The following is a 60,473-nucleotide window of genomic DNA, read 5'->3' on the forward strand; positions in this document are numbered from 1 at the left end:
TTTATATTTTCCTGATCGTCATTCGCTCAACTTCCTCCTCCACATTCCTCCCTCTCCATGGACATTTCTTGCTGAGGAAGCGAAACGCCCGTTGGCTACAATAACGCAAATCCATAAACTCTACCAACCAGCCGAACAAGGAAGCGAACCGTCTAACGTCTATCATTATTGGAGGATAAGAGATGAGCTTCTTGAGGGTTCCCGTGGAACTGGTAGGATATTTTGTCGCATGCGAACGTTGTTGCGAGTGTGGTACGGGTTCGGTAGTTGCCGTACGAACGAGAAACCGTATAAAGTGGATATAAGCCCTGCAGGAAGCGAAAAGTAGATGATAAATTTTCAAATTTTTCCCAAACGAGCTCGTTTTTTTTGCAAAGCAAGGGAAGCAATAGTTTGCGCTCGCTTGTTACTAACTTGTTTCTTCTCACGATCTTCTTTTATCGCATTGAAGCAGAGGCGCGCCTATTAGTCTCGATGCGTTAAAGGCCGCCCAGGCTTGCCATCCGGTAATGCGGCCGTGGTTTAACGCCGGAAAGTCACTGAAATTAATGTTCCCGGGGATTGTGTAACGACACCAATATAATCCTTTTAGCGCTTATCCTTTGCGCCTATTAGACGGTGTGAATAGGGGTTGTTTGTTGCATTTTGATCGGTGATGTTACTCCCCACCCTCGCCCGGTTGGGTGATACATTACATGCTCCCCAATGAGATGCTGTATAACGTTTTAGATTTATTGTTTGAGTAACGCTCACACTGCAACGAGCCGTTAACGCTCGGTTTTTGTAACTCATGTTTCGCGTACGGTAACACTGGCAATCTAGCAGATCAAGCGTATTTTTAGCAACAGAAAGAAGGTAACGCCACCACCGATACCGATCGCAGCCATGACCATCATATCGTCCGTTACACTGCGTGCTCCGTAGCCAACCGACAGTGTGCGCTTCCGGTTGATGCCGAGACACTGGTACAGTTTGGAGAGACTCTCCACTATCGACTCACAGTTACAGCGCAACCAATGAACGCTGGTGTAGTAGTTGCGCGACTGTAGTACACTCTTCGAGATGTTGTAGCGCTGCTCAAAGTATCGCAGAGTCTCCAGCATGTCTGGGTAGCGTGTGACGCGCTGAAACAGCAGATAGTCGAAGCTGGACGGTGTTTCCTGGGACAGTGCCACCATCGAACCGACGCTCGCCTGCATCGTGATCGGTAGAAGCTGTGACATGGCGAGCGCGGCACAACCGAACTGCTCCAGCGGCCGATCACCGTACAACATTGAAAGACAGAACTCGTTCGGTGACACGGTCCAGTGCATCAGGTTGATGTGCAGCAGTTCGTGGACGCCGCACGCAAACTTAAACGACCCTTTGAAATTCTTCGTCTGCGGTTCGTTGTTGATCCAGTAGGACAGTGCGATACAGTCGCGGTGCTGGTGCAGCAGCTCGAAGAACGGCGACCGTTCGCGGCTGTAGTTGCTAGCGAGCAGCTCGAACACCGAAGGGTTCTCGAAGTCGATCGATTTGTTTTGCGAACGACGGGCCTGGTGATAGCGCATGTAGCACGGTGTTGTATGTTGCTGTTGCGGATGCACCTGCAGCAGTCCCATCCCTTCCCAGGCCAGTGCGGTACGGTACTGCAGATACTGCAGACAGAGCAGTGGTAGCACAGACTTACACCAGCCACGTAAAGCACACATAGCGAAACGGTGTGCTGGGTTTTGTGGGAAAAACGAAATGCTACTCGACTACTGGTTGTGTCTTCTATTACAGCCAGGCACGGTAGAAATGGTCGATCAATCAACTTCGTGACCGTGCGCTAGTCTTCTTAGCGTACCAGGAATTTTCACAGATTATACTGTTGCGCAAGAAATAAGGATAATGATGCCCGTCGGTCAACCCAATTAACTTCCAATTACTGACCCTAAGATGGTAGGGCCGAGTTTGCAACATCGACAGGTCGGGTCACCAAACCCGCCCCGTTGTGGTAGCAGCAGTCAATCGATTTTCCATTCGCCGATACTACATTCTGACTGAAGACGGCATACCAAGAAGATGTTTCTCACCAAGTGGTCTAGGAATCTTGGGAGTCAAACATTCAAACAACACTAACTTGTGACTTGTAAATCAGTATCCCATCGAAGACAGATTAACAAATCTGTTGTGTTTGATTAGTGCAAACAACAGAAAAATCTCACACACATCCAAAAACCCGTAACCCCACGGTAAAACGGCTGATACGAATAATCGTATCAAGTGTTCGGATTTTACACCAAAGCCCACGTGGAGTGTACGAACGTGGAGAAAAAATGATAACAAACGAACTGGCAATACGACTCATGTTCATTCATTCCGCTAGTATTACCGAACAAAAAACAACTATACTCAAGTATCCAAAACCCGAATAGCCATCACCTGTGTAGGGGAAATGTTCGATCACGGGCAGTCTGTAGCGTGGTAGTAATGTTGCCGTTGCCACATTGCGCAGACGCCCGAAACCAGCAACGAATCGTGTCGTGCAGTGCTTCTCCATTTAGTGCTCGAACGATGCTGGTACGAACTGCTCGAATGATAACGCACTGAAGACACCGACAGTGTTCTCGCTCTCGTCGCACAAGTTCAGCGCTCACTGTTCCATTCCCTTCCGTTATCCTGGCTAGCCTCTTGTTGCCGGTGACCACTCTCAACTCGGGTACAACCTAGAACAGTGACTGTAAGCACCAGCTGCGACGGAACGCGTTGTCAGTCAGTTGGCAAATTGCCGTTAACCGCACCGGACGCGAATTGTGGACTGGAGATTCGGGACGTCCTATCAGAGTGCAAACAGGACGTGTGATGGTGTGCGCGCGAGACTAGTGCGTGTGTCGGGAGGATTTTTTTTTACGTTACATTCGAAACACCACGCAACGATGTGAATGATCGGTAAGATCGTGTGCATGGCCAAGCCAGTAACGCCTTTTCAAATGATCGCTTCGATCGCTTCGTATGGCCCAAATCGCAGAAACGAACAGTTTAGTTGTTACAAAATGATGACAAAATTGTGGGTGTGAATGTGCTTTGCTTCTTCGATCAACTAATGCCGTCGCTTGCGTCCAGAACGTTCAAAAGTCACCAATCAAAACCGTTCGCAAACCGTGACTGTTCGATCGTTCCACAAACGATCGCAATGTGCGGCTTATGTTAGTGAATGTGAATTTCGACACGAAAAGTACAAAACATGAACATTTCATAACTGTCGGTGTGCATTTTTTTTAGCATAGATAGTGATAATCTTTCATGTTAAAATTAAGATCGCGAAAAAAGGAAACCCCTCTGTTACATAATATAAATGAGTTTTAATGTTTAAAACATTGAGAGCATGTGATTGTATATTCGATCGTATCACACATTACGCAGCCGTTTGTGCTATTTTACATCATGAGCTTTTACTCTACGAGCTCTCAGCCTTGATAAGCTGGGAAAAAAGTTCAACGATAGGATAAGGAACGTTCGAGCAGTGGTTCGATCGATTGAATTTATTGTAAATTCACGAAACTCGAATGCTGACAGTGTACTAGTATTAATCAGTGTTAGAAAAAACGCAATATTTGTTCACACCTCTCTTCTCATACTCCACTATTCTGCTTTACGATCTTTGTAATTTAATGTGTTTGAGTGGTTTATGTTTACTCTGTGCATATCTTTTAGAAGATTTTGGATGAAAGTTGCACTTACGATCGGTAGAGTGGTTTTTTTTCTTTTTTCTGTTCAAGTGATTTGCTTTTATTATACAATTGCGCATCTTATAAAATGCAATAAAATTTAAATGTATACAAAATCCACGATTTTTTTTTCTCTTTCAACCGTATATATCTTTTAACCTCTTGCTTTCCTTTCTTTTTCAAGTGTACAAAAGCATTTTGGCCGTTGCTTTTGTTTTTCGTTTTTAAAACCAATTTAACCAAACCTCAACTACAATGGCACTTAATTTCCGTCCGCCAAATAACACCCTTCAACACATAATGGAAATTAATTCCAACAGCCGGATATGCACCGTGTACCACACCATCTTTTTTTTTAATTTCCCGTCGTCATTTTTTGTTTTGCCTTCAATACATCTTACTTGTTCATTCGCGACACAACGCGAGGTGGCGCCATTTTGTGCTTAAAATTAACGAAACTATTAACGCTTTCCTAATGGTCCAACACCTTGGCCTTTAGGAACGGGTTTTGGAAAACGCCAAGAAAGCGAGGGGGGGGAGAGAGAAAAAAGAAAGTAAACGGACGCGAAAATGTAGTGCATTCATTTAATTGATGCAAGCACCACAACCCCTTAGAAAACTGAGCCCACCACATAATTGCTGCGGCATCAACGTCAACGAGTCATGCTGTGAAACATAAAACAAAATATACAACAACAACAACAACAAAAAAGCCAATGCAAGCGAATGCAATGCGTTGTTAAGAAAACAGAGCTAAACGAAGCAGCAGGGAGAAGAAGAAACAGCACAAAAACGAAGGATTGGACGTAAAGTGGGAAACAGGATTTTGTCCTTTTCATGTACGATCCCTTCCGTCCGGATTCGAGATGGATGCTTATGGGCACGGTGGTGAGCGATGATAAAAAAATACTGCACCGCAAATAAACGAATTTTTGAAAGCTACAAAAACACGGTAACGACCCCCTGGGTCCCGGTTCCATCCCACCGACCCAGCCACACAGAAAGGTTGACAATATGGGGCCCTACCGCCAGCCTCATAGCGATCCTATGCTTAATTAAATTTCTCCATTGTTTCGCATATTTTTGCATTAACGAATTACCGAGTTCCGAGACATCGGGTGGTGCCACTTTTGACCACTGCCGGATGAGACGAAAAATGAGGTTGAAAACAACCAAAAAAAAATAACAGGGAGGGAAAACTCCTGCTCCGGAACATGTTGGCAGGCGCGCACATGTATGTGTGCATATGATGGAAACCATTGGCAATCCACGCTGCGCTGTGATCGCATGTGTACCAGTTTGTATTTGATCCTGCACTCATGACAGGAGTCCCGTACCTGGGGCCGTTGGAAAAATTATTTCCAAACATACTTTTTCGCAAACCATAAACGAAGGACGGTTGGCGTCGATGTAGAAAATTGTTTCACCAGCCGCGTATGCAAAAGGCATGCACTTGAAAAGATAAAGCGAAGACTCAACAATGGAAAAAAACCGAGAGAAAAAATACTTCAGAAAACAAATGGAACAAAAAATATTAATATACTCTTTTCCATTCTTACGATGGCGCCCTTGCTGAACAGTGAAAACTTAAAAAGAATTACATCACGACCGTACGACTGTGCATTTTAGTGATGGCTTCTCGTAAGGACCTACGTAAAATAATTACTGCGCCAGTTTTAAAAGACTTGTTGAAAGGAATTGTCCCTCACGGAATACAGAGTAAGTGATCGTCCCAAATCATGCTGTAATTTATAAGGTTACCGCAAGCAACCAATCAAACGATCAGTACTATTTAATTAATACAGGGTCTTAAAGCTCAGTTTTTATTGGCAAAAAAGTTTTTTTCATTTTGATAAACAATCATTTCAACAAATGATAAACACCTTTCTGTGGTTGTTAAAATAGCCTTCACAGTTTCATATTTGGTGTTGAAAACCCTGCAGTAAACATCGTTGCGATCGCATCACGTATGCTCGTCCGCAAAAAAAATTAACAGTAATATACAAAATGAGAGTTAATCATGGGACCGTGTTTGATCGGAACATTGTTCCATTGCAAAGAGGTTTACCTTATTTTTTAATCTAATATTTTACCAGATTTTCTTTAATATCTTCTTTACGACCTGATGAGATTGGGGCGGCCCAGTGGTGCATTTGATAAACGGCGCGGGTCCACACGGCAGGACCGGGTTCAAATCCCATCCGGACCGTCCCACCGTAGCAAGGACTGACTTTCCGGCTACGTGATAAAAATAAGTCTAGTAAGCCAGAAATGGCCGGCGTGACCTGTAAGGTCGTTAAAAACCAAGAAGAGAGAGAGAGAGACCACCTGATGGGATACTTTATTTTTTAAAAAAATTTGTTTTCTTTTATTTCACATGATCTTTCCTTTTATAAATATCCCAAACTAATTAAGCCTTATTATTGCTATACATATTGCTAAACCCATTGCGGTCTAAAACGAATAACAATGATATAAAACAATGATCACTTTATCAGTTCCGTAAAAGTGCCCGATAAGACCGCCGAGTGGAAGATGTTAAACGGGGCGTAACCGCTGCTCAACAAGCGCTAACGAAAGGTGTGTCAATTTAGCCAGAAGCTGCAAATCTGCACACAAACCCCTTTTTTCGAATGCATTTTTGGTCCACCCTCTCATCAAACCCACCATGCACACGTGTGAACCAACAAAGTGCAAGAATATAATCATAAACTGTGTGCTGTCAGTGGGTTGGATGTGTGTTTTATTTATTTCTTTCGGTGTGTCACCTGAAGAAAAGTTTAAGGTTTTTTTTCTCTGTTTTCTTCTCTCTCTCTCTTTATCTTTCTCTACCTCAGAGTTCATAATTTCACACTGTTTCACCTTTTGCATACACTTCTATCATGTATTTTTTTCCAACAAATCAACTTCGTGAGACGGGTTCCATGAGTGGAGGAAAGGTTTTAACAGTTTATTTTATTCACTTCACCGTTTTGCATGTTTTCAGAACACGGAGGGGTATTTTTTTTGTAAACTCTTCAGTTCTGTTTGCTACTTGCTACGCTGGTTTGTGTTTATTCCGTTCACAAGTACTTCTGGTTTTAAATTTCTCACCTTAGTCAAATAAACCAACAACAACTAAAAATCGACCAGAAACCATTTTTCGGCACATCTCGGAAAAGGATTTGAGTAAATATTTGAGCTATTTCACATTGTGGGGAGGAGGGCGGGGAAGGGGAAGCATATTTCCATCCCATACTTTCGATGTTTTGCTACCAGCACGTTTTCCCACCAAACGAGGAAACGAAAGGAAGGAAGAAGAAAAAAACTAACGTGTCGTTCTGATTTAGTTCTGTTGATTTTTGTTACTTGTCGTTCTAAAAATTTTTTCTTTATTTTTTGTGTCTGTCTGAGTTTGTGTGTGTGTGTGTGTTTGTTTCTCGATGTGCTTTTATTCGAGATTTAGTTCTAGTGGTCTGAAACGTGTCTTTTTCATCGTGGTGTTAGTTTTGCTTTTCTTTTCGTTTTGCACTATATTATTATTTGCGAGGTCCTTTGCCGGTTGTTGTTTCCCAAGATCGGTATTAGCATTCGTGGTTTAGCCTTTAGACCCAAAAAGAAACAAAAAAGAAGGAAGGAACATACAGGTTTGGATGCGCTGTAGAAATGTGGAGGCGAATTTATGTCACACCACAGACCGAGCACACGAGTTTGGGGACGAAAGTGCGCTCTCGCCGGAAGTAGAATAAATAATGAACAGAAAATAAGGAGAAAACATTGCACGCGGGAGGTGAAAGGGGAAAAGAAAACAACGGCAATTTTTCCGAGGTTATTTTATCTCATTCTCCATCCCCTACCCCTCGCGCATACAGGAAAGGTGATAATGAACTGTGCTGCAAAGCCCCATTCCCATCAGCTAGCGAAAGCAACGCTGAACGCGATAATTATGATGAAGAGGTTAAACGTTTCATTTTCTGCCTGCTTCGTTCATCATTGCACAAGAATTTGCGCTCTTGTTTAATGTGTTTCTGTGTTGTTGTTTTTCTTTAGTTTTTTTTCGTTTTGGTTTTTGCTTCCTTTTATTTGAACTGCAAGCGCGAAGAATTAAATCAAACCTACCCCCGCGTGTCCACTCTGTGCGGTGTGTTGGTTGAAAGGATAACGGTAACAAAAGCATTGAATAAAATTTCAAGAAAAAAATATCAAGAAAATAAAACACGATGGCCGCACGACGCTACACGACGGTGTGGTGCATTTTGACACACGGATACGGAGCAGAGATGAGTTTGTGTTTTTTTTTTGTCGTTGCAACATTCACTTTTGGTCACTCGTGCCAATGCCGGGACTCGGGAATGCGAGACTGGGTGCGTGACTAATTCCGCCACTGAAAGGGCGAGCAGGGCGTTGGTGGTGGTGAGAATGCAGAAGCAAAACCCTTCTCCACAAAGTGTGTGTGTGTGTGTGTCACCAGGAGTGAATTGTGACATTTGAGATGATTAATTAAGACCGGTAGCTTAACGGTCAACGGTGAGAGCCCGCCAAGCGGTGCACACGCTGCTGTATGAAGCAATCAGAAAAAATATAACACACCACTAGCGGAAGCGTACTGTCCGAAGCGTTCCCGGTTTATTTCGGTCGCCTTTTTTTGCGCTTACACACGGGGATGGATTTATTTTCCTTTTCATCGTTTACTGTGTGTGTGTCTGGCTAGTTGAAGTTGATTGCATTGCTGTGTCAGGTATGGAGAGATATGTGTGTTTTTTTTTAATTTTTTGAGAAAAAATATTTTAACCCTCCCCCCTTCGCTTACAATCCACTTCGGTTATGCAACCAGTAGTGAAAGGTTATGCCAGTAACGAAGGTGCACCGGAAAATGAGTTACAAAAGCTATATAAACTCACTTGAAAAAAAAGAAGAATTTAAAGTAGAAAAATTTGAAGGCGAAACAATGCTAACGGAGCACAGTAAAGCACGCTAGCGTAAAGTGCTTAAGTGTGCACAAATATTTTTGTGATTGCACCTGTAAGTTATGCCGTGTGAAATTATGTATTCACTATTTGAGAAAACAAAATCGCACAATTACAAAAGTTGCAACAACAACAAAGTATTATCGACAACAATTACTTGTACACAGTAAAACAGTATTAGGATGCAATTTTCTTTGTTTTTTCATAGAACATTAGAAGTAACTAAATATAAGGTAAAATTAGGAGACATTTCCCACTAAACTGTAAGAGTGTAAAAGTGTTGTAAAAAGAGATTGCTAAAAATAAGAACTTAATTCAACACAGGAGTTATGCTCTCTTTCGTAAGCATTAAATACATACTGTAAACTACCCCTGCAGGATATGCAACGCGTATGACATTTGTTACTTAATAAGACGCACATAACTCTCGACTATGAAGAACGATCACAGAACGATACCTAATCCTTCGTGTGCCGGAAACTGAAATACTTCATTACACAAGTGAAGAAAACAAAAACAAACAAGCAAAAATTGCTTGTTGGTGACGTTTAGTGTTAAAAAGTGACGAGTGTTCGAATGTTGCACACAAATGTGTGGCCGAGGTGTGATCGTTGGCGACGAATTTTGCAGCAGCCGTGCCCGAAAGCAGTGTGAGCAGCTGTTGATGCGCTGCTAGAGCAGGAAAGTGAAGTGTAAAGTAAAAAAAAAATCGGTAAAATAGTTGAAACGAGACGTCCAGGTGGTAAAGAGTCATGTCAGTCATGCATCCGAGAATCTTCCTGAACGTTTGCTTCCTGCTAGCGCTAGGACACGGTAAGTAAGGGTTACTTTTATCTTCCAGCTATCAGGGCAAAATGTTGAAATGTAAATTCGAACCAGTTACCCCATGGATGGAAGGGTGAAGGTGGATTCATTTTGGAAGGATTTTTGCCTTTTACTTTGGGTTTAAAGCATTACGGTAAACAGTGTTTAACGGATAGTGTGCATCCGATATGAACATACAACCGACCATTGGCAGACATTTCCATTTTGCATCTGAGACTGGTAAAAATTTGTGGGCATGATGCAAGTCAGTTTTTAAAGTGTGCAAAGTTGAGAACGAATCGATTTGCCTAAAAGTGGAGTGGATACCTCAGTGCTCACAGACTCGTACGATGTTTTAAAGCCCCAACTTGAGAGACACCTTGAAGTACTATTCCATATTCGGTCAGGCTATGGGGGTGGAAGCGGTGTGGGGGGGGGGGGAGGTGTTACGGAAAGAAATATCCTTCTACAACCCGGAGGGCTTATTTTCCAATATCCGGCTTTCTTTCTTTCTCTCCCCGCCACCCACGAACCGCCCTCCCTTCTGCTCTGCTTCCCATGAAGGTGCTTCAATATGATTGCTCACCTTTTGCCTGTAAGAACAACACACCTCTGCCAAAGGAACTTTAGACATCACAACCCAAAAAGGGGGGGAGGGAGAACAACAACAAAAAATAGCAAACGATTGCTACGACGATGATGATTATGCTGATGGTTGATGCTAATGAATGAAGGCACCTTCCTTTCGATCGACCACACACAGCCACAGTACCGACCCAAAAAACGCACAGCTCACACATCCGGTGTGTTTTTGTAGGTGTGTTGTGCAACTTCAATACACGCTACGGACATCGTCTCTCACACCGCTCACCGGTGGAATGCTATTGTTGAGCGCGATGCCACCGGTGCCACGGTTTCGGACGGTCCGGGTTCGGGCAGGCTTGGGTATAGATAGAAAAAGGGGAAAAAGCCACCATTCAGCACGAGACCTAGCAATCACATGCGCTACCGAAAAGCCAGATTCATTTCCTGTTCATCGAATTTCGCTCCTCTGGGTAAAGACTCAAACACTCACCCCATCTCACCCGTGCACGAGCCTCTGCGTGCTGCGGATGGATGGTTTGGTGCTGTTCGCACACAGATAAAATGCATCCCCCGCCCCTCCCACCTCCAGCGTGTTAGTCATCACACGATCCGGGGACGAGCATTGGCAGGAAACTAACGATAGGGTGATGCAAGGGGATGAAAAACCCGAACAAATTTCACTGACCACAGAAACATAATTTGCATTGCCGTCCCTCGGTTTTCTGGTATCAAACCTCGACAACACCGCACACGAAATCATTGTACGGGTGTACACTCAACGACTGTATCATAGCGGGTGGGCAATCATATCGGGACCCACTAAAGCCACCAAATCAACGAGACGGGCAAGGGGTTTTTTGGGAGGTTGGAATATGTGTTGTACAACCTCATCATAGGCGGCAAACGGTCCCGGTTGGGTTTCCCCCCTCCCTCTCCTCCCACCCCCTCCGTTCCCCAGTGGTATGTGCGGTGGTTTTTGAACAGAAAATCGACATTGAATTCATACAAACCCCCGCTCCCCGAAGTTCTCGATATCATGACCCGTGTTCCGGTTACAAAAATAAATAAAACACCGTACCCGCCCCCCGGCAGCGTCATCACACCCAGCCGCACGGGTCTAATTAGTATTAATTTTAATAAAAACCTCATAATTCGGGGATATTAAATTATAAGCCCGTTCACACCAACGGAATACAGGCTGGGAGGTGTTTGACCTTTGAAGGGTTGCAACATGTTGAACACAGTTCCCCCAAGAATACTTCTAGTCTACGCTTGACAGGCGGAGCAGGATGAAGATTCTTTCATCACTACTACCGGATTTACGTGTTAGACTTACTATTTCTAATACTGTCCAAGATACGGATCTCTTGTTAGAGGAAATGTACTTTCTTCTTTCGAAATTTATTTCATACAATTAATCGACAAATAACCAATATTAAAATTACAAAAAAAATATTTTTAAATAAAACGATTTTGTAATACAGATTGCATAACTTTAGGCATTACTATTTTAAGATGGTGCATTATATTTTTCTTCAGTTTTTTATTTGTCTTTCGACGTTAAGAGACTTTAAAGTTGTTAGTTATAAAGAATTATACAATTTTAATTGAAAATTTTATACAAATTCTTCAATAACATACTTAGGTACTGTAATTGAATAAATAGTTTCATATTGCATAAAACTTATTTTACTGGCTATATCAACGTGTTAGCAATTCAATTCTTAAGATTTAATTTAAGATTTAAGAGCTTACTAAAACCATCGCAGACCCCATTTATAGCAAAGCAAATAGTGTTTCAGTCATTTTCGACCTAATATACCTATCCCGCTTTGTAGTAAGCTATCAAATGTCATAAAAATAACATTAAAAGAAAAACAAGAAATCATCATAATAAACAAACCGAACCATGACAGTGGAATCGACGCGTTGTGATGTAAACTGTCAATCACCAGTCACCATATACCGGGTGAGTGACAGAATATTATAATCCAACCGTAACGATTCGTATTGCAGTGTTTTCGTTTGCTTAATTGTTGCGATGACACACTACCGAATGCTGGCAAACACACTGCGTGCCCACTACTATGCTGCTGCCACCGGGTACCGCGCTCTTAAAGTTCAGCAACACCCCCCACAAAATAAACCTTTAAACAACTGCAAACATTCCCCAGTTGGAAAAACAGTACGAAAAAGTATGCAAAACTTTCCCAACACTGCACAGACGCACATCAGGTGGTGAGGCGTGAGGAGGATTGAAGGGTAGAAGGATGATAGAGTATATTTTTCTTTTATTTTTTTTTTCACTTCTCGTTTTTGGGAAGGCGAGAACCATATTCCGGTGTGCGGAAAACCGTCTGGCTAGCGTGAACTCGCACTGGCAGACAAAACCAGTACTCCCAGGTGCTGCTCCCAGACCAGGGTGCCAGTGCACTGGCGGTGATTTAATTTCATAAGCTTCCGGATGTCCTCAACCAAAGTTGTACTTTCCTCTCCTACCGTCCCACTAGCGTCACCCTATCCCGTAGGAACTTTACTGTGTACGTGCCTGGACACGTTCTCTGGCGTCGAAAGATGCAACATCAGGTCAGTCGATTGCGTTTCGCTCTTGCGTCCATTTCGGGGATTGTGCCTTCGTGTGTGTTGTATATATACATGTGTGTGTGTTGATGTGTGTGTGTGTGTGTGTTTAGTTAAACATCTTCTAACGTATTCCTCCCGTTTACTCCTGTCACGGCTGCTGCCAGCGATGGCAATCGTGTGGCAAGTGGCGGAACGTGATCTACACGCAGTCAACAGCTCGTTAACCGGCGTGTGGATATTTGACGGATGAAATAGCCCAAACTAATAGGGCCCATCCAAACGCTGGCTGGTGAAGATGGTGGAAAGAGTGCGAATCGTTTCTGTTTTTGTTTTCGTTGTGCCCGGTTCCATCATCCAACCGCATAGCACCGCACCACCAATTTGCCAATGTCCTTGCGTGCCGTGTACGTTTTGCTGGAAAAACGTTGCGTGCCCGGCAGAATAAAAAGGAATAACGTGCACGGCTCTTCCACACTCACTCTCTCTCTGTCATACTAAATTCATTAAATATGGAGATTCCGAACCGGACCGGAACCTCGAGGAAACTTGTGAGTCGCTGTTTCCGGTGTGCTGTGCCCCTTTCCATCATTCCACTGCGCTAACGTCGCGCCGACCTGGGGAGGTCTGGCTTTTGTGTGCTTCTGCTGCCGGATGTTGAGGTCGTTTCGGTCCGATCGCTAACGCTAACGCGATGACAGCCTACTTCCGCCCAAGGGGTAGTGCTGTACGGGGTTCGGATGGACATACACACCTCCTTTTCTAACCTCTTCCCATTCCCTCCTTCCCTCCTGCACACCCACCCTCATCCTATCTATCCTCCGCAACCAGCACCATTCACACTTTAACGTTTCCCTTTTACTCACGCACACATCCGGGTCGTGTGGTGTAGGCACGCACCGACTGGGGTTGGATATTTTATTTATCTTCACACAAACACACAAACACACACACACATTCCCACTTCCCGATTACACCCCAACCATCCATCCGCACGAGTACAGCAACATCCTATCACGTCTGTCTTGTGCAAACTGGCGCTAGAGACGGTCACTCGTTCAAAAACCACCGGATCGGATGCTCGATGACGGACAAAGTTGATTAGAATTCATCCGCAAACGAACCTGATTGACGCGCGTAACACATACACCCAACCGTAGGACATTCGAAATAGATTAAGCCGTGAGCAAACGTTATCGCGGCGGGAGGAGATGATTTTTGATTTGCAACCGATCACCACTCAAACCCGGACGGCACGATACTGATGAGAAATTGGCAAAAACAAAATACCTCAAACACTCGATCGGTTTCGTTCATCCCGTGCACGCGCGTGCACGAAGTTTTTGCTGGTGTCTTATTGCAGTGTTCGAGTGTCCACAGAAGGAAACACATAGTGGATGTGAACGAGAAGCTCTTAATACTTAATGACTAACAATGTGCAATAGCCACAAGGCACAAGAAGTTCCAACTTATGGAGGTGATTTCCGCTTGGTTCGGTTGCAAGAATCAAACGGTTAGAATAAATTTTATCATACTTTCGTGTTTTATCATCCCAGCTCATACACAAATTATAGACGCCTAATTGTTACTTGTTTTAAAAGTTGTTTTGCTTATTTTTTGTTACGCTTTGTTATGAGGCTAAAAAGTAAGCACTCGTTTGTTTTTTAACATATGATTTTTCCTGACGTTCCTTCCTAATTTATAGTTCATCAATTCTAAATTATCGAAACCATTGAGAAATGTATTTACACATTAAATTCATGAAAAATAATGGGTTAGATTAGCTAGCATTAAAAATGTCATTGTTTTAAGAAGATAAGAAGAATTTCTGAGCATTGCTTACTTCTGACCCTGCAAAAACTGCTTATCACTTGCCGAAACAAGCCACCCAAGACAGGAGCGTATGCGAGAACTTTAAGCAATATGAAGCAGGGCATAGCGCGATACGTATAAACATTAACAGACTCGGGAGTGCGTTGAGATAAACATATGAATTGTGAACTAAGCAAAAAGTAATACGTTCAGGCGAACATGCTCGCGCACTGGCGGTAATAATAACAATCAAAGAATCGAACAACGAAAAATCCGAGTCCTCGTAAATCCGTCCAACGTAAAACCGTCTAAACCCAATTAAGCACATTGACTTAATACTAACGTAAAGAAATGAATCCAACTCATTCTAATTCTTTCATCTGGCGTTTACTGTTCAGTCTCGGAATGCATTGTTAGTACAGTGGAGCGCCGATTATTCGGGTACCTTTTATCCGGCTGTCTCATTATCCGTGCAGCTTCTGAAATGACAGTTTTATATCGAATCCAGCCATGTATTTTTTTAATGCTTGAGATCTGAGGTGCGTTTATACTCGTGTGTACTTTCCAAAGAACAGGACGTACACACATGTGTACACTGTGAATAAGAGTAAGGTTGCAAATACACGAAGCGAGGTTTCTGGAAAAAGTGACTATTGTTGATACCGTATTTTCATTGGCTCAGACTTGAGAGAAGGTTCCGGATGTAGCTCTACTTCGGTCTTGAAATTTCGGAAATTGAAGGATTGTATAAACTAAAAATCGGAAGGATCTTCAAAAACTATTATGTTTGTAACATGTGGGCGAGGAAAGCGCAGAGCAGTGGATACTAATAGATTCTAATTATCCTGGATACGAATTCAAAAGCGACACAGGTATTTTTATAGAAACAAGATACAATACGGACGATGAATGTAATTCAGAATCAGAAGATGAGTGACTGAAAACCCCTATAGATTTAAACTCTGCCAAATACGCTGATGAGTTGTTAGAATTCATGGACAGCTAGGAAACCTACTTAAATGTAGGAAAAATAAGATCAAATATTAAAATGTATTATATAAATGCATACCTGTCAACCAAACCTTGTGAACCTTTTATCCGTTGTGTTCGATTATCCGGCCACCATTGAGTCCCAATATGCCCGGATAATCGACGCTCCACTGTATATAGGCAGGAAGAAATTGCTAATACATATATATTCCATTGCAATCTAAACCTGAAATGGGTGAGTTCGAAGCTCAACCAACCGTTTTATGATCTGGTTAAGAAAGATATCCACGAAGGTCCACAGCAAGATACTTGTGTTGGTTAACCCTGAAGAAAAGGCTAATTGTCTTGACTCAAGTTGTTCTGACTAAGGTTGGAAATAGACGAAGCGAGATTTACGCAGATCGAGTAATACGCGGCTAGTTTATACCAGATTTAGCCCAGTTCAGGTGTCAAATTTGCCGCGCCTGCTATCGCGCCCGCGTTTCCGCAGAGTTGTTGAAGTGCAGCAACTCTGCGTTTACTCGGTAGCGAGATCGATGACATAAAGAGTTGTTTACAATTTTGTTGATGATTTTCTGGTTAAGAAGAACCAAAACATAAAGATTTCGCTACAATGACTTAAAACTACAACAAAAAGAGTAGGTTTATAGCTGCAGTAAATAGATTTTCTTAAGCTATTGGCACTGCGTACGCGGTTTGGTCCATACACGAGGCGCGGTTTACTCGCCTGTTTGACCGACGTTATACCAAAATTGACACCTGCGTATTACTCGATCCGCGTAAATCTCGCTTCGTCTATGTCCAACCTAAGCCATCTTTCCGCAGAGCAGTCCGCGTCTATTAAAGTCCGTTCCCCGAAACACGCGACAAGAAGCTAGCGCAAAAGCTTCGAGTTGACTATTCTTCGCGTAGTCTACTCAACGACGGCGGACCCCGTAATTTGACTTTGTTCCTGCAGCAACTAATGGCGGCTCCAGAGCAGAGAAGTTTGCTCTTACGCGAAATCGCATCCTCTGTGAGCGAATTTACGGAAAAACAAGGTGTGCTGTCACCACAAGAACAGTGTGAAGTGCAAGATCGTTGGTGTCCGATCGAAATAAGTGCCTCGACTCGACAAATACGATAACGATGTGCCTCCCACACTTTGCCGACGAAGCAATTGTACAAAACTTCCCAGACATTCCCGAATCCGAACAAGCGTGGAACGACGAAGGTTGGTAACCCGGCCAGGACATCCAGGAAGTTCCCGAGCCCGAGCAGCCAAGTGACGACGACGGTTGGGACGACAATCCCGTACTCGACATTCTGGAACAGGACTCGCAAGAAAAAGAACGAGAATATTTCCAACTGTGACAGTTTGTACCGAATTATATTGATAAGGAGGCGGTAACAAATAACACAATACCACACATCAGAAACAATTGCAGCAACAGCAATAGCAGTAACAGCAATATCACTAACAGTAGTCACATCAATATTACTCCGGAGTAATTACTCCGGAGTTGACTATGGATGTAGCGCCGTAGTCAACTCCGGAGTAATCTAACATTTTAACTCCGGATCGAAGTTTACTTAGTGGCCGCGCGCAGTTAGTTGTACTGATTGAAAATTGAAGATTTACCCATCACTAAAAAGAAGTTGACTTTGCAACAGGTGTTTGCTTCGATGAAAATGGAAATCTTTCACGACTAACCTGTGCTCACACTATGGAGCGAGTAGGACGAATAATAGAAGTAATAGTGCCTGTTTGAAGGTGAACAGCAGTTTTAAATAGTCTCACATCATTTCCATATGTTGTTATGATAAATAAAAAACTAATTAAATTATTAATAAATAGAACTGTATCGTAATAAAATGACCATTTCATTGTTTTCCGCATTTGTTTACAATTTCCTTCCAATCCAGGACTCCTAAGCAAACGGAATGGACACCAGCAGTGCCAGGCACTACTGATTTCATTGTTTACAATCCGTAAATAAGGAATCTCTTTTAATAATAATAAAAAATCAAACCCAATCCATGCTTTTCAATCTTATTTTTGCTATCCAATCCCGAGCAATAGATGCTCAAATAAGATGAACGATAGAACAAACATCTTCTCCATGGTTGGCTAGGAGTTTTCTGCGGGGCAACGCGCATCAAAATCGCCGAAGGACAGTTTGCGAAAATGGTTCACCCATCCGCGGTGTGACATTGACGACTCAATGGTGATGGATTAACTCCATTACTTAGCCAGTAATCGTTTACGGGCGATGATCGATGGCTGGGCTTAGTTTGTGCCGTGCCACGGGTACACCCGTGGCTCCGTACCAATTTTTCATCCTTCCATTCTTGTCCATACAGTCGTACAAACTGTACACAAAAGGTAATTCAATTTGACCTACCCTACCCTGTACGGGATGATCGAGCGAATGGTAAGGGAAGGAGGAGATATGATTGGGGGATTTAGGGGCAAAAGACAAAAGAAAGACGAAATGGTACAAAAGCCGAACAACCAAAAAAAACCAGGGAGAAAAATAAAGAAAGAACAATAATTGCTTTGCATCGTTCCTGGACCCAACGGAGACATTATTAATATTTTCGTACAATTGTGTGTGTGTGTGTGTGTGTGGGTGGGTGGGTGATTGCGTCGATGCTGTTCCACATCCTGTCCAAGAGAATGCTTCCTTTACTTCGACCATAACGTAACTGTTGGGAAGCAGAAGAAGAGACCGGTAGCTTGGGTGGAATCATGAATTCGCTACACGCCCCACCTCCTCACTCTGCCTACTTTACCCTTTTCCATCCAACCGTTGTATTCACCAGCAACAACAAAAGGTGATGACATCATGGTGGTACCGTTGCTCTGAAGGGAGTATCGTTCTTACAGACTATGTTCACCGTAGCAGCGTGTGCGCGCGGGCCCCAATAATGCGGCGAGAAATCTTGCCCTCCATCGATCGGGGGAGGTCGGAGGCAACGTCTTCTAACTTTTCCCGCCCTTTCGCTCGCTTGGCTTCATTGTCGTTTTTGTTTAGTGTTCCGTCTGGCAAAGAGGGGGACTTCGAGTGTTCAATTTTCTCCGTTATTGGCATTCAACATTCCACACTACGAACACATACATACACATTCTTCCCTTGCTCGAGCGGGAAGGAGGACACATGAATAACGTTGGCGAACTCTCGAAACGATATCAATTTATTACTCCACTTTGCGCCTCGCGCCCATGAATACTTTCCAGTGGGATAGGTAAGAAGACCAACATGGTAAAGGATGACAACAGAGGAAAGATTCGCATTACTTCTCTTTATCTCTCCCTCACACACCCACACATTCTATCACTGCTTATCCCTTTTTTCCTTTCCATTTCTCACGCATTTTCGTACCATTTGGGTTCAAAAAAAACGCCCCTTCCTAATATGTTAGCCCCAGCATAAAAGGTGCTGGTGGCATACATGCATCCTTTTATAACTTTGGAGCAACCACCAAGAGTTGCTGTCGAAAATACGAACAACGTTATCTGTGATACACAAAAACAAAGATCAATATCGCTTGTTTACTTCCTAAAAACTCAAATGAACAATGGCCGGTGTGGGAAAAAATTAGTACAGAATTGTAGAATTCCTTATTTGTGGGGTAGATAAGATATCAGGTTGTTGAAAGATACAATTTTCTAGAAAACCTTGTATAAGAACTAGTGATGGGAAAAACGGCTCCGAAGCCGGATTCCAACCAACAGCTTCGATTCCAACCAACAGCTCTCTTCCTAATTAACAATTAAACCTGCCAAAGCGAGAATGCAATTCTGCTCCGGAACCGACTCCGGAGTTGTATGTTCGGAATCGGCTGCGGAGCCATGGGTTCGGATCCGGCTCCGGAGCCGTGGGAGCACTCCGAAGCGCCCATCACTAATAAGAACCTTGAATACGGTGAATTCGAAGCAATAATATAAAGATATAGCAATCAGCACATCACAATTTACGTAAGATTCTTGCTGGTAATGAGGTTGTAATGAGATAGAATATAATTCAAATTGGTATCGGAGTCATTTCCTTCTCCGAACCGTCCAAGGACACCATATCCCGGGTGTTGTCGGCTACTGAAAGTCATATATTGTATAATACACAATAAAATCCTCTTATTCAGTCTGTTCAGTTTTGTGACCCACACTAGTTCCAAGAACTTCTGTACCACAATACCACACAGTACTCTATCATATGCACTAGGTTCGAATTGTTGTGTTTAATTATTTCAACTTTTTTAATGGTTTATGTTTAAATTCAATCTTATACCCCGTAGCACACATGTACGAAAGGTTAAACGAATCTTAATCTTCGTCGTTTGAATACTTCAACTTTCCATCCAGCATAACTATCTTCCCTTCATGGTTTTTCTAACAGCAAGAAGGAGTAAAAACCTAAAATCCACTCAGCCTGTAATTTCTATCCAGTGCTGAAGCAGAAAGCGAACTTTTCGGACCCCATTTACAGCATAAAACATCTGCGGAATGAATGGTAGCCGATGGGATAGTGGGCTTTTGTCTTTCGATACGCTACGACACCTTTTTGCCTGCTAGTGCGGCCTAAATGCATTTCAGTAAGTTATTTCGCCAACTTTCCCATGCAGAAATGATGAATGCTTCGCCTAGCGCAATTTCGATGCATCTCCGCAAAATTGCCCAATTCAAATGATAGTAGAGAGAGAGCGAGGGAAGAAAAGTACGAGTGGTTAGGCCAAATGGCAAACGTTCCTTTCTGGTCATGGTAGTTCAGTAAGGTAACGTTGGGTGTCCGGAAACAATTTTTGGGAACACAAGAATCTATAACTTCATCTTTACATCCACTCAATCCCCCCGAGGCTTGCGTTACCATTGAAGAATCTTACCATTTACTCCGACAACCGAATCTTGCCATCTTCTTTCTTCTCCCACACGCACTCCTACCATACCACGGACGCCATAATTTCGGTGGATGCATAAGTGCCTGCAAAATATAAATACTTCTTCTAACACACATTCTTTCACGTGACGGCATCGAACTGGCTGGGTGGAAATGGATGGTGACACGAGAGAGGGAGGAGGACGAGAGGGCAGGGGCTGAAATTGCTGCATGATAATGTTGTGTTTCATTATCATATTCCATGCAGCGAGCTAATGCGCCCGGGCGCTCACAAGATTGTATGCGCCGCGCGTTGTCGTCGGCGCCGTGATTCATTTTCCTTGGCGACAGCCCAACAAACACACACTGACAACAGGGGTTGATCTTGTGGGGGAGGGATGTTTTTGGGATAGAGAAACGAAAGGGTGTGTGTGTGTGTGTGCATGTGTCACGAAATTCTTGGCTTGGTTGGTGTTGTACACCCCATTTGGATAAAAGGATATATCATCGAGGAAAACTAGCATCGTCTCGTCGGTTCAGGCGCCGCACACCCCCTGATGGGGTTGGTAATTTTTTCGACTGCTATTTATTGGTCGGATTAGTGTGTGCTAGTGATGTGCGGGTCGACCCGAACCTACCGGGTCGGAGCCATCCATAAGCGACCCGAACCCGTTCGGGTCGACCCGTAGATATAAGTAGGTCCAGTAGGTGCAACGATTCCGGTAGGTGCAAGCTAGCATAAGCGACTCCGACCCGTGGGTGCAGCGAGTTCGGGTCGGACTCGGGTCGAAGTAGGTTCAGTAGGTCCAGTAGGTGCAACGATTCCGGTAGGTGCAAGCTGCCATAAGCGACTCCGACCCGTGGGTGCAGCGAGTTCGGGTCGGACTCGGGTCGAAGTAGGTTCAGTAGGTACAGTAGGTGCAAGCTGCCATAAGCGACTCCGACCCGTGGGTGCAGCGAGTTCGGGTCGGAACTACTGAACCTACCTATGTTTACGGGTCGGCCCGAACCCGCTGCACCCACGGGTCGGAATCGATTCCGATTTTGTTGCACCCGACTCCGGGTCGAGCCATGAAATGAATCGTATGTCCCATCACTAGTGTGTGCAAGTGTGTGTAGTAGGAGTGATGGGTTGTCCTCGTTTGCTTCGTTTTTGTTTTCGCTTGACTTCTTCGATGCCATAATTTCTACAAAACCTTGTTACGTATGCGAGCGTAGCAGTTGAGAGCAGGGTGGAAAAACCTTGGGGGAAAACGGTGGTGTCGTGGTCGTGGTAAGATAGGATGAAGAAGCGACTGTGTGCCTCGGTGTTTCTTTATCCTTAATTTCAATCTTCACTCAGGGAAAAAAGCCGTGATGCAACGTTACCATAAGCTATTCCTATCACCGAAAGAGCTTCAATTTTTCGTTTGTTTTTTTCCCCCTTCATCCCTTAGGTTCGGTAACGTCTTTTCAAAAAGGAATAGAACGGCTTCTTTCTTATGTGTTTTCTTTCTTTTTTTTTTGGTCCCAGCTTGGAGTGGCAACATGCTCCAATTCTTACGAGTGGTGATTGTCGTACCGCGTTCGATCGTGTTCTGTGTTTCACCATGAATATTGGCTTAATGATGGTCGCTACTTTTTATGCAACCCACACCCCTTATTATTCGATGGTCGCTCGCTCATCATCATCACCCACATCTCAAGTACACCGCTGATCGTTGTTATCGTTATCGTTAGGTAAAGCTGTTTTTGTATCACCGATGTTTTTTGACCATCGTGATTGACCCTTTTTTATGTGGTTAGGGGTGTATGAAATGTAACGGGAGTAACATTATGCATCATTGTAATACCAAAAAAAAAGCCAAATTCCCTCCAGCAAGCATGTATCGCATTCTGGTTGCATTGTGGCCGTGTATTGATTCGTGAAAGTGCTTCAATGCCGAAAAAGTTGAAGATGGCTGACGGACAGCACCAGTAAGCAGAGCAAAAAGAAAAGATAAATTGCTTATCCAGCGATGGTTGTTTGGTTGAATGCAGTTCGAGCGTTGTCTTTTGCTTGCATCATGCAAACTTCCCCGGTCCACGAAAGAAGCGCTGGTAGAGATATCTGATTTACTGCCCGTTCTTATTTTGCGCGTTGCTACCCCTTATAGTCTACCAGGCAGTGTTGGCACCAGTGAGTCTGCGAATCAATCGCTGTAACACGATGGCAGTTCCGGTGAGAAAAAAAGGATATTTTTCTTAAGCACCAGCGCGTTTCCCTTTACCCGTGGGAGCACACACATACACACATACACACGTATACAATGTATGTTGGCGAAGTACTGGCGCCAGCAAGTTTCGATCCAGAAAATAAAAGAACCCTTCAAGGGACAGCGGCTGGGTGGAGGGAAGGGGGGTAGGCTGCAGGGTGAGGGACTATTTTCCGGCAGAATTTTCCGAAATGTTGTGTGCCAGCACCCGCTGGAAATGCGGGAAAAGAATGGCTGATGTGGAACCAATTGGCCAATTGCCAGCGTCGCGTTGGCACCAGTAGTTTTCATTGCCGAATTCTGGCAGTATCCTGGTCGCAGCCACCACAGATTGCACGAGGCTCCCCCTCCATTAATGGTACACTTGGTTTGTACCCAATTGCTGGTCGATGTTACCAATTTTGGTATGAATGATTTTATTGTCTGTTTTCCCCCTCAAAAAAAAAAAACGTTCCTCGATCCTCCTTCCTGCGAAACCTCGATTCATCCACAAAATAAGGGAAGGAAAATGAAACGTTTGCAAAATTTTAATTATTCATATAAACGTTGATCTCGGGGTAATGATTTTTTTCCCCCGCTAACAGTCACAATTGGTAACAACAACAACAAAAAATGCGCGAAATTTTAAACACTCTTTTCATTCCCAGTGGCAAATAATTTCCATCGTAATGAAAAACCACTTGAGAAAGTGATTGGTTGGTTTTTAGTTGATTTACTCAATTGGCACCTTCCAGCAAGGAAAAGAAATTGTGAACAAAATGAAAGTACTTTCTGATTTGAAGGCATTTCGTTCACACCGTACGTTATTTTTATTCTTGTTTTTTTCTCCCTCTCTCCTCCGTACTGCCGAACGCCATTGGCGGTCATTGGATGCTGCTGGCGGGCGCACTACAAATCTGTTTCCACAGTTTTTTTTCCTTCCACCGCTCCCGTTGCGTTGTGCGCGTTGTTTGCTGTTTTGATGCCAATTTATGACTCAACTATTTTCCAGCACACACTTCAATGATCCATGGTAACCGCTTTTCCTGTGCGGCGCAACGCGTCCTCGAGCACACTTACCCGTAGTCGCCGTTTCTATTTTTCCCATTACCTCTAGCAAGACTTTTTTTCTCGTTTTCTTTTTCCTTTTGCCTTCTTACCAACCGGTTCTCCAAAGCATCCAAAGCCCGATGGCGGGCATCACACAACCATGTCAGAGGCCGGGGGGGACTCTGGTGGTTCATTTTTCACCATTTATTTCGATTCCCGTTTCCAAGGAAGCAACGACATCTTTCCGGTATCTTTCTCTCAAACCGGTTGCACAAAGTTTTTAGCCCAAACCATGCGGCCATGGCAAAACAGAAAAAGAATACAAAATCCATTCCGCCGAGAGGAAAGCGGCACGAATCAATCGGTGGAACATTTCGCATTGATTTGGCGCCGGTGGCAAAGGCAGCCAAGAAGATTCATTCGTTATTTTTTTTTGTTTCTTGCGGAAGCCAAGTGGAACGATGGCGCGCACACAAAGTAGGTGAAATGAAATATCCCTCGGAGCGTTTGACTCATTTCGAACGACTTCGATCCGATTTTCCACATTCGCTAGTGAAACAAAAGCGAAGCAAAAAAAAAATACAAAATGTAGAAGAAGACAAAAACATAAAATAGAATGTCTTCCTCTTAGCATCGCGTGCCCTTCATCACAGTTACACCCACTCCTTCCCACCCCATAATGTCTGCACTCGGTCCAGCAAAAGATCTACCGGGAATGGAGTAAACGCGCACACATCTAATGGTTTCGGGGCAAAGGAAGACAACAACAAAAATTATCCTTCCTCCAGTGGCTGGTGGCACGGCGAAACCAAAACCATCTCATCTCCCTCCCTGTGGGAAGAATCACGAAGAAAGGGGATGTAGAAGGGGGTTGGAAGAATATCTTCCCGGTAATTGGGCACAAACGCAGCAGCATGGAGGGTAGACAGTGGAGCAGAAGCAAAAATCACTTTACCAAAAAACCGAAAATTGTTGAACGCTTCGACTCCGACTGATTGACGCAGCAGCATGGCACACAACCGAGTATGGCCAGGAAAGGGAAGAAAGAAAACAAAAGCGTAAAAGATGAGTGTCCATAGCGATGCGAACGGTATGTGAGAGACGAGAATGCACACCCTTTTATTCCCAGTTCTTAAGACACTATATACCCGGCAGCAGTGCGCAGAGTTTTCTAGCGAATTTTTTCTTTCTTTTGTTTCCGTTTTTGTTTCGACGTTTCATGATACTCTAACTAGACGATTGGAAGGAAAAATAGCTACAACAGTATGGATTGTGCAATGGAAACCAGGCGGTGAAGAGAAAGGAAGAGAGCGGAGATGTGAGGATACGACTTTCTCGAGAGACGGTCGCGAAGCGGAGCGTAATAAAATAATCATGGCGCCAGACATTTTGACGCCGAAATATTTCTTCCTTCCATAAATTTTTCTCAATCGCTGTTTGCGCCCCCCCCCCCCCCCCCACCCTCCCCATCTTTCTTAAGGTTTTAATGTGTGTGTGTGCCGCATGAGTTTGTTGTTGTTTGGTAGAGGGTGCCTTTGGTGGAATGTTTGTTTTGCTTCTCGTGATGCGATCTCCTCTTCCCAATATAAACGAGACGGTTGACAAGAAGAGTAAATAGATAAACCATCTTTGCGAGTGACTCACAAAAGTAGGTTTGCGTGAATGAAGTTTGCTGTGGAGTTTTCTTTTTTTTTGTGTGTTGACAATTTTTCCAACTCCCTTTCCCGTTGCCACATTTCTATCCCACCACCAGCGTCACTAGCGAATTCAATGACATTGGATGGGTCTTCGCACCCGACCGTTTCCCGTCAGTCTGGCGACCGTTCTAGAGCGGATGTGGATTGTCCCATGTTCTGAAGAAAGGGGAAGGGAGGGGAGGTGAATAGTAGAAACAGTTTGCATCAAGCTGGATTGAGAAAGTCTTTTTTTGCAAGATGAAACAAAGTGTCGTTGACGACAACATAAGTCCAAGATAGCGTTGCTAGGTCAGAAAGTGCTGACCGGCTGATTATTATTTATAAATTTATTGATTAAAAATTTAAAAATCATAAAACGGCTCTAGCTGCCTCTCTGAAAGCTACTTTCGTGTGCGCAACACAAAGTAAAATTCTATTTCACTGCATCGCGTCATCGATTGAATGCGATGATGACCGAAAATCTAGCACGCTAACAAAAGAAACATGCGTGACAGTATGGGGAGCGGGAGTAAGTAAGTGGAGGGTGGTTGATTACAAAAGCCGGACCATCGGAATATGAGCTTTGGTGTTTTTTTTTCATCCGAAAAAAAACCAAATTGCTCTACACAAACTCTCTGCACAAACTTCACGTCCTTATCTTTCGTGTCCTTGAGATTACTTGTTCCATTGCTTTGTTGGCTTTGTTTTCAACCGTAAAGTGAGCCACGAACGTACACACGCAAACGATTCACTATCCTTTTTAGCCCATTGTAACATTATCCAATTCCCCCGGGAAAAGTCTTACTTTCTCCCCCCAGCCACGTTCGGTGGTGGTTTAGCAGCGAAAACATTTGACTCTTGTAACCCTGCTTATCATACTGCGGATAGCGCGGGTGCCATTATGCCGGAGCGTTACAAATACCGATAAAAGATTTCAAGAAACGTTAGACAACAAACCCGACATTGAAAGGGAGACTGTTGTGGTGCTTTCGATAGTGACGTATGGAAATACATAATAACATTTTTTTTTATTACTTGGATGCGGTTGTGTGTTTAAAGTATCACAAAATTTAAGCATTTAAAACAATTACATCATCAATTTTTGTGATGAAAAAAAAATTCAAGCATCGTGACGATTTGGAAGAAATAACGTTTAACTCCTTAAGCAGCTCGCTTATCTAACTCAGCTAGCATAATGGTACGAGTGTTTGTAACGCGCTATATAATAGACACCTTATCGCTCAATGATGCTGCAACCACAGCGCGAAATAGGTTGGCTCTTTTCAGTATTCCCGACTGAAGAAGGGTGAAAGATACCCTCCTTACACAGAACATCAACTTAATTGCAATTTCTTTTTCAACTTGACAACAATTCTTGTATTGTACGTGTACTTCGCATTAACGTGTTTGTTTACTCGAAAGACGAATAAAGATGTTACAGGGTAACTCGCAAATTTTTGACACGTTCCCAAGGTTTTTTGAATGCGTCTCAGAAATTTTTGAATTCGTCCCACAATCTTTTGAACGCGTCTTTGATATTTTTGAATTCGTTTCACAATTTTTTGAACGCGTCCCAGAAATTTTTGAATTCGAGCCACAACCTTTGGAAAGCGTCCCAAATTTTTTTGAATTCGTCCCATTGTTGTTTAACAACTTCCCAATTATTTTGGAATTCGACCCATAATTTTGCAAAAACGGAATCAAAAATATCTGGGAAAGTGTCAAAAAATTGCGGAATATCCTGTAATAACGCTCGGAAATAGAACATTCATTTAAAAATTGATTGTATAACTATCAGCATAGAAACTGTAAGATATTTTTCGTTACCAATCGAACAGTGGTTTATCTTACAGAAAACAAAGAATAGGTGAAACAATTTGAAAATAGGAAAGAAGCAAAATACCGTGTGCTTCGAATAGATAATTGTAGCATCATGCACTAGCTGCTTAAAATTCGTCTGGCGAAATCACTAGCAAAATTAACACACGCACTAGAGCTCCTAACCACAGCAAAGTTCTTAGCGAACAATCCGCTAAATGTTTCTGTGCCGAGAAAGTGAACAGTGAGCAGAGATAAAATGAACCACCACGTCCAGCAGATGAACGTGTGAAGGTGTGTATGTTTGACGAGCACAACAAAGAAGGATGCGCTCGTCTGCCATGGCCACATGTGGCTGTATACAGACTGCAGCTTTAGTACGGGCATGACAGCATCGCGTACCAGATATACCAGCTGCTCATTGCAGTAGGCACAAACAACCGTACAACATGATTTGTTTTCCTTTTTTTTATACATATTTTCTTTCTCCCGTTGGCTCGCTTCCAACGCTAGCCTTACAGACGGGACGCGTATGCCCGTAAGGTAAAAGTCTTGATTGAATTAAAATATTTTATTCATGTAATTCAAGGTGATTCGCTATGGTAGGTAAGGATTTTTTTTAGAAAGGATTCTTATTGTGCAAGTTTCATACTTAAAGAGACAAAAAAAAATTACGAGAAAAAAAACATTTCCCAATGTTTTGCTGAATGGTGGAAGCATCGGAATCCTTGAAAGAGGCTTATTGTTTTTATGCAATATTTTTAAAGTTGTGTTTTTTTTCTTTTCGTTCCAGAAATCGAAGCCAGCTGGGAGGAATGGTGGACATATGATGGAATTTCAGGTAAGGATGGTACTTTTCACGACTTTTCAAGAATTTATCCGTAACGGGCACTTAGTTAGACACTACGTAGATCGTTAGGAATAACATTAGAGACGGCGTGATGCTTTTCAAAATTTGAGTTCCTTCCATTTCCAATATCGGGGGGGCCTCTGCTAGTGACGGGCGGATCTACCTTTCTCCGTATATCGAAAAAAAACATCGCCCATGGACCACATATCCGTGTTCCACAGCCCCTCTCCTCCATCCCATCTTCCTGATGGTGGTGGGTTTTAGTTGGTTCCCCTTCCTCCTCCAGAATCTCTTCAAATCATCAACCCAACCAACCAGCTGCCCACATTACATGGTGAAATGCGTCCGAACAACGATGCAATGCCCATCAAAAACCTGCAAATAATAGCCAGCACTTCACGTCACTCGTCTGTCGTCGCTGTTCTGGCGCTCGATGTGTTGTTTGGAATGGGTGTGCCTGTCCTTTTCCTAACAATCAGTCGCAGACCGAACCACGCGGACACACATACCTCCGGCTTATGTGCGGCAACCACAGAGTATGTGTGTGCCCGTGGATGTCGAATGGGTTTACTGCCATTGCGAATTCGCACCAACATCCACAGCCGTGAACTGTGTCACGTCGAACGAAGGACCATCGTAGAGCTGCAACCCCTTGCTTGCAGGTTCCTCCCCTTTATCTATCCCCCTACTCACCCCCCCCCCCCCCCCCCCCCAGAGAGGAACGGGGGGCAAATAAACAGTTCCGTTACCGTCTGTTGCTGACTTGGATGACTGTTCGAGTGTGCTCGGTTCGGGCTGGTTTCGCTTCACACCTCATACCAGCAATACCCTTCCCTATCTCCTTCTCCTTACCTTCACTCATCCACCCAATAATGGGGCATGGTGTCTGATGGATACCGGATTCGGTGACAAACCAGCCGTCAAAACGCAGCAACGCAAGATGTTGATGTGTCCGCCAATAACCGTCGTAAATAACCGAACGACAAAAGACTCCATTTGTCGTCGTTTGGACTGCATCCACCCCCTCGCACTGGTGAAGTAAGTGCGTGGAGTAAGCGCGCCTGGTGTAACGATGGCTGACATCGTCAATTACACATTGCCAAACTCGTGAGCAACAAATTGCTTGCCGATCTATTGAATAGCTTTCTCCTGCCCTCCCGCATATGCTCGCGTACACAACCAATGGTGCGACTTAAGCGTGATGATTGAAGTATCGCTTCTTCTTAACAAACTTCTCTCAATGTGAAGGGCGTTATTGGAGGTTGTGAAGCGCTTATAAATCGTACCATTCCTTCCAGTGATGGTTTGAACATAATGGAATGAAATAATTATATCGATAGTGATTATGAGCAACAGCAATAGTAGAGATGAACTTGCTGACAGTTGAACGAAAAGAAAAATCTTTGTGAACACTTCCATCGGTCATGCATTAGCATGAGCATTTTTTTTTTGTTTTGTATGTATGCTAGTAACTGTTCCTCTTTACATATGATTTTGGAAAAGGTTCTGCACTTAAAACGTGACGCATTGAATGGAATTTAATGGCAAAGACGCAATGCACATTGTTCCTTCTCGTTAAGAAGCGTTCGAACACTGCACGCTTCTAAATTGCTTCCCTCACTGCTAGCATTTATGGGGGATGGGAAGACCTAAAGCTCGCACTAGTTGGAATGGTGGATTGAAACTGCTTGCACAGACACACGAGATACGGTTGCACTTGTAACATCGTTGCATTTCAATTCAAGTGCGCCTTTATAGAGTCGTATGCGCTCGGTAATGGTTCCACAGAAAACAAAAAAAAACTGCCCACGTTCCTCATTCGCCTGGAAGAGTCCTACCCTTTATGTTACAGAACTCTCGCATACCTCTCACCCTCTAACCCTGCAGTAGCACACGTGTCGCTCATTCATTTCGTTCCGGTCCACGCTGCAAGCGGAACGGCAATCTTGATCGCTCCGTTTACTTTAGGAGCTTGGCCGTGGTTTTATTATTTTTTTTTTGTGTGCTGAATGTGCGCGCCCATACCCTATTTGCGCGATGACCCTCGATTTCCTGCACGGTACTCGTTTTTAGCCAGTGAATCGGAAACGGATTTTGCATGTCTAGCACAAATATGTCTTACGCTTACGGGTTTTGTGTACGGCAGGAGGGAGGTCAGAATTTCCAAAATGCATACAAGCGTACCGACAACCGGGCGTCTCCACCAGTACCAGTCAACGAGGTACTAGGGGTCTCCATCAGTACCAGGCAACGAGACACTAGGCGTCTCCATCGGATTGGCCACCGGTGCGCGGGTGGAAATGAATTACAAGGCTAAGCGATGTTTGCTATCTCACTCACACCACTCAGCGACGTGTGTGACCTTTTGCACGAGTACGTGCGAGCTGCTCGGTTTGGGAATCGAGGCCAGTCTTCTCGTGCAATGGACTGACTGCATTAAGCGTGATTCGACCGAGAGCAGAACCGTAAACGAAAGCGATCCAAAATAAAAACAAGAAGAAAAAAATTACACGAAAAATCACACATATATACACTTACTTTCACATAATCCTTTTAGCGCTTCGCTTTATCCAGACGCCTCAACACCGCTTGCTTATCGGTACGGACTCATCTTTTGCCTTACCGTAGGGGGATGGGTGTGTTTTTTTTTGCAAAGCGTTTGTAATAAAGCGTGAGCGATATACCGAAGGGACAAGGCTGCCTTTCAATGCTCATGTCGGGTGTCGGGTGTTTACTTTACTCGGTGGGTTGCGATGAAATTATCGTACCGGTGGCATCTTTATCAACAAACGCTGCTTCGCGAACTGAAGTGGGTTTCGTTCGGGTCGTTTCTCAAACCCTCCTTCACCATCCCAAAACCCTCCCACCTAACATATAGTATGTGTGTGTGTTTATGTCCGTTTTGTTGTGTCTTTCTTTTCTATTCAGGCGCTGCAACTTCGCAACTCGTTGCTTGTTTTCCAATTTTCTTGCACGTTTTCCCCCTTTAACCTACCCATTTGCCTCTCTTCCCGCTCTTCATCCCACCTGTGCTTTCGGTGCATTAAATCTTACCGAGCCCAGAAGCCACGGGCAGGCTACCAGGTGTACTCGTTTGGCTACACATGTTTGTTTTCACTTAGCATAAGTTGTTGTTCTGCTTAAGCGCTTTCTTAAGGGTGGGTCCTGATTTCATCGCCGTTGTCTTAGGTGCTTGTGTGTGAGTGCGCGTGTATGTGCATTGTGTTATATTAGATTATCGAGAGCAAAAAGGTCCACAGAAAAACCCTTCCTTTCAACGAGTTTACTCTACAGCTTGGAGAGCTTGGGGTGGTGTAAAAAGTTTGTCGGCTCTTTTAAGCCAATATTTTGTTCTGCAAGCTTTATGCGGGAGCTGTTGATGATAAGCGAGCGCGATAGTAAAAGTTTATCCTTCGTGTTTTACGGTCCGATACAGTACCCCCTTCATTGATATAATTGATAGAAATCAAATACGGTGCATTCAATTAATTTGAGTAGTATTTATAGTTGTTATCTACATAAATTCGTTTCATCCCATTGCAAAATTACGGAGAAGATGGAACGATGAAAAAAATATTAAATTGTAAAAAACCAGACGACACCATTCTTGAATCACCGGGCGCCTCCATTCTTGAATCACCGGGCACCATCATTCTTGAATCACCGGGCGCCTCCATTATCGCAAAATTATAATTTCTTGTAGCAATTAGCAACAAGAATGAAGCTAACACTGAAAATGAAGCTCCTCAGGGTTAAAAAAAAATCACACTTTTCATGCCATGCGGCTTCCACAACGGGTAAAAAGGGCATTGTCATGCTTTGCAACGGTTTAATATAATCGCATGTAACATTAGCATTGCCACATGCCACCATTACACCTTTTATCATGATGCCACGAGTGTAAGGAATTAATATCACATATGTGAGGTGCTTTCATCGACAAAAAAAAGATTTCATCATCAAACACACCACACACTTCTGGAGCAAGGAGAAAAATGCCTAAGCTTTTACCACAGTAAAATGCGAACCAGAATGAGAAGAAGCATCAACGATATCTTGCCGGATGGTTTCGCCAAAACAATGCTGTTACGGCTGGTTGCCTAGCACACTACTACCGTACCTCGGTACTTTTCAATGCTTCCCCGTCTATGAAATCGCAATTGAATGAATCCTTAAAAATGGAAGCCAAATTCCGAGCCATCGACAGGAATATAATTTTCCTCGCTCGGTGCATAAGATGGGAAACGTCCTCCCTCGGTTACAGTGCGAGCAGAGACAACCTCATTTCGCGTTTCACCATGCTTTTCCCGCACGGATCGGCAAACAAACGGAATTGATAAATTTCCATTCTACTCCCCCGTTCCACGGCTACCAGCTTCGGTTTCATTTCAAAGGGTTTTCGGTGAATACCGGTGAGTTCAGCCAGCTGGCGGTTAAGGAATTTTACAAGCGCAAACCAAATCCTGTTGGCTTTCAAGTGGATGCTCCAACAAACAGTGCAACATCCGTTCCATTTCATCAAAGGGTGTGGGGGAGGTATAAAGGGAGTTTCGTGAGGGAAGACCTTTCACCATCGTAAAGCAATAATTGCCTTTGACCGAGCAAAGAACCAAAATTGGCCACCGGGACAAGAAGCGAGTGTGGGCCAACATTCACATCGCATTCTTTTCCCCATCTCCTTTTGGTTTGTTCGTGCACATTTTTCATACCGTGAGCTAAGAGAGTAGGAATCCAAAAACAAAGATCCGTCCGGTGCCTGGCCGGCACCTGAAATAATGAAAAAATAGAATTTCCAGGACCAAGACGCAAAACGGTTCACCATTAAAGCGAAATGGAGACATTTGGTCTACTTCGTCTGTCTTAAAAATGGAACGTCATTCACAATGTCAAGAATTTTTTCACTTGTGATGAACGCAGCTTCGCTTAGAAACTTTTATATATTATTTAACACAAAACCCCGTTTGATGGTATTCGCCCGATGGATGGAAAAGCTTGTACTAGCATCATTATTTGTAGAAATAATTATTTCAACTACACAATAAACTACCAACCAAAGCCAAAACCATCGGCAGCAGGGATTGAAGCAAAGCTTTTGGTACCGACTTGTGATCGAGCCGAACTGGCTGACGAGCTATCGTTGTGCGAGTAAGACAACACACCAAACGTTTGCTGGTCGAGGCAATTTCAATTCCTTCCGCAACGAGACTAACTAGCAACTGCGAACACGGGCGGCAAGGCGGCGAAGCACACCGAAACACCCGCGCACACTAAAGGAATTTAATTTGGTATTCGAAAACTTTGGTATTATTCTTCGATTCGCACCGGCTTCTCCTTTACTCGGTTGCAGAGGTGGTGTTGAGGTTTTGCCTTGCCTGGTGTGTTGTGTAATATAACTTCTTTTTTTTTCTTATTTCGCTTCTTCTTCTCTTGCATGTTACTTACACCGGTATCTTGAGTGGTTTGGTCCCAGAAGCACTCTACCGGTTGCACTTTAACTTTAACTTTCAGCACGAGGTAAATAAAGTTCGTGCACAACTGCTAAGGATTCCTTCTTCACCATCTAACTACCTTCCCTTTGGAGCTATTAGGATAAGAGGGAAGAGGATTTGTTTGCAATCGATTGACGGTAGACCGTTTTGTGCTTTACTCGGCACGAGGTGATGATCTCGTTAAATGTTTATCGATTGAATTGAAGAGGATAAAGAAAAGTGAATTTTTGCTCAACTTGGCAAATTATTGTAGTCATCCGATCACTTCCGTTAAATTGCAAGCAAATGTGAGCAAACATTTTTATGAGATTTGTATATTTTTGTTTGTAAATAAAAACTTGAAAATGAAGTAAAATAAATGAACTTGAAGGAGCCCTACTACTAATTGATGTATAATTTTTCACACCACAGAAAGACATTTTTTTCGTTTAATTTTCCTAGTCAACAAAGATTTTGTGCTAAAATTAACGTTTGATACCATGTATTTGCTTTTCTCTTATCTTGCCTAATAGAAAGAAGCAATTCATGCTCAAATTTTATCAACACCTGTTGTGGAAGATGAGCTGGGCTGTTTTTTATCCTTCCGACAGCTGGCGACGAACCCGACTCGAGAACGAATATCATATATGTTTTATCCATATTGTTAATGAACCATTTATACACAGTGACTAAAAGAAAAAGCGTTTTTTTTTTTCTTTTCTCACAGGACCCGCCTTCTGGGGACTCATCAACCCGCAGTGGAATATGTGCAACAAAGGACGCCGCCAGTCGCCGATTAACGTGGAACCGGAGAAGCTACTGTTTGATCCATACCTTCGATCACTGCACATTGACAAGCATAAGGTAAGTGTTTCGAAGATGGCGAAACGCGTGTAAAAAGTCCTTTGCTGCTAACTGAACCAAAAAACCCCTTACGGCCACCTGTTTCAAAGGGGGAAATGATGAAGAGGAAAAAAAAGTTGTACTCCGATAAGCCGATATCCCCCACACAAGCACTGATGCAAGGATGATGATGCAGTGACTGGTGACTACGCACAATATGGTGTGTCTCGCTCGTAGGCTTTCATGAGGGTATGGCTTTTGAAAAAGGATATCGTGTTTTTTTCTTCTTCTTGAAGTTAGGGGCATTGGTAAAGGATCTTTACGCCAACCCATGATACCTGACAAAATCCCATTTCCATCGTTTATCGCTTGAGGTTTGTGAGGTAAAGGAGACTTACACCGCAGATAACGCACCGGTAGCTCATTGACGCAACCGTGTACAACACACCCCGACACTTCTTCGTGAATGAGAACGGGAAGAGGTCGAAGACTTCGCAAGCTATATATGCGTGGAGGACATAGATTTACAGTCACATCCTCAGGAGGGCCACCAGCTGTTTCTTATCGTTCTTTTTTTTTTGCTTTAACAAACCAGTTACCTCGTTTAGTGTGAAATTCCTTCCACTCTCTCCCCCCGTTCAACTCACTGTATTGGCAGCTTCTCCCTCCTGCCGAGACTTAAAATCGATTGAGAATATTGAATCACACCCGCGTACATCCGCATCCGGTTCGGTACACCGTCAATTTTAGTCGTTCAACTTCCTCCCACCTTCACATTGTGATAAGATATTCTCGTTGAAGGAGGTGCTGAGAATATGGGCAAGATGAAGCAACAACAACAAAAAACCTACCCAAAACGAGGACTAACCAGCTGAATAACCATCCCTATTTTCTAAAGATTGGAACAAGATTGGAACGCATATTCCCATCGTTTGCGTGTACCGGGTGTTGTGTGTGTATGTGTGAATGCTATTTGTGCTGAAAGTTTTTTTGCCGTGAAACCCCCAGGTCCTCAGCCTTTGTCTACCGTTCCGGTTTCCGTTCCCAGCTCAGACTCCACCCATGCAGACGCGTTAGGGTTGTTAGGGGAGTCGCGTAAATTTGATTATGTATTTTGAGACACTGTTTTTTTCTCCTCTTTTTTGTTGTCTTCACCTTCCATTGAAGCCTTCAAAATTCTGTTCGCAAAACTGGAACGAAGAAACCGTGATGTGTATTTTTTTTGTCTTGCCCCCTCCACATGAAGACGAGTTGGAATAGAGCAAGGTTAGACGGAAACTTTTTTTTTACCCAACGAAATGGGGTTTGAAAACATATAAAGAAAAAAAAAAGAAATTGCACGAATCTACACAGATTCCTTTAGGGGGTTAACTGGCTCAAGTTAAATCTTGTCAGGGACACGTACACAATGGGGAAGAAAACGGGGTGGAAAAATGAAGGTGGCTTCCTTCACTGGTTCCCGTTTTTTTTTGTTGATTTTTTGTTGTTGCCCCTATTCTAACAACCACCCACTTACACACAGCCAAGTGAAGTGGAAAATGTGAGAAAAATCTTGTGAGGAAAAAAAAGCGAAAAAGAGAAAAATGGTACAGTAGTAAACTGCATTAAACCACATCAAAATACACACGCACGCACACACACACATATCACGCAGTACAACAGAAAGAATATATCATTGGTGTAAGCAAACACTGAGCGGAAGAAAAATATGCTGTGGAAATTGCGGGCTAACGAAAAATTGGACAAAATTTCTGGTTCCGCGTTTCGCTGCCAACATTTACAATATCCACAACAGGCAAAGCGTAACGATTTTCTTCTCACATTCCCGCGGCACATCTTCTCCCTTCCACCTACCCCCCTCCCCTCCCCTCCCTTTTCCCCACTCCACCAACGGCCCCCTAACACCACAAAATCAGTTTGCAAGTATAAAAGTCGTCATCATCGTCGGCCTTTTTTTTGAGCGCAAAAAAAAAAGAAAAGAAAAAAACCACCCCTGAAGGCGTCAAAAGACGACGATGACAAAAGCCGGAAGAAAAACAAGACAATCGTTGGTGGTCGGGAGGGAGGAGGAGGAGAGGCGGTAAATGCCGGTGAATGAAAACAGCATTCAATGATAATAAAATTTCAGCAATGAAATGAAATTCATAACAACCTGAAAATGAGCACTCATTCGGATAAAAGCAACCGCCATAAAAAGAGTCTTCCAGCCCTTGCCACCCCCTTCTTTTGCATTGCGGTGGGTGGGAGAGAGTGGTTGCGCTTCCGTTACGGTGCACGATGGTTGGGTTGTTTTTGTACGTGTGCATAAGAAGGTGAGGATTGAAAACTTTTAGCTTGATGAAACCATCTGGTATCGAGACACTTCCTTTTCCCCCTCCCGTTTGAGTAGCTTTCGCAACCAACACCTTTCGTAACAGGCAACACACACAAAGCAAGTCCAAATACCCAGACCTATCTCTGTGTATTTGTGTCTGTCTCTTTATTATTTTATGTTCCACACCTTCACTTCTTGCTGGGAATTGGAAGGTTTCCGTTTATGTTACTTCATTGCTTTCGGCAGCCCTTCCCTGCGTGTAAACCGATTATGGTTTTTTTTTTGTGTTCAGATTTCTCTTCAGGTATTTTATGTTTGTTATTCGTTTAGCCACTAGCCAGCAGACCAACTGCCTTCTTTCATTACAGTACTTTCTCTTCAACTCATTAATCCAGTTGTTTTCACATACATCTCTCTTACGTTCGCTTGCAGATATCGGGCACGCTGCACAACACCGGCCAATCGTTGGTCTTCCGGGTGGAGAAGGACACAAAACAGCATGTAAATATTTCCAGCGGTCCACTCGCCTACCGGTACCAGTTTGAGGAAATTTACTTCCACTACGGTACGGACAACAACCAGGGCTCGGAGCATCACATCCACGGGTACAGTTTCCCCGGTGAGGTAAGCTAACTTTTATTGTAGTTTTGTTGTTACTCCCGAATATTTTGTTTTTCCTACTACTCAATAACTCCTCCAAGGTTCCTTCCTTGCAGAGTGAATGATTTAAAATTTATAATAAATATATTACTCACCACACGACCACACAGCGAATGAATTAAAACAAAAAGTACTTTTAAAGTAATTTCCCATTAAATAAACAACAAGCGCCTAAAGTTATGCAACGCGCACTGCAAAATTACCCTTCTTAATTAACAAACCATCTGTTTGTGTACCGTCTGGGGAGGAAAACGCTTCCCACGTTCCTACCAGAAACTTGACTTCCAACACGGCAACAAGAAGCACGTCTTCACCACGAAGAGGAGCTTTTTTTCTCGTGCTCCCCGGTTTTTCATCTTGCACACTTGCACTGATCGCGCTCGTTCTGCTTCATTATCTGCTAGTGTCAGGTGATTTTACGTGCCCTTGTGTTTGAATGCACCATTTCACCCAGAGGTTCTACGGTGAGACTGTACCGTGGCCTTTCGCGCTAAAGGTGTGCACAACTTTGATGCAATTGCAAGTGCTGTATAGTGTATTCCCGGCTGGGAGAAAACGAATTTCTCGTGTATAATATAAAAAAAGCACAACACAACTTCACAACTGCATATACACAAATAGAATTGGAAGTATCAACTTTAAGCCAGATTTTAGTTTTTCTAACCCCTACACCGCTTCTTGCGCTACCGAGTGTGTGGAGGACATAGGGACCTTCCCTTTCAAACCCTCCCACCTCAAACCCCCCCCTTCGCCACTCAATCTGCGCGCCATAAACTCGTTATGTAAATAAGTTTCACGTTCGCACGTTTCCGGTGGCAAAAGCGACCGACCGACACCATTATGACATTCTTTTCGCACCCCCCCCACCTAAGGGTGGATTTGTACGTCCCGCGTGTTGCATCTAACAAAAACACTCGCTCGTTTTGCTTATCTTGATTTCTGTGTTTTTTTTTTTATCACACACATACACGTGTGATATTCTCGTGTTTGTTCCTTCTTCCGTACGGGGAAGTTAAAATTGTTTCACCTGCCCCAAACCTTTGTATCATCTTCCGGGTACTTTGGAGAACTTTGCACATTTTTCCCCCTTTTTCGGTGCTAGCTGCAAAAAAACGTCTGGGTAGGTATAGGCCTAAAGGGGGTGAAACATCGTAAAAATTCCTTTCCGGAAGTAAACACCGCTTTACTCCAACCGTCGAAACCCCCTCTTCACTGTAGCAGCCTGTTTGATGCCTTCATAAAGGATACGCTTAATACGTGTATTTTTTTTCAACTTGACCCACGGCCCTTTCTTACGACCTAGCATTCCATTGCCGTACTGATTGGGAAAACAAATCTAACGTTTAAAAAAAAACATCTCACAAGAAACCTTGTTAAGTCAGTTGCCGAAAGCGGGAACAGTCCAAAAACGTCTCATTTTTTTAACCGTACACCATAAAGTGGATAATGATTCGGGAGCAAAATGAATGGAAAATGCCAACAAGCAAATACAATTCGGAGGGAGGGAGAACAAAAAAAAAGATCACTCAAAATAGCCGACGGCGGAAGAAATGAATGACCGGAAATGCTTCATGTGTATGCATGTGTGTGTGTGTATATGTAAGGCGACAGGTAAAAAAAACGATTCAATGTTAATAATGTGTAATTTACTGCAAGCTAGTCATCTTGTTCGATAACGCATCAGAAGGTATATGGAACGTTGAGCGTGCTTAGAAAAGGACATGATGGTACGGGATGTAATGTTGGGCAGCATGGAAGTTAATGTCAGCCATTTTTCTAAAAACGCTTGCAGTTTTCACTCGCTGTTGTGTGTGTGTGTGTCCCTTTACGTCCTTCCCTTCCAGTATGCACAGTTTGGGCGTGAGTGCCGCCATTTTGCCATTTTCAACTTCCGTGTGGTACAAAATGGCACAGAGGGTGGTTAGGGGGAAGGGGGTGGGGCTGTTTCTGAATAGTAAGCGATGGGAGTAGAAGAAGAAAAAGCTAGAAAAGAAAAACTGTTTTAACGATTATGACTTCCCGCTTATCGGTGGCTTTTTATCGGTTTGCTAACGTTGATTTCTCCTCTAAACACTCCCAACCCCATCCCCCTCGGTTTTCTTCCATCACCACTTCCCACTATAAGGGTGCGTTTTTTTTTGTCGAGGAGTTGTAGAATATTGAGTTGCCTCATGCTCGTACCATGTATCGACAAGGCGCTATTGTTCGCCATTCTTTCCGTCCGTTGTTTGTGTACATCCTTCCCTTCCACGGGCTTCGACTTCACCACAATATAGCCCGCGGTGCAATCAACTTCCGGGCGCAAACCTGCCGATGCAGCTGTGTTTTCATTTTACATTTTTATTATTTTTCGTTTTTTTTGGCGCACTTGCCCTCCTAAACTCGGATGGACCTTTTGTGGAAAATTCGATTGGTCCTGGTGTATTTTTTTTGTTGCTTTTTCTAATGTTTTCCTTCATGACGAAACGAAAATGGACATACGAATGGTATACATATATACCCGAATGTACGTACATCCGCAGATTCAGCTGTACGGTTTCAACAAGGAGCTGTACCACAACATGTCCGAGGCACAGCACAAGGCCCAGGGCATCGTCGGTATTTCGCTAATGCTGCAGATCGGCGATACGCCTAATCCGGAGCTGCGGATAATTACCAGCGCCTTCAATAAAGTCCTGTACAAAGGTAAGTCCGCCAGAAAAAAAACCCCCGAACGTACCACCATTTTCACTCGAGCTTAATTCACCTTTTTTTTGTTTTTGCTTTACTTTCTTGCCCAACTATAACATTGCATCTTTGTGTCGGTCGGCTACCAATCGGCAACAGGATCTTCCACGCCGATCCGGCATATCTCGTTGCGATCGTTACTACCGAACACGGAACAGTACATGACGTACGAGGGTTCAACCACACATCCTGGGTGCTGGGAAAGTACGGTTTGGATTATCCTCAATAAGCCCATCTACATCACCAAGCAGGAGGTAAGTGTGTGGCCCTGTAAGCTAAGCAGCACCGCACAAGCTATGTTACCACAGCGCTCGTCGCGAATGTACGTGTGTAAGGTAAAATACTGAGCAACTGGTTTTTTCGTCCCTCCTCCCTTGTGTTTTTTTCTTCTTCACCATGGTGCAGCTGTACGCGCTGCGAAAGTTAATGCAAGGTTCGGAACAAACGCCCAAAGCACCGCTCGGCAATAATGCTCGACCGCTGCAAGCGTTACACCACCGAACCGTGCGGACCAACATCGACTTTGCCAACACGGGCGTCAGCAAGGTAAGGAAATGCGGGTAGGGGGGGGGGAGGAAGGGAAGGGTGCGTGGGGAGCTCAAATGAGAAGAAGAGATTAATCTCCACGTCCCTTCCCGCTCATCGGTTGACTGCCTTAAGGTGTCCCTTTACTCACTTTCTACGTGAAGAGTGAAATTCTTCATCCATCGCTATAATGCGCCAAAAAAAAAATCTGTTTCAAATTTTCTTTTCCATTTTTTTCTCTTCTTTTCCTAATCCTCTTTTGTCTCTTTTGCACGCAGACCCAAAGCTGCCCAACGATGTACAAAGATATGTACTACAAGGCGAACCGCTGGACGTCCGAGATATCGGCGCGTGGCCGCGAACGAGGGCTTCCCGACATAGAGAGCGTGTTTCATTCGCTTCCATAGTGGCACCAGGGTCCGTTACGTAGTGCAGTAACACGGACACATCAGCAGTCTGCCACCGAACGCTACCGGCACGGGACCAATGTGGATCCCGGTCTGGTCGGAATGGTTGCAGCAGTACGCGCCGACTGACGTGACTGAGCATCCGAGCAACCGTGCGGAAGTTATCGGCCTTTTTACAAACGGCCAGAAACAAGGGATGCTGAGATTGGGGTTCGGGGAGGGTTTTTTTGTATCGTTCCAACGTACGTATAGTAATGCCTTTCCCAATGCCCTCTTTTTTCTGGTTTTACGTGCTAACTCTCCATTATCTAGGCAGCAAACAAAACATTAGAGGACTTATTAAACCAAGTAAAAACCAATTTGGAACCATTGCCTATATACAAAAGCATATACTTATAAATACACATATGCATAGAAATGCCTACTCCGATAGTGAAAAATAGAAGAAGGAAGAAACAAAAATCTACTAAACGCAACAACAGGTGTATCCTTTAAAACAAAACAAAAAACCGGTCTCACCACCCAGCATAAACACGTCCAAACGATACTGCTGAATTGGTCTGGTATGTGTTAGTGTTTCTTTGCAAGCGCTCATAAGGGTCTGCACCTTCATATTGCTTCGAAAGCAGCCGTGTAACTGTAAACTAATAATTAATTCTTATGATGTGTGCTACGAATGGATGCCAAACATGATCCGTAGCGACATGATGAATGTGAAGAGGGTCGAAAACACATTCACCACACTCGCATAACAAAAGGAAAACCATTTATACTAACCTTCATCCAGTGAGGGCGGGGGAGAAGAAAATAAATTCACCAAACATGTAGAGAGATTCGAAATGATGAATAAGATAAGTAAACTATTACCAGAGAAATATGGAATCATTTTCTTTTTCATGTCTCTCTCTTTTTCTCATTCTTTCTCCCCCGTCTAAAAAGGGGTTCGAAAGAGAAGAAAAAAAAACCACTCCAAACCAATTGACTTTAGAAGTGGGCAGGGAAAAATGTGGGAAAAAAACCGTTTATTTCTTTCACGCCTTTAGCTGCGTCCGTGGTGCGGGGTTCCGAAGAGAGAACAGAAAATTAAAACGCCAAGAGCGCAAGATGCCTCTTTGCAGTGGACAATAATTATGAAATGGAGAGTTAAACAAACAAAAACAAGAGATAAAAGAAAGGCGATAAAAGAGGCGAGGGGGAGGGGGTGGAGGGTGGAGAACAGGGTGAAGATAAAAGGGCCGTAATCCTTGGAGAAGGGGAAGGGGTTGTTATAGGCAGAATGTACAGGTTAAAATGCCTTGCTTTCAAAAGCGATGAGCAATGCTGCTTATTAATTCCATTTTGTTGTGCAGATTGCATAACCAGTGCGACTATTTAACAAAGTATGCTCTAACTAGCCGGTCGAATTGTGCTATATGGATGTTAAAGTGTGTATTGCTAAGAAGGATGTTGCATTGGTGTACTTTTCTAACCGTGTGAAAGTGGAAAGGCACATAAAAACAGGAATACAGAAATAAGGCATACACGAACCGTGGGTCACTAACGCAACAAACAAGAACGAAAAGAAAAGAACCCATAACAAAACCAACACACACTCAACACACACAAAAAAACGCTTAAACGAGACTATGCAATCAGTACTTCCCAATTTCTACATACTCAATTCGGTAACCTGCTCGCCGGCATGCTAACGCGGTGCAATTAAGCCTGCTGTCAACTTAATCCCTTCCTACGCGGTACTTCTACTGACGTACTGTCAAACTGTCAATTTCCGGATGCCGAAAGTTGGCCATGAACAAACAACCGCAGTACTTGTCGTACGGGATATCACGATTTGTTTATATATATATATTAGTGAAGCAGAGCGGTAGCGAAAATGGAACAAACGTATGAAAAAAGCGAGAAGAAAACGGTAGATGAAACGAATAAAAAAAGTATATAGATATACATATATTTAAACGCAAACGCACCTATCCTGCGAAATATAGGGTGAGCAGACATTGACAGCACCCACACACACTACAGAGCGGGTAGTACTTGAATAATGGGGTCTATGATAACTTCAACTATTTTGTTTTTGTTTTCACACTTGAAGATTTATCCACTTTTAGCTTTGTCATACAAATAGGCAAACGAAGTTAGCTTGTGAAGGTGAGTTTAGATTATATTTTTAGCTAAATATTACATTTTCAGCTGCTCGAACAAACGTTTTTTTTTTTTAAGTTTTGACAAATACAATAAATGATATATGCTTGAAGCATCGCAGACCCCACTAATAGCAAATGTTACCTAACTATACAGCCATACCCCAAGTGTGGAGAGCGTCAAAAACTTGTAAGCAGCAGAAGCGACAAACTGTCTACTACTGAACGGAGAAAAAGTAGCAAAACGTATGTATATAAACCTTGTCCACCCCTTGTACTGTTCCAACACTACTATTCTCCCTACTTCACTTCCTTCTCATTGAAAAGCGCATTGAGGGAAACGCTACCTAATAGAGTAAAAACACAAAAAAGAACAACAACCGCTGCGGATGTTGTGTTGTGCAGACACGCGCAAATGCAATCGAGCTAAACGAGCTAAAACAGGCGATAAATATTAATACCATGAAGCAGTATTAAAATACAAAGTCTATGCCGACGCGCCTCTAATGTTGGGTCGTGTGGAACCGTGTTGTTTTCGTTCACCTATGAATGGTATTAATTGTTTTCTGTTCCTTACGTATTGTTCTTTTTTTTTGTACAGTATATCGGTGATAGCGTAAGCGATATGCTAGCCAGAGTTCGGAGTCTAGCTGATGTGTAACAGAATTTGTGCAAATGATACATACCGCAACTGCAATGCAACTATAAACATTTGTTAAACGTAAACGCTATCCCGTAGTATCGACGCAAGCAGTTTAAGAAAAGAAAACAAAGTTTTTTGGAGTGGAAAAGTAAATACGGGAGACCTTCCCCAATACAGGAACATCATCGCGATGAAGTGACGAGAATGATATGATGGAGTATGCATAAAGAAGATCAACGACTGGATGAAGGAAACCGATTCCACCGTGTTAAATAGGCACGGATAGAAAACATATAATACATAATGGATAATGGAAAACAAAACGTGACAAAATCATAGGCAAAGCAGCAAAATATTAAGATAATTTTATCCTAGAGGTTTGCATACTTTATGGCTTCGATGGGTATGATTGATTGAATAACACCGGAACAAAATCGTGAAACAGGAAACGCAACATAAAGTCAATGTAGCCGTCAATGAAACCAGCAAAACAAAAAGGCACTGAAAAGCTGGCAAAACTGTTTCAATATGATTTTTTTTATAATTTACAAAAATGTTTAGCTACAAATGAAAAACATAAAACCACTCCTAAAAAATTGTTGACCCAAAAAAACTAATTAAATGATTTTTTTTATGATTAACATATTTTTTTAAAAAGCTTATGTAAATCATTACTCTCCCCATTTAGGCTGGACAATTATTTCCTAAACTTAACGAAGGAAAACCAATATGTAATAATATTATAAAAACGCTTCAATCAGTCCGAAAAAGAAAATTGTTGTTTCGAGACGAAAATAACAAAACAAACCAAATACAAGATATGACATGGTAACAAAAATGCTTCTGAACTTTGAAATACTTAGCAACCAAATAGGAAACATACGACTGTTTTATGTTCCTTTATTTTTGCATTTGTTTAATGCTTATTTTCCTTTCCTCATTCGCGATAGTTAACGATGCCAAAAAGCATGAATGAAGATCCGTTTTATTTAAGTAATTTACCAACAGCCAGTGTTGCTTTTGTATGATAAATGCGTGTCTGATAGTGCTTCCAGTGGGGCAACACGAAGCGCCCTTTACCCAGGAGCATAATTCGAAAATTAACTTTTAAAACAAACCAAAAATAATCTGTTGGCAATTGCCCAGATTGTTACGTTAATTGTTTTGAGTCGGAGCATTATGCTGTCTCGTTCAATCAGCTTTATACCGAAGGAATGGCAGCGAGTTGATAAAGCAAAGCTAACGAAGAAGAGAGCTGTAACCCTAACTAAGTACCCCATAACAAATGGTAACCGAAAGCAACACATAACTAAAACACACTTACTGGTATTAGCCCCCAAAAGCAAATGTACTAAACGCAACTTAAAAACAAAAACAATTCCAAACAAGCGACACAACGCATCCTACTCCTACACTAAGGCCTATTATAATGGGGCCTGCATCCAAAGCAACCACAAAAAAGTATAACACAAAAGAGATGAAAGAATTCCTTTGGAATCAAAGTCTCTCTATAAGACATCACAACAACAATAACAGAAGATGCGAAAAAGAAAAGGTACCGAGAGAGTGCAGAGAGTGTGCGCTAGTGGAAAAAAAATACATTCGCCAAAGAAACGGTAGGCGAAACATTGTAAATCGAAGGCGTAAACGAAAACAACAAGATGTTACAAAATACAAGCAAACCGTGCGGCCAGGTGCCACCGGAATACTCCAATGTAAAGGTAGTATGTGTTTTCTTTTTTAATAAATTTTGTTAATTATGTTTAAACAAAATAGAAAGAAATGGAAAAAAAAACTGGAGCGCACCATCAAAAGCCTTGTTTCTAGACATTGGATTAAAAGACTTCAATGCTACGATAAGAGATGAACGGACTAAAAATATTTTTCATTCGCGTTTTGAGGTGGGGGGAATTACAAAGCAAATAATTTGCATTCCCAATAATTTTGTGACAGTGTGTTGTGTTACATCTTCCCAATGACAAGTACTTGAGTTGTGTACATGTGAGGCACAACATAGAAGAAAATTTTACTCTTGTTAATTGACAGGAAATGACAAAAGATTTGAGTGAAACGACAGCAACGAAGCTTTTAAAATAGTGCCACAAATAAGGTAATAATAAACATATAACAAGGTAATAGTGTAAACATATTGCTAAAATCATAATAAAAGTTCGTGGAATTTAGACCACGAAGCTCGCTGAGCTTCGTAACCCAAATTCTGAACTAATAATTAATTTAGAAACTAAAGATAAGTAGAACATAAACCAATCTGGATGAGAATACCAGTATGGAGTCGATACTACTTTCTTAAAATTTGACAATGATGATGACGACGATGATGCGGAAGAAGGTGATCCTCTCAAAGAAATAAAAGGTAATTCAACAAGGATATTCCATCGGAAATGTTTACATATACCCAACACGATTCTTTATATGAGTTGATGATCCTCCTCCCGCATCATCATCATCACTATTATTGACAACTTTGTGAATCAATTCTATACCTTAGTTCAATGCATAAAATATCCAGCAAGCCTTAACGATGGAATCGTTAACCCTGTCTAACGATATTAAACCCAGTAATGAATCTTATTGTTGCTTAATCTAAATCTAAAACACAATTCACATTGGTGTGGGAGACATTTCTTTCTCCCAACCGTGAAAGGGTACCTTATCCCGGGTGAACTTGGTTGATTTTAAATTTTATTTTGATTTTATAACAAAATTATTTCTAATTATCTTTCGCACATTTAAATTCACAATTCTACATATTGTTCAATAAATGTATTGCTCTTAGTCGACAGACTAAGTTTCAGACCATCATAATCATAACCTGCAAGTAAGCGTCTGCTAAGGAAGGAAAAACGGTTAAAATTATGCCGAATAAATCATTCGACACCGACACAACGATCCTGTTTCGTTGCTTTGTATGCTATATTGCATTCCAGGCACTGCTGCAGCTTCTCGGTGGATGGTAACTAGAAGCACTGAAGCAACTGCATCAACCCTAAGCAGACTCCTTAAGTTAATCATGAACTTTAATATCGGTTGCAAACTTTACCACTTCCTAGTTGTGGCAAGCTGTCCATGCACTGCTCCAGGAAGGGTTCCATTCACCCAACCCGGCCAGCAGGTACGTAAGGCTGGGTAGAAAGTTTTGCCATCTCATCACTTTAACCTCGTGTGCTTTAGAACGATGGCAAGCTCATGTTCACACAAACACATACACAAAAAAAGCGTTAGAACGGGTAGGTTCATTACAGAAAAGCAATTGAAATTGACGGTAAATAAGACAACTTCCTAACAAACTGTTATTGCCCGGTCGGTAGATTGCCCGGAGGCAGGAAGCAAATGGAAGGAAACCAGCTTGCAGGTGCAACCAGTGCAGTCCTGCAAAGGTTAGCCTTTAATGTGCCGGATTTCTTCTCTCCAGGACGATTGTTCTATCCAAACGGTAGGTGGGGACATAAAAGAAAGCAAAAAGCACTACAACAAGATGCTCTCATTTTGGTCGGACTAGCTCAACCGGTACATTTCCCACACATACGAGCGATTGTAAGGTCGCCTTATTTCACCAAACCAAAAAAAAAGGACCCAAAACCGCTCCATACAAAAAACACATAGCAACGGAGTTTCATCAGCCCGTACCAAAAAAGGTCGTGCTTGCAAAGTAAAGGACGAAAAATCGCCTCACAGCGGAAGCGCGCCAACTTAACAGAAAGCATGGTGTGCGAATCAAATTTGTTGACTCCGCCAACAAACCCACATAAGCATGAACCCTTAGCATGGGAAAAGGTAGACACGGTGAAAACACCACACAGAGAAAAGTGAATCGAAGTACGCAAGAAACAGTAAAAAAACGAAACAAAAGCAGTGGTGCTTTCTTCATTTTCAGCTGCCATGGATAGTGTGGCCAAAAAGGTAAGAGAAGCAAGAAGCAAAAATACTAACCAAAAAAAAAAAATCTTCTTATCCGAAAGTCCTTTCCTTCTACGCTAGTGTATTACTCATCCCTGATTTCGTGAGAAAAAAGGAAACTATAAAACACGAAGCTTTTGAAGCTAAATATTGAGGTTAAGGTTCACGGCACAGCTTCACCCAGGTGACGGGGAGCCTTGTTAGAAGCGAGAAACAAGCTGTAACGTAAACGAATGCAACAACTTTTTAAAGCGCAACTACACATTATGCAAGATGTTTCGTACTATAGATTGAATACTTCTCTGTAGTGTCATACGTACCTTATTATTTTTATTTAACAAGTTGTTTAAGAAATTCTTGAGTAGCTTGTTGGTCAGTTTTAACAATGCTAATGTAGAGTACATGTCCTTCGACCAGTCACCATAGTCTGGCAAAGCAACGGCTGCACATAAACAGACGGCAAACCATCGAGAGACAATCAAAAAACTGAAACGAATTCTACACCCTACCACATCTCAGTGCAAAGAAGCAAAAAATAGACGAGTGGCCAAGGTTGACGGGATAGTTGTGGTACACGAAGGAAACACGCTTGATGCTGGTTAACTTCCGGACCAGTGTGAAAGAAGAGTGCAGGCTTAGACAGTGGTATTGGCTCTAAGGGAAAGTTTTGCTGTCGCTTCTTCGCAAGTAATCGTCACCAATCGGCCACAGGTCACGCAAGGTTGGGTAAGCTAAAAACCGGGATACGGGAAGAGTGAATTTTATTGCTTTTTGCTGTTTTTGGGGTTTCTTTTTTGTGAAGATGGCAGAATAGTTTAGCACGGGTGAGGCGATGGAATGGGAGACACATGCCAGTTGCAATCAACGCCGGTAAGTTGAGTTTACACCATGCGCCCCTTACTAAAAAAACCGAAACCGAACGATATCCTCCGTGTGCGGGTGTCTTTTGCCTGAGTATTTATTTATATATATGTGTGTGTGTGGCTGTGTGTGAGAGTGGATGTGTGGTTAGCGTGACTACCATATTCCCACAAAATCCTTCCCCCTTTTTTCTACCATTCAAACTTTTATCAACCTTTTCTCATTCCCGTCCTCCAACAGGGCAACAGGGATCTTCATTAAGCCACTATATCCTACTGGACTTGAGTTCTACTGGTAAGACTTTCTTTCCCTTGCACCTGACCGATTCTCGGGAGAAAGAGATTAAGACTCACACACAAAAAAAAATCAACCCACATTTACTCTCTCGGTGGTGGTAATATGGAAAGAAACTCCTCTAACCACAATGCTAGTGCCAGGGTAGCAGAGGGGCGTTAAAATGGAGGTCCGGGAAGCGGATTAAGCATTATAAACTCAGAACTATCTTCACAGCTTCCTATCACACCACACTATCCAAATGTGTCTGGCAGGCAGTATTCAACCTTTCCGTTATTACAGGGTTTGTTGATGTTCATACGCGTCAGCGGGAATCAATTTCATGTGAAACTTGGTATTAGTCACGCGGAAGAGACATTCGTGGCTAATTGACATTATGATACTCATTTATGCGTAATAGATACAAAAAAAAACAATATGTAAGCGACGAAGCGATCTTGAAAAAAGTCGCTGTGTCGAGAAGGGTTTTAAATGAAGAACAGCAGTTCTTATCGTGTCTAAGTATTATGTAGGGTTTTCCATGCAAAAGAGATACGTGAGTGAGGTTTATGTTTTGAACCAGCAAAACTAATTGGAGTTGATGTTTCAAATGGTTCATAAAGTTTTCAAATTATCATTCGAATTTCAAAACTGTTGATATATACTTACAGTGAAGTAAGTGCGTTGAAAGTAATGTGTGAATTGAAATTAAACATGTAAAAGTGAAATTTATGTCATTTTGTTCGACAATTGTTTAATGAATTGTACTAATAGAACCATCACTGACGATCTTTAGCTGCATCATAAATACATTTTAATTCGACTGCATCGCATATGAAGCTATTGAAAAAAGGAACATAGTTGAAAAATTATATTTGACTTTTATTTTATTTAGTTTATTAGTATGGCGGATTGTGCCGTCTTGCTATAATAAATTTGCACTTTAGTTTTGGGAATTATTTCATCATTGCGTACACTAAAGTAGCGCCAAACTAGCGCGATTAGTTCTGAGCCATGCTGTAAATTCGTACAAATGGCGGGATCGATAGTTCGAAAAAAAAATCTGCTGCCATTTCATTTTTGTATTGTATTGTAATTAAAAATGTATTTTAATTTGTGAAATTTGTTGCTATTCCTGAATAAATCGTTAAATATTTGTGGTGGATACAGCTGATTCAGCGCCGCATGGTTCTAAGTTGCCGAACGTAATACGATCGGTGCTATCGACCGGTGGTGATGGTGTTGCGTCCAGCAACAAAGATTGCGTCCAGCAGTCACAAATTTCTTTCCCTTGATTTAATCGCGACACGCAGTTTTCTTTAACTAAAATTAGGTATATTATATTAAAACACGTGTGTTTTGTGTCTTGGTGTTGGTAGCGTTTGTAGAGTTGGATTGTATGTTGTGTGTGGATTGTGTGTTAAAAAAACCTCTGGGTTCTTGCTGAGTCGTTAGGGAAAGAGCCCTGGCGCCAGCTTCGGTGGGCTTTTATTCAGCGGCACTCATCCCGCTCAGCCGAATGTCCTCGCTGAGCCGAAGCTCACTCAGCCGAAATCGCTTTATGAGCGCCATCTAGCGGGAACGCGACGTGGCAGCGAAAGTTCAATTGAACCGTTTTACAGAACAGATGGGTTACTAATCGTCGATTAACGCCTACCATAGCAAAAACGGGAATGCCCAAGTGTGCTGTGCAGTTTAATAAAGAATAGCGATCAAGTTCTGCTTCATTTCTATTTTTTCCAATTTTCCCATCACTAATACCAAGTGGAAGTAGAATCAACCGAAGAGGAATACAACGGACTATTCATCACTCTGCACGATCACGTTTTAGAATTGTCAGCAGATATATATTTTAGGGTATTTTCAAACCACTACATCTGCTAGATTCCAGACACAATTGCCAGTATTTTTACCGATCCTTGCTGATTACCAAAAATACAATGATAAAAAATGTACGTAGCATCGCTTGTGCGAAGCACCATATGAACTTTATAAATGAGAAGTGAGTTATACAGAGTGAAAAGACTAAAAATGATGGTACTAGAACACGAATCAAACTTGAAGTTGGTATGATAGAGTTCGTTAGCAACTTTTCAGAACCAACGGTTGCAGCTATGCAAGAGTTTGCGCAAAAATCTTTAGAAATTTATATAAGGACAACGCAGTCCTTATATAGAGATATAAGTGTATGGATGGATTTTTTTTAATTTGTGAAGGAAAACGCATACGCAGCATTGCAGCGAAATGTTAACAGGTAGAATCCGAAACCCAAAACCCAAAGTTGTTTACGAGACGTTAAGTAAAATGTCAACGCTCCGACGGAAGCGTTTAAGCGCGAAATAACAAAATACCAGGTCAAAGGAAGGGAGACTTAATCTGGGCTTGAAATAAAACGTAACCAATATGTGTCCATTTATTTCAAGACCACTGAGTGTCCCCCGACCACTTGTAAGCCTTCAATGTGTCCAATGTTCCTTTAAAAATCCGCACGTTATATTAAGCGATGGAACGCAAGGGAAGATCGAACGACGTTAAGTTTACTGTTGAAGGTCAATCATGTTGCAAGGGCTTGAAAAGCGAGAATGTTCCAACGTTGTAACGATTTCTGCGAAATGAGTCAAGATATCTGAATTTCATTTAATTAGAAATTTAAGTGGTTGTGTATTTATTATCGCAGGAGGAGCATCGGTATTCATTGCAATGACACAAATCGTTACAACATAGAATGAAATGCCCCGTGAATGTCGCCGTTCAGATTCAACAACTACGGAAGCTACTATCGTCTTCTGCGCATTACGCAGAAATAACTCATGAAATTTATAGATGAAAATCACCAGAAATGCACTAGCGTAGTGTGAAAATAATTGAGTTCATATGTATATCCGAAATTGAAGTGATTTTCATTTCAAGTTGGGTGGCTCGATTATACATGTGACAGCGAAAAAAAAAACAAAGTAATTGAAAACAAAAATAAAATATTGTTCGTAACTATAGTGTAATAATTTGATTTCATTTCAATGTTCAATTATTGAAATTGTTAAAATTGTATGAAAGAATATTCCAGTAGAGCACACCATCGAAACGTGCATCACTATTTTCCGACATGAAGAAATCACGACAGACAACCAGATGCTAATAACTTTCCCTATTCTCAGCCTATCAAAAGTAAGCCAGCTCATTTTGTGTGAAGGATTTTATTTTGTTCTCACAAAGACACACGGTTAGGTATGCAGTTTCGAGGAAGATTACAAACATTACTGCAAACCCCGTTGCACGCTCCGAGAAGTTCCCGGTACATCTTTCAAGTTGGGAGATGTTTACGTGATGGGTTCCTTAAGGACATATCTACACCAGTCCTAGGCAGGATGTAGGACAATCGGGGCCAAAGTTGATCGAAAAAGTTTCGCCCACATACTCGACGCCTTATCTAATCCCCTCCTACCCCACCACTTTCCCATTGCCATCCCTCCCCCCTCTCATGGGTCTTCTGTTTTACCCGTTTGACGAATTTGCCGCTACCACTCCTCAGAGGGTCCGGCAAAGGTTTTGCCACCAGTGTGGACATGCCAATATCTTTACCACAGAAGCATTATATGCAAGTCACATAGCTTCTTACGGGAAGAAAAACAAAGGGTACAGAGGTACGGTGGGCAGGTGCCGCAACATGGTCGTACGTGAGAATACTTACCCCGCACTCCTTTTCCCCTGTATCCTTTATACCCGACAATACCATAAAAGCTAAACTGCGTGCCAAGAAGACCACGAAAGCCAATGCCAAAGCGAACGATGTGTGAGAATAGCCAGAGAAAAAGTTTGTAGGTTTCAGTAAGTTTTTATCCCTTTTTTTTTGCTTCCAACGTTTTATGACTCCTCGCCTAACGTCGCACTACCACATCAACACTTCGTTCCCAGCGACCGCGTACAATGCGAACGTACGAACATTTCCATACGGTCCCCAAACCCATCACCCAGCACTCATTTTCGACCGGGCCAACCACTCACTTTATTTCACCAAACGCAAAGGAGAAAAGTTTTCCCATTCACTTTGCTTGCTTCTTTAATTTCTTTTCATTTCTTTTGCTCAATTTCGCGTACTTAGACAAGGGTGGCAGCATGTGCCAGGAGAAAATAGGGAGTGCAAAGCGGAAAGGTTTTGCTATGGTTTGCCTTTCTTTTTTTTTCTTGCCCTCATTTATTTTTCTAAATTCTCGCACAGTATAGGCCCGCTTAACAATTTGGCAGTGTGGCTTAACCGTCAGCCATACACCACCGCACGATGTAGCAGCTGCACGGAGGGAAAACGGGGAGGGAAAGAATGTATGTTTTATTATGCTCGATTGAGAGAGAAAGAGAGCCCGTTACGGAACAGGCTAGAAAGTTTCGCTATCATCATTCTGCGGTTGTTTGCCTTCTGATCTAAGGTTCTCGGGTGATGTTTGTACAGCCCTTCCTTGCCCTCATCATATGATTCCTTGCAAAAAAAAATCTTCAGATCAGCGTTGCGTACAAAACCATAAGACGAAAACGCAATCCGCACACCGTGCGTGCTCGCGTGCGTGGGTTGAGATTTCTTTCGTTTGCAGTTTTAGACGGTACACGAAAATAAACACACAATTTGCATTAATAGACTTCCTGCAAATGAAACCGGGACGTATCAGGTTTTCCCAAGCAGATTGTCGATGGCACCATATACCGCCATACATCATACGCTCGCTGGGTTCACATTACACGGATCAGTGAGTGGGAGTAGATAATTAAAAAAGAAAGGAACCTTATCAATTTGCGTTGCAAACCAAATACGAACATCTCCAGTAAAAAAAAAGATCTATGTTGTTTTATTTAAATATTAACCACATCCGTCAGTTGGTGAGTAGATACTACGAATGTCAGCGCAACCCAAGCAACTGAGGCTGGATGAACCCTAACGAGTACTATGTCTCACTGATCATCATTGCATGTGGTCAATCACTACCTATTTTCGCCTAAACGCTCTGAACCTGAATATTGAGGTGTAATTAATCAAGCAAAAATATACTACATTATAGAAAAATCTCTATCTGATCTCATGTGTAATTCATTACTGCTGTTTCAATAAACATAATACTACAAAAAAAATAGATGAAAAACGTTAACATTAAAACAATAACTGCAGCATTTGCATTTGAGTTTTAATACCACGACAAACGTTGTTTACAGAAAAGTAACAGTTTCAACGAAAAGTATAATATTGAGAAGGAAGCAACTGAAACCTGTGGTAGACTACACACAAAGTGTTCCTATGTTTCATAAATGTTCAAGCTATTTTATTACAACAAAATAAGCGATTTTTTTATTATCGAGACACTGAAATGTTCAGCGATCAAACCCGAAGTGTGAAACCCATATAACAGGAGCTACTGATACCCGACAGTAAATAATTAAATAGTTTGGTAACAATCACAATAATGATTTATCGTTATTATTTATCCAGAAATTTAAGTGGTTGTTGAAGGCAAAAATGATCAAACAATTAAATTGTTTCGAAAGATTACCAATATGGTAATGAGGATATAAGTTATATTTAGAATAGCATTTAAAGGTTGCTGCGGTGCTGACAAGTTGCATTCGCAGCAGCCGAGTATAAGTGTACGATATGAGTGCAACTGCCGGAGTCTTTCTACCAAGGCACGTGTAGCTGTAAAGCACAACGATAGCGGGTATATATTAAGATATGAGTTTTGTCTTTACAAAGTAAAGCAACACAACACTAATTCAGGTCGATCTGCGTTTGATTACTTTCTCTCACAGATAGTTACCTAAATTTAGCTTTGCTATAATATGTTTTTTAAAACACATGATCCTTGCCTAGCGAATGCCAAATCAAGGGTGAGAATATAAGGTTCCCGGGTTAAGTTTGTACAGCACACGGCCAATACACCTGCAGCTGGAGACGATCCGCATACTAAGCTGCGTGCCACCACAGCCAAACAGCAAACATGTTTAATCATGACGATGCTGCACAGATGTTGTTCCACATTCCAACGGTTGACTCATTCGCTGAATCACGGAAGTCAGACAGACGGAGGATACTCATATTACAAGCCTGGAACTACAACGAAGGGTCGCCACCACGGCACCAACGATTGGGAGGTCGCCACCACGGTAACAACGATCATCGGTGTGCTGAGTGTGTAGAAAAGGTATTATAAAATAGGGTCAGCTAGGGAACCAGCTTCAGACTTATGGCTAAAGTCGTAAGCTAAAAGTGTCACTCGGATTAAAATAGTATTCGCATATGAAAATAATGTTCAGCGTGTTCGGCGGAATATCAGTAACAATAGCAATTCTGATGGTCGGCATAATAGTGTACGTAAAAACAAAGAAATACACTAACATCACGATAGAATCAGCGATCTTCAGAAAATCACGCAAAGGAAAAACCAAACCAAGCCAAAAGAATTCCTGCACGTCTGCGGGTTTGCCGTGTCTCCGGAATGCCCGAGGTGCTCCGGAGGAGTGGTCGAGTCCGTGGAGGACGTGATGTTCCAGTGTCCGGCGTTTGAAGACGTGAGACGAGAGCTGTTGTATTGGATTACGGCGAACCAAATAGACTCCAGCAACCTGCCATCAAAACTGCTGGAGAGTAAGGAGAATTGGTGCCGTGTACAGGAGACTGCAAAGTTGGTGATGTCGGCGCTGCAGCAGATCTGGCGGGATGAGGAGGTCGCCAACAACAACACTGCCAACCAGGCATCTCCAGAGGCTCAGGAGGCGGCCGAGCAAACGATAGAGCTGAGCAGCAACTGGCGGCGGATGTGCGTGCGGCGCAAGCTGCTCGTGACGATGAGATACTGTGGACGGCAGTCGAGACCGAGAGGCTGGGAACAGCGCCACCCTCCATTCCCAGACGCAGCAGGGGGAGACCACCATCCCCTGAGACACTGCGTATGAGGCGTGAGCGTCGGATTTATATGCAGAGAATATGGCGAGGTCGAATGAGGGATGGAATGCTGCCACCGGTTCCTTCCGGAGGAGATCGGAGACGTCGGGCTGCGCCATCCGAGATGGAGCTGATCCGACGACGGCGAAGAAGGAACGAGATGGAGAGGACACGACGGCAGCGGACAGCTGCAGAAAGGGGTCGCGCTCCAGCTCGACAAACTTCGGCAGAGGAAGCTTGGTTAAAGGAAGCAGCGACGTCGGGTCGCTAACGAAGGGCATCTTTTGGGGAGGGCTCTTAAGGCCAATCGGGTTGGAATGTATGTTCGGAATCGGAAAGCAACGGAAAGATTCAAACTTCTTCGCAAAAGCCCTAGCGGGGGAAGTCGAAGAAGAAGTAGCAAAAGATTTGTTCAGCGAAAAAAAAATCTGAATAAAACAAAATCTTTTGAATTGTTAAAAAAGAGCCGAAAGTCCGAGGACGAACTTTAATCTACCCCCGAAGGAGTTACATGATTGGGTATCATGAGTCACCAGCACTATTGATCGACCCCAACGCCGTGAGGCCCTCCTAGGAAACACCTTGGCCCGTCGAGAGGGATAATGTTTGGATGTGAACCCCTAAAGGAAGATACGGTTGTGGAATACAGCTACATTAGCGATAACAGCACTCCCTCAACATCGAGATCATCCCACTGGAAGTAACCGTCGTGGAATGTGGAGACGTCCCTTGAAATTGCAAGTCTCCCTTAATATCGCGATCACCCCTAAAGGAAGATACTGTTGTGGAATGCAGAGACATCCGTAGAAACTACAAGTCTCCCCTCACCATCGCGATCACCCCAACGGAAGCCACCGTCGTGGAATGCGGACGTATCGGAGTTCACCCCTCAACCGATAGCAAAGGAGATAGAGTCATCGGCTAGGGCTATAAAAGGTGTAGGTTAGGAACCAACTGCGGCTTATTTCACAAATGTATTTCATAGACGTTGGTGATAGGCTCATGCGGAGTCTTCGTAAATTATAATAAAAAGTTTTTTTTAAGAACGAGACGATCCGCGTAATTATAGATTGGAGAAACGCAAGCATGCATCACACTTGAATGATCTGGATGATCACTACGATACTCATTCGTTGATATTTGTGAGCAGTCGTTGACTAATACATAACGTTCTCCTGCTATTGGGCGAAGTATTCTGATCTCAGCTTCGGAGACTCATGGGAACAGTCGAGATTTAGTGATACCTGAATTACTGCCTACGCTAAAAGTGGGCTAGGTAATTATTGATACTGAACACTGAATTCGTGAAAGCATGGGTAAATTCTGAGGATGTGAGGTTTTCTAATTTGTCTTGGATATACACCTCAAATTTAAAATACCTCAAATTTAATCCTCCTCCGTCTGTCGACACGACAGCGCAATGACAGATAGAAAGGTAAACAGAAGAAAGGTGCACTAATCGATCGGCGATTAATCGATCAGCGCAGGCGATAAACATCGCACGGATGAGAGAGCGCATAAATCTCTCCGTAGCAGGGATCGGCACGTGAGGTCAACATGCCACTCTCGTGTGCCGAGGGTCGCAATAAATCGCAGCGCGCAAAGATATGCCCCAATAAGGAAGTAGGGAAAAAAGGCAGAAGTTATTAGGAGCGATACGGAGAGAGAGATTAGACTCAGGGCAGAAGCAAGTAGAACGCCAAAGTGACAAGGACAACATTTGTAAAAACTGGAAAAGATTTGAATTGTACGAAATTGTTCAGAGTGAACAATAAATTTAAATTCCCGCTCAAAAAACCTTAAGCGTTTGGCAATTGCTTCCACACCGTCCTTCTCAAACCAATGTTGGGTTAGGTGTGTGATTCATCGGCCCTACGCACGCTCAACATTTTGAATTTTATCCAAGTTGTTCAAAATGCTGCACTTGCCTCTCTCGCAAATAAGAGAGGTCCCATCTCCGACGGCTGAGCCATACAAAACAATGTAGCGCAGCAACCCCACGGTGCAGTTGCACCGGGCGTAAGCTCGCATCAAAGACGGAAGGCTTCCAAGTGTGAAAGGGAAGCTGAAAAGCCTCCAACAATTGTCGAATTGGAAAGCTGTCATTCCGATAAGAAACTGGTGACGTTTATAATTGAGCGTGGAATGAGATTGATCGATCCGAAGGAGCTACACGTGTTTCTCTGGATCAACATCAAAAGTAGTGATTGCACGGTGGATGTTCAATAACTACGAGGGGCAACGTGTGTGTAATTGGTTGAAACATCCTTTGAATTTGAATAACAACAATTCCAAAAACTCAATCAGCTAATTGCTTCCGATGCGCCCAATTCTTACGTTCTCAAGGTGGGATATTTGAACAGGGCTTTAATGGCGTACGCATTCGAGCAAGATTTCTATTGCATGTACAATATATGGGATGTTGAGGAAATTGATGCGATCATTAACTTTCCCAACGAATTTGCAAAGCGTGAGTTCGACGAATTGTACGAAAGGGCGCAAAGTCGACGATTAGGTAATCAGAATCCTTCCCTATATAACGACCGTAACACATTCAACGTCGTGTGAAAAAATTCGCCCATCGAGGTTCTTGCGTTGCGTTCTTCGCAACCACAGGGAACTTCACAATCACAATAATGACTTATCGTTATTATTTATCCGGAAATTTAAGTGGTTGTTGAAGACAAAAAATGATCAAACAATTAAATTGTTTCGAAAGATTACCAATATTTTAATGAGGATATAAGTTATATTTAGAATAGCATTTAAAGGTTGCTGCGGTGCCGACAAGTTGCATTCGCAGCAGCCGAGTATAAGTGTACGATATGAGTGCAACTGCCGGAGTCTTTCTACCAAGGCACGTGTAGCTGTAAAGCACAACGATAGCGGGTATATAATAAGATATGAGTTTTGTCTTTACAAAGTAAAGCAACACAACACTAATTCAGGTCGATCTGCGTTTGATTACTTTCTCTCACAGATAGTTACCTAAATTTAGCTTTGCTATAATATGTTTTTTAAAACACATGATCCTTGCCTAGCGAATGCCAAATCAAGGGTGAGAATATAAGGTTCCCGGGTTAAGTTTGTACAGCACACGGCCAATACACCTGCAGCTGGAGACGATCCGCATACTAAGCTGCGTGCCACCACAGCCAAACAGCAAACATGTTTAATCATGACGATGCTGCACAGATGTTGTTCCACATTCCAACGGTTGACTCATTCGCTGAATCACGGAAGTCAGACAGACGGAGGATACTCATATTACAAGCCTGGAACTACAACGAAGGGTCGCCACCACGGCACCAACGATTGGGAGGTCGCCACCACGGTAACAACGATCATCGGTGTGCTGAGTGTGTAGAAAAGGTATTATAAAATAGGGTCAGCTAGGGAACCAGCTTCAGTCTTAAGACTAAAGTCGTAAGCTAAAAGTGTCACTCGGATTAAAATATGAAAATAACGTTCAGCGTATTCGGCGGAATATCAGTAACAATAGCAATTCTGATGGTCGGCATAATAGTGTACGTAAAAACAAAGAAATACACTAACATCACGATAGAATCAGCGATCTTCAGAAAATCACGCAAAGGAAAAACCAAACCAAGCCAAAAGAATTCCTGCACGTCTGCGGGTTTGCCGTGTCTCCGGAATGCCCGAGGTGCTCCGGAGGAGTGGTCGAGTCCGTGGGGCACGTGATGTTCCAGTGTCCGGCGTTTGAAGACGTGAGACGAGAGCTGTTGTATTGGATTACGGCGAACCAAATAGACTCCAGCAACCTGCCATCAAAACTGCTAGAGAGTAAGGAGAATTGGTGCCGTGTACAGGAGGCTGCAAAGTTGGTGATGTCGGCGCTGCAGCAGATCTGGCGGGATGAGGAGGTCGCCAACAACAACACTGCCAACCAGGCATCTCCAGAGGCTCAGGAGGCGGCCGAGCAAACGATAGAGCTGAGCAGCAACTGGCGGCGGATGTGCGTGCGGCGCAAGCTGCTCGTGACGATGAGATACTGTGGACGGCAGTCGAGACCGAGAGGCTGGGAACAGCGCCACCCTCCATTCCCAGACGCAGCAGGGGGAGACCACCATCCCCTGAGACACTGCGTATGAGGCGTGAGCGTCGGATTTATATGCAGAGAATATGGCGAGGTCGAATGAGGGATGGAATGCTGCCACCGGTTCCTTCCGGAGGAGATCGGAGACGTCGGGCTGCGCCATCCGAGATGGAGCTGATCCGACGACGGCGAAGAAGGAACGAGATGGAGAGGACACGACGGCAGCGGACAGCTGCAGAAAGGGGTCGCGCTCCAGCTCGACAAACTTCGGCAGAGGAAGCTTGGTTAAAGGAAGCAGCGACGTCGGGTCGCTAACGAAGGACATCTTTTGGGGAGGGCTCTTAAGGCCAATCGGGTTGGAATGTATGTTCGGAATCGGAAAGCAACGGAAAGATTCAAACTTTTTCGCAAAAGCCCTAGCGGGGGAAGTCGAAGAAGAAGGAGCAAAAGATTTGTTCAGCGAAAAAAAAAACTGAATAAAACAAAATCTTTTGAATTGTTAAAAAAAGAGCCGAAAGTCCGAGGACGAACTTTAATCTACCCCCGAAGGAGTTACATGATTGGGTATCATGAGTCACCAGCACTATTGATCGACCCCAACGCCATGAGCCCCTCCTAGGAAACACCTTGGCCCGTCGAGAGGGATAATGTTTGGATGCGAACCCCTAAAGGAAGATACGGTTGTGGAATACAGCTACATTAGCGATAACAGCACTCCCTCAACATCGAGATCATCCCACTGGAAGTAACCGTCGTGGAATGTGGAGACGTCCCTTGAAATTGCAAGTCTCCCTTAATATCGCGATCACCCCTAAAGGAAGATACTGTTGTGGAATGCAGAG

The 60,473-nt window shown here is 43.0% G+C and overlaps 2 protein-coding genes and 1 long non-coding RNA gene across 3 annotated transcripts; 2 read left to right on the forward strand and 1 right to left on the reverse strand.

Annotated features, from left to right (window-relative positions):
- Positions 1-1,756: 1,756 nt before the first annotated feature.
- On the forward strand, positions 1,757-45,317 carry LOC125770640 (carbonic anhydrase-related protein 10). The gene is made up of 9 exons (XM_049440536.1): positions 1,757-2,916; positions 9,020-9,454; positions 27,819-27,866; positions 34,071-34,207; positions 36,933-37,124; positions 39,683-39,845; positions 39,987-40,141; positions 40,293-40,433; positions 40,691-45,317. Exons 2-9 carry the CDS (start codon positions 9,394-9,396, stop codon positions 40,817-40,819), a joined length of 1,026 nt encoding a protein of 341 aa, XP_049296493.1. The 5' UTR covers positions 1,757-2,916; positions 9,020-9,393; the 3' UTR covers positions 40,820-45,317.
- On the reverse strand, positions 15,713-16,856 carry LOC125770666 (uncharacterized). The gene is made up of 2 exons (XR_007419230.1): positions 16,219-16,856; positions 15,713-15,776 (listed from the first exon to the last, which is right to left on the reverse strand). It is a non-coding gene; the product is annotated as an uncharacterized LOC125770666 (long non-coding RNA).
- An 8,953-nt stretch (positions 45,318-54,270) lies between the features above and the next one.
- On the forward strand, positions 54,271-60,421 carry LOC125770655 (uncharacterized). Its single transcript, XM_049440560.1, has 2 exons — positions 54,271-54,755; positions 58,897-60,421. The coding sequence occupies exon 2, from the start codon at positions 59,276-59,278 to the stop codon at positions 59,684-59,686; it is 411 nt and encodes a 136-aa protein (XP_049296517.1). The 5' UTR covers positions 54,271-54,755; positions 58,897-59,275; the 3' UTR covers positions 59,687-60,421.
- Positions 60,422-60,473: the final 52 nt, after the last annotated feature.

This window comes from Anopheles funestus, chromosome X, assembly GCF_943734845.2.
Source record: "Anopheles funestus chromosome X, idAnoFuneDA-416_04, whole genome shotgun sequence".
Lineage (NCBI taxonomy): Eukaryota > Metazoa > Arthropoda > Insecta > Diptera > Culicidae > Anopheles > Anopheles funestus.

Excerpts from the sequence above, each read along its gene's own strand:
- LOC125770640 (XM_049440536.1), top strand. The coding sequence starts at position 9,394 with ATGTCAGTCATGCATCCGAGAATCTTCCTGAACGTTTGCTTCCTGCTA. Across the intron at positions 9,455-27,818 it reads CCTGCTAGCGCTAGGACACG|AAATCGAAGCCAGCTGGGAG; the intron begins GTAAGTAAGGGT and ends TTTTCGTTCCAG. Across the intron at positions 27,867-34,070 it reads GACATATGATGGAATTTCAG|GACCCGCCTTCTGGGGACTC; the intron begins GTAAGGATGGTA and ends CTTTTCTCACAG.
- LOC125770655 (XM_049440560.1), top strand. The coding sequence starts at position 59,276 with ATGTTCCAGTGTCCGGCGTTTGAAGACGTGAGACGAGAGCTGTTGTAT.